The sequence below is a fragment of the Trematomus bernacchii genome, unplaced genomic scaffold (assembly GCF_902827165.1).
Source record: "Trematomus bernacchii unplaced genomic scaffold, fTreBer1.1, whole genome shotgun sequence".
NCBI classification, from domain to species: domain Eukaryota; kingdom Metazoa; phylum Chordata; class Actinopteri; order Perciformes; family Nototheniidae; genus Trematomus; species Trematomus bernacchii.
Genome location: NW_022987740.1, coordinates 323,770 through 393,297, shown reverse-complemented (window position 1 = coordinate 393,297; position 69,528 = coordinate 323,770). Strand labels below are relative to the sequence as shown.

General features: G+C 36.6%; 1 protein-coding gene and 1 gene segment (V, D, J or C); both read left to right on the top strand.

The window, feature by feature from the left end:
• The first annotated feature begins 9,060 nt into the window (after nucleotides 1-9,060).
• Nucleotides 9,061-10,006, top strand: LOC117496316. The segment is given in 2 exon segments: nucleotides 9,061-9,403; nucleotides 9,494-10,006. Coding segments are annotated over 2 exon segments (396 nt in total).
• A 4,696-nt stretch (nucleotides 10,007-14,702) lies between these two features.
• LOC117496321 (M1-specific T cell receptor alpha chain-like) lies at nucleotides 14,703-54,259 on the top strand. The gene is made up of 7 exons (XM_034148007.1): nucleotides 14,703-14,829; nucleotides 14,947-15,241; nucleotides 26,267-26,322; nucleotides 50,998-51,204; nucleotides 51,668-51,706; nucleotides 52,602-52,709; nucleotides 53,991-54,259. Coding segments are annotated over exons 1-7 (750 nt in total). The 5' UTR covers nucleotides 14,703-14,786; the 3' UTR covers nucleotides 53,993-54,259.
• Nucleotides 54,260-69,528: the final 15,269 nt, after the last annotated feature.

Below are 69,528 nucleotides of genomic sequence, written 5' to 3'. Positions count from 1 at the left end.
AGTAAAAGGAGTAAAACTGAAAGGGTTTTCCAGACCACATTGTTCAGAGTCACAGACTGTGGTGTTCACAGAAGCAGAGTTTGTCACAGAATCAAACAGAGAGCCACAGGACACAAAATGCTCATTAAAACAATTTAACATGGTGGCCCTGTCCGATATAGAGCCAGATGCTGTGGTAATGCACGGAGGTAGCTCATTACGGATATCACCGGTGGATATCGATTTTATGGCTTTCCAAAATTTTCCAGGATTATTCAGGTTCTTTGTGGTAACTGACAGATAGTACTCTGACTTAGCACTTTTTATTAGTGATGTGAAGCTATTTCTTAGCTGCCTAAAGCGTAGCCATTCTACCTCTGAGCCAGATTTCCTAGCCTTTGCCCAGGCCTTGTTTCTCTCATGTAGGAGACTAGATAAGTCAGCAGAAAACCAAGGATTGTCTCGTCCCTTCACTCTAAAAGTACGTAGGGGTGCATGTCTATCTATAATTTCCATAAAACCAAGATAAAAATAAGACCATGCAGTTTCTACATCAGCACACAGATCGATTTTACCCCAATCAAAATCAAACAGATCATGAACAAAACCCTGCTCCACAAAATGTTTTTTGTCTCTCTTACTGATAATGCGAGGTTTAACCTTTTGGACTTTTGTGTCCCTAATTGTGGCTACAACACAGTGATCACTCAGATCATTTGCAAATACTCCCACAGATAAGTATTTATGGGGAGCATTAGTTAAAATGAGATCAATTAAGGAGGATTTATTTGGGGACTTAATGTTAGGGCGAGTAGGACTGTCTATAATCTGAGTAACATTCAGCGAGATACAAAGGTTTTTAAAATCCTCTGACACAGAAGTTAACCAGTCCCAATTAAAATCACCAAGCAGCACTATTTCCTTGTAGTCAAGTTGAGATAAAAGTTTTGCCAATGAAGATAAAGAGTCCTTGACAGCTGAGGGGGTCTGTAGCAGCCCACCACCATGAGCTGTTGACCCTTTGCTACTTCAATATTTAAGGCTAAAAATTCTAGTTGTTTACTAATAGATTTGGAAACCATCTTGGTTACACAAAACTTATTTTTCACATAAATGGCAACGCCACCACCTTTTTTAGGACGGTCGGTACGATATACACTATAACCATTTAAGTAGATGTCAGAGGCCAAAATAGATTTATTTAGCCACGTTTCTGATAAGACAATGATATCAGCATCAGTCGAGCTCGCCCAAATGCGGACAAAATCTAATTTAGGTAACAGACTGCGCACATTTAAGTGAATTAATCCCAATCCAGATCTAGAAATAAAATCAGCAGGAGTAGCTATCTGACTACTACTGCTACTGGGCGGTCCAGGGTTTAGTTGTACATTCCCTGATAGTAATAATAGCAAAAAAACCAAGCACCTTTTCCTTTTAACCGACACACATACATTGTCATCTGCTTTAAAGTCACCAGCAAACTCCGCGAAAGTGAGATTAGAGCTCAAGAAGCAGTCCTGAAGAACCATCATAGCAGGCAAGTGAGAAAGACAAACATTTGTCGAACTGAATGTCTGTGACAAGGCAACCAGTAATTGTTTGTATAAGACATCCGAACCTTTACAGGGGATGTCCACTGCGGGCGGTAGAACAGACCTGAACCCAGTCGACTTCTCCGGATGACGAGAGAACTTCTCATTGTCCAAAATAGCTAACAGGCATAGCAGAATCACAATAGGGGCCATTTTCCCGGACCAGCACAGCATCCGGATAGGCGCGCAAGCAGGCCCGAAACGTGGAGGCGCTCCGGTCTCTCCGCGATGACCCCGGTGCAAAACCTCCTCAGTACAGCAGGATAGGCACAGCAGGATAGGCGAAGCAGGCCCAGCTCGAGGCGTAGAGGCGCTCCGGTCTCTCCGCGATGTCCCCGGTGAAGATCCTCCTCAGTACAGCAGTACAGGATAGGCGAAGCAGGTCCAGCCCGAAACGTAGAGGCGCTCCGGTCTCTCCGCGATATCCCCGTGGTAAAACCTCCTCGGCACCGTAGAGCATGACAGGTGGAGCAGGTGGATACAGGCCTCCGCTACAGCAGGTGTAAAGCAGGCCGCAGCCCGAGCGCGAAGCCGCTCCGGTCTCTCCGTTACGTCAAAAGAAACGTGTGTGTGTTTGTGTATATAATAACATTTATATAAATAAATGTGGATAAGTGGAGCTGCAGAACTCTGGATGTGATTCTCTCTGAAAGTGTGATATACGATGTTCATGAACTCATGTGAAACTCCGCCTCGGACATGTTGCGGTCTCATGAACCCCCGTCTGAGTCAGAGAGTGGGTTTCCTCTGTACCTGCCAGTTCTGTCCACTGAATGGGTGATGAAGGTAGACTAAAAGCTTTAGGAATCCAAAGTACAACATATAATAAGTACCCTGTATCAAGATTGATGCAAAGCAAGTGACATTTGACATTTTTAGAGAGATTTAGCAAAAAGAAACCACTTCTGGGGTCATTTGGGTGGATTTTCCATATCTCTGGACCCCCTTGCTCAATTTTGATGGTTGACACCTCTTTCTGACCGTTAGAGCCAATAGAATCGAAGGGGGAGTCCCCCACTCACACTCATTGTGAAGAGAAAAAGTGGGGGCTTCGCGCATGTCATTTTCAATCAGAGTGAACCTATCTCTAGCTTTGACATCTGGAAACGGAAAAGCAGTTTTAATGCTTATGGATTATCAGAAATCATTTCAAAGGGACACAGACACATTAGATGCACCTATGGATTAACTTCAGCAGCGTTTTTATCGTTTTAATGCCATTGAAGACCACTTTGGAGAGACTACAGAGCCAAGGTAAAAATGTTAGCATTTTTAGCTACCTAGCGTCACCTGTTTTGATGTCCGTTTTTGCTTATAACGTCGCAAATACGTATAATTCAGTGGTAATGTCGGTGTCAATAGATTCTGTGTCACCTCACGATGTGAATCGATGTGTTGGATGTGGTGAAAAGATAAATAATAAGGTTTTGTGAGTGATTTTCGGTGCAGTAAGGTGTTAGCATTTTTTGGCTCGTTGCTAATTCAGATGCTCAGTGTTAGCATTGTGGGTTTTCTTTTGAAAAAAAAATAAAAATGATCAGTTAGATGAGTTTCTTCCCGTTACATGGATATAAAACATTCATAGTTTTATTAAATGAACATGCCCTCAGACACTGTTTCCTGCAAGATGTTGCGGCAGTGCCCCAGTACCGGGGTCTCTCGGGCTTAACAGGTTAAGTTGGGTACTCCTGATTCATCCGGATCTTAACCCGGATCCTAGTATGACCTGGGAGTGACGACTAGTGATTGAGCGACGAGTGAGTCAGCAGAACTCACAGACACAGATTCGGTGAGCGGGCCGAATGAGCGGATTGCTCTACACAGCGCGAAACAGCAAACTCGTCGTTGGTCTCGTATGGATTTCAGACTCAGTGAGCGTCAGCGTCGTGATAACGCATTCTGTACACAGACCATTGACGATTCTCAGTCAAGTCTAAGAAGCCAAATACAGCAATTAAGACACAAACATTGTCAGATCATGTTGTGTAGCGGAGGTTAATGTAACGTTGGTTTAATATGCTTGTGAAATGCAAATATCAGTGGCAAATTACAATACACAAACGGTGGACTGCCGCCCTCACTAGCTGCTCTATATGTATGTTCGAAGTCGGAGACTATGAGCTCCTGTCTCACCGGTAGGATCCCATGCTCTCGGCGATGCTGACTCCTATGACTCAAAGGACTCGTATGATCCGGATCTCTCCAATGACTAACTCAGAAGACCTTGAGTCAGTAAAAGGATCCGGATTTGCCATCTTCACGTCCAGCAGCCTTCATACCCGGCGTAGGTCAAGCTCTCAGCTTCTCCGTATCGAGCTCTATGCCGACTACTTCTCTGCCTCACTTTGACGCTTGTATTATTGCTTGTTCGCTTTGTCTCTATTTTCGTCTCATCTCAATCATGTCTCAGCAGATCCACGCCGTGCTGGACTATGGTGATCTGCTTTATACGAATGCACTGCCCATTACCTGAAGAAGTTGGATGCCACATCACAGTGCACCGAGATTGTTACTAATCATTAAGCACTTACTCATACGCCGCACTTACTCATACGCCTCCTCCCCATCCACCTCCTTTCATCATATCCAGTGCCAGGAGAGCTAATCCAAAGACCTCATCACACCTCCTCTTCATCCCATCTCCTCATCAAATCCAGATCTTCAGCATCATCACCAGCGTCTAGACCCCGGGGGGGTTCCCTATATGCTCACGGCTGCATTTCCCCCTTTAGATATATACGATTTCAGGATCGGGGTCTAATCGCCAAAGACTTAACATTTATCATATGACATGTGTCAATAAATGTTCTTTAAACAAAATGAAGTCTCTCCTGATTGAAATGCCTGAATTAATGTGGGTTCGAACAACACACTCTCACTCCCTAAGCGTCCAGGAGCGACGCTTGGTCAGGGTCCCGTGGCGTCCAATTGTGACGCGCCGAGGGTCCTTCAGCTTCATAAACGGACGCAAAGAGCTTTCAACTGATTGCAATGTATTCCCATCGGCGTCGGTATTTGACGCTTAGGGAAGCACGGCATTCGTTTGTGTCGGAGGCTGTTAAAGGCAATGTGAGCGTCCATTCCCATTGGATAACGGAGAATTGTACACCCGGAAGTAAGTATTCCCCTTACTGTCGATTGATTTGACAGTGATATCTCCACTACTCATCAACTCAAAAACACCAGATTACTGTATCCTTGTTAATTAAACGACATTGATAGGTTTTAGTGTGTGTACAATGCTTTTGTCACGTTTTCCCCTTCAATTCTGAGAAACAAGTCGTTTTCTATAAGTTTTGGATGGCCGAAGACATGACATTACCCACAATCCTCTGTAGCAACCATAGACTGTATAAAACAATTAAATAATACATTATTCCGAGTGTGCTTGCTTTTCTCTTTGAAAGTCATCACATAACGGCATTGTAATACACGTTTCGGCTGCATTAAATATGACATATCTGCCGTAGTTAACTCTATGTATAGAGCCCTGATGACAAGACTTCTAGACAAACAGGAACTGCCGCCAAAACTGAAGACTTGACGTGGATCTTAAATATATAAGCAATTAAACAACATCTTACATTTCTTCTCACACAATACGTCTCCTTGCAGTATCAACACTAATTCGGCTGACTTTTATATTTGATCCAATTGGTAGATAGGCTGTATTTACACCATAACGGTGCACAGCTGATAGAAAGGGACACCTACTGGTTAAAGCACATTATTGCATTTTATAATTGTATTATTAGATATTAATAGGAGGATGTGCAAAACAGACAAACTTAGCATTGTGGGTTTTCTTTTGAAAAAATAATAAAAATGATCAGTTAGATGAGTTTCTTCCCGTTACATGGATATAAAACATTCATAGTTTATTAAATGAACATGCCCTCAGACACTGTTTCCTGCAAGATGTTGCGGCAGTGCCCCGGTACCGGGGTCTCTCGGTCTTAACAGGTTAAATATTGAGTGATGAAGCAAAATTCTTATTAGATTAAGATTAAGATCATTTTAACCTGTTTTTCAGGTCTCAGGCTCCACAATGACATTCCCAGAACAAATGACCATATCTTCCCTTCTAAAAGGGTTAAATTAATAATCTTTTTTCTCAAAGTAATGATAAACCTGTGAGTTGGATGTAGAAAAGTCAGAATCAATATAGATGTTTTTTATTTTAAAGAAAATTCAGATTTTACATTGACATTTGACCTTTTTAGAGAGGTTTAGCAAAAAAAACTCCACCTCTGAGGTGATTTGGGTGGAAATTGCCTTTTTTACCGTTTCTCTGGAACCCATTGGTCGATTTTGGTGATTGACATCTCTTTCTGACCGTTAGAGCCAATAGAATCGAAGGGGAGTTTTCACATCGACACCAACGTTAACACAAAAAAGTGGGGGCTTTGCGCATATCATTTTGCATGAGAGTGAAGCTATCTCTCGCTCTGACATCTGGAAACGGAAAAGCAGGGTTTATTGCTTATGGATTATCATAAATCATTTCAAAGGGACACAGACACATTGGATTAACCTTCAGCAGCGTTTTTATTGTTTTAATGCCATTGAAGACCAGTTTTGACCAGACAACGACCAAGGTAGGCCATGTTGCCGGTTTTAGCTACCTAGCGCCACATGTTTTGATGTCTGTTTTTGTTATTATCTCCGCGAGTTCTTATCATAGAGTGATAATGTATGTACCAAACGATTCTGTGTCTTCTCACGATGCGAATCGATGGGTTGGATGTGCAGAAAAGATAAATAATAAGGGTTTATGAGTGAGTTTCTGTGCAGTAATCTGTTAGCATTTCTTCGCTCAGGGCTCATTTAGGCTCATTTGGGCTTTTTGTGAGACATGTGTTTTATTTCGGAAATAAATGGTTTATATGGCCGGATAGCTGAGTTTCTTCCGGTTATTTGAGTATGCAACATTAATAGTTTCATACATTTTAAAAATTCGCTAGATAACTGTTTTGATGTGTTCCAGTCACACAGCACTGAGACTGCTCTAATTCACGTTTTAATGACATCCACTTAAACACAGACAGTGGCAGAATCTCCCTGTCAGTATTATTAGATCTCAGCGCTACATTTTAAACTGTTGACCACAACATATTACTAGACCAACTGGAAAACTGGGTGGGACTCTCCTGCACTGTTTGTATTGGTCTGAATGCTACTTAACCTGTTAAGCACCGAGCCTGTTTTTCATGTTTCAGGCTCGAAAATGACATGCCCAAAACAAATGACTACAACTTAACTTCTAAAAGGGTTATATGAATAATTTCTTTTATCAAAGCAAGGTTACATCTGTGAGTTGGATGTACAAGTGTCAGAATCAATATAAATGTTTTTTATTTTAAAGAAAATTCAGATTTTACATAGTAAAAAACTGTAAATTATAGTGTCCGTCCAAAAATTATTTTTTACAGATAGTGAAAACTACCCTTGGATGATGGGTTAGTAGACTAAAAGCTTTAGGAATCCAAAGTACAACATATAATAAGTACCCTGTATCAAGATTGATGCAAAACAAGTGAAATTTGACCTTTTTAGAGAGATTTAGCCAAAAACCCCCACTTCTGGGGTCATTTGGGTGGATTTGACCTATCTCTGGCCCCCCTTACTCGATTGGGATCGTTGACACACCTTTCTGACCGTTAGAGCCAATAGAATCGAAGGGGGAGGCCCACACACACACTCGTTGTAAAGAGAAAAGGTGAGGGCTTCGCGTTTGAAAATCTAGGTTAGAGTGGAGCTACATTCTAGCTCTGGCATTTGGAAACTAAAACGCAGTTTTATTGCTTATGGATTATCAGAAATAATTTCAAAGAAGGCACAGATACATAGGATGAACCTATGGATTAACTGCAGCATCGTTTTATCGTTTTAATGCCATTGAAGACCAGTTTTGACCAAGGTAAGCCATGTTAGCGTTTCTAGCTACTTAGCTCCACATGTTATGATGTACGCTTTCGTTTATAGCGTCGCGAATGTTTATCACTGAGTGTTGAGGAGGGCACCGTTAGATTCAGTGTCTCCAGGACACCAAAAACGAGTGGTTGGTTGTGCATTTAGGATAAGTAATAAGGGAGTTTATTGTGAGTTTAGGTGCCGCTTTACATTACATGTTTTCGCTCGTGGGTAATTCAGAGGCTGAGTGCTAGCATTGTGGGGTTTTTTTGAAAAAAAAAATTAAAAAGATCAGTTAGCTGAGTTTCTTCCCGTTACATGGATATAACACTTTCATAGTTTTATTCAATATTAAGATTCCTTAGACGTTGTTTCCTGCAAATGACGCGTTTATCCGCCCGGTACCGGGCGGAAGGTGCGTAACAGGTTAACCTGTTAAGCCCGAGAGACCCCGGTACCGGGGCACTGCCGCAACATCTTGCAGGAAACAGTGTCTGAGGGCATCTTCATTTAATAAACTATGAATGTTTTATATCCATGTAACGGGAAGAAACTCATCTAACTGATCATTTTTTTTTTTTTTTCAAAAGAAAACCCACAATGCTAACACTGAGCCTCTGAATTAGCAACGAGTGAAAAATGCTAACACCTTACTGCACCGAAAATCACTCACAAAACCTTATTATTTATCTTTTCACTACATCCAACACATCGTTTCACATCGTGAGGTGACACAGAATCTTTGGACACCCACATTACCACTGAATTATACGAAATGGCGACGTTATAAGCAAAAACGGACATCAAAACAGGTGACGCTAGGTAGCTAAAAATGCTAACATTTTTACCTTGGCTCTGTAGTCTCTCCAAAGTGGTCTTCAATGGCATTAAAACGATAAAAACGCTGCTGAAGTTAATCCATAGGTTAATCCAATGTGTCTGTGTCCCTTTGAAATGATTTCTGATAATCCATAAGCATTAAAACTGCTTTTCCGTTTCCACATGTCAAAGCTAGAGATAGGTCCACTCTGATGCTAAATTACATGCGCGAAGCCTTCACCTTTTTTTTTCACAATGAGTGTGTGTGGGGGACTCCCCCTTTGATTCTATTGGCTCTAACGGTCAGAAAGAGGTGTCAACCATCAAAATCGAGCAAGTGTCACTTGTTTTGCATCAATCTTGATACAGGGTACTTATTATATGTTGTACTTTGGATTCCTAAAGCTTTTAGTCTACTAACCCATCATCCAAGGGTAGTTTTCACTATAAGTAAAAAATAATTTTTGGACGGACACTATAATTTACAGTTTTTTACTCTGTAAAATCTGAATTTTCTTTAAAATAAAAAACATCTATATTTATTCTGACTTTTCTACATCCAACTCACAGGTTTATCATTACTTTGAGAAACAAGATTATTAATTTAACCCTTTTAGAAGGGAAGATATGGTCATTTGTTCTGGGAATGTCATTTTCGAGCCTGAGACCTGAAAAACAGGCTCAGGGCTTAACAGGTTAAAGGACAGGAAACACTTTGGTTCTATAGGTAACTAAACAACTGAGTTGACGAATATGACCTGTGGGGTTCCTCAAGGCTCCATCCTGGGCACCCTTCCCTTTTACATCTATATGCTTCCACTAGCTTAGTTAATGGATAACAATGAAATAAGTTACCATAGCTATGCAGACGACACACACGTGATAACACGACGAAAAAAAAACTGAGAGAAGTGAAATACAGATCTAAGAGGAGACAGAGAGATTCAGGGAGGAGCTAAGATGTTCCTGAACTATAGAAGAGAGAGGAACTTCCATATTCACCAGAGTTCAACACAGACCATCATCATCACCTTCATTCAACATGCTGTCATTAGACTATTATTTACATTCCCTACTGTTAGTTTCCATTCTAAGAGGTACGTAACATTCTGCTTGAAAACGTTAATTCCTAATGTTGATAAAATGTGATCAATTAACTGAGTCTTTTGAATTACTCCTCTCTTCAGGGGTCAGCTGTGAAGATCTCACTGCATTACAGAAAGAAGAGTTCAGTCCAGAAGGCAGCTCTGTTACTCTGTCCTACAGATACTCCAAACAAGCAACTGGTGGTGATGAGTTTTACTGGTATCGACAATATCCAGGAAAACCACCAGAGTTCATCATCTCTCATTTAGGAACTGGACACATTATGAATAATCCAATCCCTGGACTGAATATTACAGTGGAGTCAAACCAAATCAATATGAGCATCTCCTCTGCTGCAGTGACAGACTCTGCTGTGTTCTACTGTGCTGTGAGGCCCACAGTGACAGGAAACACCAACACTCTGTACACAAACACCAGCTGACACACTGACAAGCTGCTGGAAGCCTTTTCTCCACACTGTTGTACTGAGCTGTTCACCTCCACTAGAGGGCCACATTATCAAGTAGGCGGTGCACGTCTTCTGCACTGTGTTCAACCATCCAGTCAATAAGAAGTGCTGCTGTGAAGAGAACCATCCTCACACTGAATGCTGAACATCAGCTACTTCCTGCTGCTGATTTAAACCTTGTTGTAGAGATGGAACATTGGCTGTGGATTATTCTTGCTGCTCTCTCCTTTGGTAAGATAGAAACTACAACATGTTTCTAGGTAACTGTTTAAAGCTACTGATTGTTCTCCTTTAATCCATCATCTTTATTGATTCATCTCTTCCTCTGCATGGTCTCTTCTTCCCCAGAGTGTAAAGGACAAGACACAGTGACCCAGCCAGCAGTAGATGTCAGCGCTACTGAAGGAGACACAGTTACACTTGGCTGCACATTTCATATCAGTGTTAGCTCGAGTGCATATTTGTTCTGGTATAAACAAGAAGCAAATGATCTGCTTTTGTTTATTTTGCGACGTGATACTTATGGAACAGAAGATAATGCTGCAGAGTTCAAGAAAGACAGATTTGATGCTACACTCAATGACAAATCAGTTCCTCTGCAGATCTCCTCTGCTGCAGTGACAGACTCTGCTGTGTACTACTGTGCTCTGAAGCCCACAGTGACAGGAAACACCACAACTCTGTACAAAAACCTCTGGAGCAAAGACAACACAATACTGCACAGCATCCACCAGGGGGAGCCTCTCTCTGTTAAACATACAGTGTTGCTGGCTGCTATACTACCATACAAACACATGTACTGCCTTTGATTCACATCCAAAGGTTCCAACGTGTAACTCAATCAGTGAATCTGGCCTGTTATCACAGGTACAAATACAAGTAAGTAGTCTCCACAAGAACAACAAATATAAGTTTTTCAGTTTTTCTGTCAGTCTGTGATTTCTTGTGGTGTACCACAGGGTTCAATCATATGTCCTCTCACTTTCTCATTGGATTCGGTTTATCACTAAGCACAATGTGATCATAGGTTTTATTGTAACAGCAGCTTGTGTTGTGGTGTTCAAGACCTTTTAAATGTTGGGTATGAAGAAAAAATCTTATTAGATTAAGATCATTTTAAACAGATTTCTCTCTCGATGAAACACCTCTCACTAATCTGACTTCATGTTAACGCCCGTCATTGTTACGTTTTTTTTACTGACTGATCAAACACTTTAAATCACCTCTCTCAATAAACTGGTACACATCAGAGACTCAAGTTTTGATTGCTTTTGTGTAGACAATAACATTCTCTGTTGGTCTGTGATTAATTGTGGCGTCCCACAGGGTTCAATCATAGGTCCTCTGACTTTTTATTTACAGACTGCCTTTGGATCTGTTACCCAGGAGGAAGTGTAACTGAGAGAAGTGAAATACAGATCTAACCCCTCGATTCCACCGGGTCCGTCTGCGTCGCGTCATGGCTGCGCCGCGGTTTTGGTCCGGTGTCATACCCTACCGGGCGCGTTTCAGAAGCATTTCAGAAGCATTTCAGAAGCGGAGCGTCTTGTCTGCCGGCTCGCAGTTTTTGTTGATTTGGGCATATTTCCTGGACAGGCTACTTTGTACAGACAAAGTTAATAATAATTGTAATATTCCAGTTATAAACGACATGAATCAAAGATGTGTTGCTGTATTTTAGTGGTAAAAAAATGCATTCATCATCATAATTATTCTATATATATAATTTACACAGTGCCTGTAAACCGGAGAAGAACGCTGGCATTTCCTCCTACTTGAAAGACTACGGAGGGATAGGATCTGCAAATTTAGTTTATTTTGGGGATGGGCCGGATGCTCTGACCGGTCCACTTCCTGCCCGGCGCCTCTGCAACGCCTCGCGTCGAAAAATAGACTTGAATCCTATTTTGAGTGGAATAGTGCAATAACAGTCTATATGCAAGTGATTGAATATGATATATTAGATGCATAGTTTATAAGTAGCAGCCAGATGAATGTTATGGATGTTGCTTCAACAGTTCAGGCGTTTAACAGATGTTGTTTCAACAGTTCAGGTGTTTAGCAGTCTTATTGCCTGTGGGATGAAACTGTCCCTGAGTCTGGTGGTTTTTGTCCTGATGCTGCGGTACCGCCTGCCAGACGGCAGCAGACAGATCAGTTTGTGGCTGGGGTGATGGGGGTCTTTTGTAATCCTGAGGGCCTTCTTCCTGAGCCGCTGGGAGTAAAGATCCTCCATGGATGGCAGCTCCGTCCTGGTGATGTTCTGTGCAGTTTCCAACACCCTCTGTAAAGCCTTACGATTGAGGGCGGTGCAGCTGCCGTACCAGGCCGTGATGTAGCCAGTCAGGATACTCTCTATGGTACACCTGAGGACATGCAAATATGTTTGTTGTCTACTACAAAGACAACCAATGATCTTAAAACTAAATATATATCTATATATATATATATTTAGTTTTACATTGTGATGCAAAGCACCCTGTTTGTGTATGAATTCATTGCTTTAAACCTTTTTTTTCCTTTCATTTAAAATCGGCACCCGATTCAGAGAATCACCCAGCTAATGTTTGCTAGCTAAATAGCTAACTCAACAGCACACTGACAGGGTCATCATAAAACGGCCTCGAGGTTAACTTGTTTTCTACAGGTTAACACTGTGGACATTCATTTTCTTCAGCAGACAGTAGCTAGCCGTTTTCGACAGATACAGCCCACTCAAAAAATATATTGTTTCATATCAAACGAATTGAAATATATATATTAGCTATACACTTTACGAATATAATATCAATCAATCAATCAATGTTTATTTATATAGCCCAATATCACAAATGTTACATTTGTCTCAGTGGACTTCACAGTTTGTACAGAATATCAGTATGACAATACGACACCCTCTGTCCTTAGACCCTCTGTCCTTAGACCCTCACATCGTACAAGGAAACACTTCCAGAGAAAACCCACAGTTTATAGGGGGAAAATGGGAGAAACCTCAGGGAGAGCAACAGAGGAGGGATCCCTCTCCCAGGACGGACAGACGTGCAATAGATGCCGTGTGTAAATCGAAGAGAATACATTTACAGCATAGGTAGACCGAATGTTTGGAAATGCATGTGTCTATAATAATAAGATGAATCCACGAGGATGTCAACAATCCTGTGGGAGCCATCAGGGAAGTAGTATGACGAGACCTAGGCAGGACCACAGAGACAGGTTCAGCCACGACTCGAAGTCCAGGACTCAAATCCAGAACTCAGGATAGAGGATCCAGGACACAGGACCACAGCAACAGGATCAGCCTCGACTCAGGATCCCGGCGTAGATATAGACACAAAAAAGAAATGTTGGGGGAAGCTGGGTTAATCGGAACATGAGAGTACACAGGTACAGACAGACAGAAGGAAGAAATAAGGTGTCCCCCGACAGTCCAAGCCTATAGCAGCTAAACTAACGTGTCTACGTACATGGACTCCCTTAGGATAGGTTGAGGGATAAGGGGTAGCAAGTAAGAAGTAAGGAACAGAGGTGGAGAGGCACACACAGGGAGCAAGGTCCCCACTGGAACCTTAATTGGAATTTGTGAGAGGTAAGGAGGTACGCTGTGAATACGGTCTAAACACTCCCCGGCCGGAATAGGCCTCTCTGTAACCTGTTACCCTCGAATAGAACCTCGAGAGGTCAGAGAGGGGAAAGGTTTTGGATAAAAAGAAAATAGAATAAATATATTACAGGAGTAGAGAGTATGAGAAGTAGAGAGAGAATAGATTTAGAAGAATGAGAAGTAGTAATAACCTTAGTTTTAAATATAAGATCTACATTTTTAGGATTTAAGTGAAAGAGTAAGAGCTCAAATGTAGGTGAAGAGGCACAACGTGTCTACGTCAATGCACTCTTGTGTCTTGTAATAGTTTTTTATGGACAACTTTATCATTAAATCTCGTCCAACTTATCTTGCTGCTGTAACTGCTCTTGGAAGTTCAGGCAATGATCAAACCTGGCAACTCCGGGCTTCCTGGCAGCTGTCAATCAAAGTCCCGTGGCTCCGCCCCAAAGTGTCAGAAACTTTTCACGCGCCCGCAGACAGACGCCGCGAGCGAGGGAGGCTGACACCCCCGCGAGCGAGCAAGAGGGCTGTCTCTTAGCCGCTCGCAGGGTTTAATCTGCGCGCCAGGGTCATTTTATGCGCGTGTAAAAGCACTTTTGAAACCCCTCTTTAAGGGTCACACATGCAGAGCACACAGCACACACAGTGACATTTGGCCTCTGCATTTAACCCATCCTAGTACCAGGAGTCTAGTACCAGGAGCAGTGGGCAGCTATTGTACAGCGCCCGGGGAATGGGAGTGGGGGAGGAAGGGGGTTGTCCGGTGCCTTGCTCAAGGGCACCACGGCAGGGCAGGAGGTGAATTGTGACCTCTCCAAGTAGCAGCCCACACTCCATATTTAGGTCTGTTTGGGGACTTGAACCGGCAACCCTACGGCTCACAATCCAAGCCCCTACTGAATGTGCCACTGCCGGACATCATCTCTCATTTAGGAAATGGAGGAAAAATTTAAAATCCAATCCCTGGACTGAATATTACAGTGGAGTCAAACCAAATCAATCTGAGCATCTCCTCTGCTGCAGTGACAGACTCTGCTGTGTTCTACTGTGCTGTGAGGCCCACAGTGACAGGAAACACCAACACTCTGTACACAAACACCAGCTGACACACTGACAAGCTGCTGGAAGCCTTTTCTCCACACTGTTGTACTGAGCTGTTCACCTCCACTAGAGGGCCACATTATCAAGTAGGCGGTGCACGTCTTCTGCACTGTGTTCAACCATCCAGTCAATAATAAGTGCTGCTGTGAAGAGAACCATCCTCACACTGAATGCTGAACATCAGCTACTTCCTGCTGCTGATTTAAACCTTGTTGTAGAGATGGAACATTGGCTGTGGATTATTCTTGCTGCTCTCTCCTTTGGTAAGATAGAAACTACAACATGTTTCTAGGTAACTGTTTAAAGCTACTGATTGTTCTCCTTTAATCCATCATCTTTATTGATTCATCTCTTCCTCTGCATGGTCTCTTCTTCCCCAGAGTGTAAAGGACAAGACACAGTGACCCAGCCAGCAGGAGATGTCAGCGCTACTGAAGGAGACACAGTTACACTTGGCTGCACATTTCAGACCTCTTATACAGCCTATCTGTTCTGGTACAAACAAGAAGTCAATGGTTACCCAAAGTACATGCTGATGCGTTGGACAGGAACTGGAGAGAATGCTGAAGAGTTCAAGAAAGACAGATTTGATGCTACATTCAACAATAAATCAGTTCCTCTGCAGATCTCCTCTGCTGCAGTGACAGACTCTGCTGTGTACTACTGTGCTCTGAGGCCCACAGTGACAGGAAACACCACAACTCTGTACAAAAACCTTTGGAGCAAAGACAACACAGTACTGCACAGCATCCACCAGAGGGAGTCTCTCTCTGTCAGACTTCAGCAGAGTTTATCAGTCCTCTTTATACTCGCTGTAGCTCAGAGTTTCTCAACCTGCAGATATGATGCATCTGATTATCTCAGTGTTGCTGGCTGCTATGAGTCTTGGTATGAACTCTTTGATATCAGTCTAACATTGAGATGATTCTCTAACATGGCCCTGATACTGTTTGTTGCTGTTTTACAGAATGCAGAGCCCAAAGAGACAACGTGCTGCAACCTGAAGCAGGGGGGTGCTAGTGGACTAAACGGCGGATAAACTGCGGCGCATAAGCGCATAATAGTGTGCCGCATTTGTGCTTCAGATGAGGAGGTGAGGCCCCCTAATAACTGCATGAACCCGTATGGCACAATACAACTCAAACTGGCTTACCTGTACGTCAATCAAGTGGCAAATGCCATAGTAAGGATGGATGATTTTTTTCTTCTTTTCTTTTTCAATGCCATGCGATCTACCCACACTACGTTTGCAATCGACCGGTCGATCGCGATCGACGTATTGGGCACCCCTGCTTTAGGAGATAAGACAACTAACGTTCAAACAACTCAACCACCAGCAGATGCTTCCTTTCTCTTCACTGCTGGTTCATTCTCTATCTCTGCAATACATATTTATATGTTTATCTGAATCTCTTATCCATAGGGTTTTCTATATTAAAATATAAGTATTCTTTTATAATAAATCACATTTATCTCACAGGATCTGCATGTGTGTTGCGGACTTGCAGAAGGTTTATGATCATATTCTCTGAGTGTTGTGGGAAGAACTGAAGGAGTTTAGAGTACCAGGGTCATTAATATATTCGGTCTATCTAGAACCAGAGGAAGAACTTCCACCCTGTACTCAGCACAAACTCAAACACATCCTCCAGAGAGTGCTGCTCTCTGCCATGTTGTCCCATGTTGTTAGCGAGTGTGTACCACAGGGTTCAATCCTAGGTCCTCTGCCTTTTTATTTACAGACTGCCTTTGGATCTGTTATCCAGGAGGAAGTGTAACTGAGAGAAGTGAAATACAGATCTAAGAGGAGACAGAGAGATTCAGGGAGGAGCTAAGATGTTCCTGAACTATAGAAGAGAGAGGAACTTCCATATTCACCAGAGTTCAACACAGACCATCATCATCATCACCTTCATTCAACATGCCGTCATCACTGATGTTTCTTATCATTTTAACAGGTATGTTCAATTTTTATTGAATTTATTTAGTCACATGTTTGATGTGATTTATTTCTTCAGGCTTGCGTAACATAAAATAAAACGTTTTTTTTATTTTAGGCGTCAGCTGTGAAGATCTCATTGCATTACAGAAAGAAGAGTTCAGTTCAGAAGGCAGCACTGTTACTCTGTCCTACAAAGCTGATAAAGGCGTTAGCTTTGGGGATTATTTCTTCTGGTATCGACAATATCCTGGAAAACCACCAGAGTTCCTCATCTCATCTGTTTCAGACAGTGTAGGAAAACCTGGAATGGAGATTAAAGTGGAGTCAAACCAAATCAATCTGAGCATCTCCTCTGCTGCAGTGACAGACTCTGCTGTGTACTACTGTGCTGTGAGGCCCACAGTGACAGGAAACACCACAACGCTGTACAAAAACCTCTGCAGCTTCTCCCTGAACATTCACACACTTCAGATGCTCTTTTTTTTTTTAACAACATCGCTATCGAGTGGACACCTCGAACAGTACAGCTTCTCCTCTCAAAGTGACACACATTCAACCTCTGAGACTTCTGAGATGAAGAGCAGTTTTTTTCAAATCCAAACAGCTGACCACATAAACATGTCACAGTAGAGACACTAAATACTAATATGAACCTGAACATGAGCAGACAACATGTTGACTTGAGAGAGTTCACGAGACGGACACAAGATGGTGCCGTCTACACGCTGACAAGCCACAACTAAAAAGGTTCTCAAATTTGTATTTTGGGCCAAGTCCAAACCGACCCCTTCCCACCATCAAACCCTCCAACAGGAAGATATCAAACCCTCCAACAGGAAGTTATCAAACCCTCCAACACGGAGTTATAACAGCCTCCTACAGGAAGTAATCTGCTGAGAAACTACAGACAGACTTCAGTCTTCAGGAGGAGGTTTGTAGTTGTGTTTAGGAGTTAATGAACGCCTCTTTAGGACGGTCCTGGGCTTGAGGAGTATCCTGAACCGTGGACGGGATGTGGGTGAGTGTTCATCTCAAATAAAACATGAGAACAAACCGTGTGTAAAAACAAACAAACACAAAAACAATCGAAATGTTGACTTTAATTAAATGTATTACGCCAAAAGATTACACATCATTGGATTAGGTTCGTTGAAACCACTCATTAAATTGAAATAAAACATATGAAGTTCAACTAACCTAATACTATTATCTGTTTACAGAATACTTTTAATTAAAGTCAACCTTTTCTCAGTGTATCGGACATAAAATATTGGACTTTTTATATTTTAATATTCTCTAAACGACTAAAGCTACTTTCTTTGCAGAGGTATAATGAATCTTGAAGAATAAAAACTAAAATACCTGTTTGTAAAAAACACAGAAAAAGGGGATGAATGTATAATTTGAAACAAAACGAGCGTCTGATTAAGTAAATATTTATATTATATTTATAGAACGATGATGCAGCAGTTTTTGTCACAGTGTGAATGATCAGAGGCTTTATTTCGAAAATCATCAGAAAAATATGAATCTGTTTAAAAACATTTTCCAAAAAAAGAAAAAACCTTGATATTTAATTTGATGGCGTCAATTATTTTACATTTTATTCTAAAAATATTCTGAATTTAATTCTGCGACAAAACTTTTGACAAATCTGACAAGCAAATTAATATTAAAGTAGAATTAAGACTTTTTGAAGCGGCTGGTTTTTGTACAGCCGTCAGTCACGGTGCGAGAGGAACTACGGAGAAAATGATTTTCGGGAGAGGAGCTCGGCTCGTAGTGGACTCAGGTAACCTGGAGACATATAATGATATTATTTAAAGATTGGACTAAAATAATTCAACTATTAAAAAAAAAAAAAAAAAAAAAATCCTTATTTGATCAGTTTTGTGTTTCATTAAAAAAAATAGTCCAAAAAGAATGAATTCAACTTGAAACATTTATTTTTTTTACTCTGAATGAAAACAAAATACAGCAATAAACCTAAAATATAGAAAAACATGTTTCTAACCTTTAACATGACTATACAAAAGTAAAATCTAAAGTGAGAACAGGATCAACGTGCTCTTAAATAAATAACGGTGAACATTTTTGCACAAATTCTTTATAATAATCTGCAGTCACAAACAAATGAGTGTTTGAAAAAATTGAAAATGTAATCAAAAAAACAATTTACAAAACAAAACAAATAGCCAAAGGAATACAACATTTAAACATATATGGAAGCTCAAACAAAAAAACTTTAAATAATAATAACAATGAATTAATGAATACAAATATGTACCTGTATGTTTTTAAAAAGCATGATAATAGTTTTTAGATTTGTGTTAAAAAAATCACAGAAAATGTAGATTAAATTATTTTACCAGCTTCTTTGAGTTTATATACTAATAAAATATCAAATAGACAAGGTTTATTTTGGGGAGACGGTGCGGGGGGTTTTCAGTCAGACCTCCGACACAGTGTGACGAGTGGAACGGACAAAGTGATATTCGGGGGGCGAACTCAGCTGGTGGTCCACGCAGGTAATCTGGAAACATTTTAAATATACTAAAAATAATTATCCCACCTTAACTTTCATATTTGTATTTTGGTGATTTTTTACTTTTATCTCTCAATATAAATCACTTTATTGTCTTTCTGATCCTCAACTTTAAAACCACTTAATTGTTAATTGTAACTTTAAGTTTAGAATTTGTTCCTGATTTCATTTAGTCGGGATTTTTATATTTTTGATTAATAATATCGGCCGATTTATGAAAGGTTTAGTTCAGGGGGTTTGTGTCATGGAGCTTCATGCTGTGTGAATGCTGGAGGTGTAAATAAGATGTTCTTTGGAAGAGGAACCAGACTAACCGTTGAAACCAGTGAGTACTTATATACATCTTGAATACATTAAAAGGAACTTGTAGTTTTCTGTACTGCAACTTGAAAAATGTCAGGAGCTAATAAAACCCCAAAAAATGAAAAATATGTAAAAACAAACGAAGATTTGAAAACGTTTTAAAGAGCACAAAGTTTCTCTAGATCGTTAACATGTAATAAATCCATTACTTAACATTTCATATATAATACATATTAATAATCAGAAGTCTCTAAAGGTAAATCCATGTTTTTCTGAATGGACTTTGGTTCAGAGAGGTGTACAGTAAATATAAGAATATAGATATTATTCATGATATACCTTCATTTTGATATAGTATCTTTATAACATAACAAACTGCATTTATGACGAAGCCATAAATATCTCAGATTTAACAACATGACAATAACAATTAACAACCATCATTTTGTTTTACTATATAGCATTTTATATAGTTATCATTAATTTGTTTTACGGGATTGTTAAGACTTTTTTAACTTGACAGAAGACTCTGTTTTAAAATCCATGTTTCTCTGAGTGGAGTTGGTTCAGTTTGTGTCATGGAGCTTCATGCTGTGTGACTAAAGGTGTGAATAAGATCATCTTTGGAGGAGGAAGCAGACTAACCGTTGAAACCAGTAAGTAACGATATATATTATGCATAAATTAAAAATAACTTGTAGTTTTGCTGTAATGCAATTTGTTAACGAGTATCTATGAAATGTCAGGAACTAATAAAACCCTAAACAATCTAAAATAATTCAAGAAACCCAAAGATTTGAAAACGTTTTAATGAGCAGAAAGACCGTCTATAGCATTATAAATAAACACATCAATACGGTAACATGTATTTATAATATATATTAATAATCAGAAGTCTCTCATGTTGAATCCAGTTTGGTTCAGTTAGTGTCATGGAGCTTCATGCTGTGTGAATGATGGAGGTGGAAGAAAGATAGTCTTTGGAAGAGGAACCAGACTAACCGTTGAAACCAGTGAGTACTGATATAAATTATAAGTATTATTTATTTGGAGCATATTAAATACAACTGTTTACTGGAACGCATACAAAACCAAAAGTGTAGTGAACTAAAAAAAGGATAACATTCACATAAAATCAGAAAAAAGTAGAAAATAATTCACATCTTTAATCTTAATAACATTTATTTTTTCCGTGGACAAAGTAGTCTATTTATGTTTACTGAGATAATTACTGCAGAACACAGAAATGTTAAATGGAGTTTGTGTCATGGAGCTTCATGCTGTGTGAATACTGGAGGACGTAAGATAACCTTTGGAAGAGGAACCAGAGTAACCGTTGAAACCAGTGAGTAACGATATGCATTACAAATATGAATCATACAAAATACAAACACAAACTTTAATGTTCTACAAATGTATGAAACTAGTATTTAAAAATATTTAAAAACGCGTTGTCGTCTGAACCCAAATCTATAAAACAAGTTTTTATCAGACTTTATACATATCAGTACCTTAACATTTAATATAATAACATATATTAATAATGAATGGGTTTAAGGGAATATAATGAATGTTTAATGGAGTTTAGTTCAGAGAGTTTGTGTCATGGAGCTTCGTGCTGTGTGAGTGATGGTGGAGATAAGATCATCTTTGGAAGAGGAACCAGAGTAACCGTTGAAACCAGTGAGTACTGAGATAAATTGTAAATAAATGAGCAATCATTTGTAGTTTTCTGAACTGCGATTTGCGAACCAGTATCTATGAAATGTCAGGAGCTAAAGATGTAGAAAGATTTTAAAAAAACATGAAGATTTGAAAACGTTTTTATGAGCAGAAGGACTCTAATTAAATAAATCAATACCATAACATTTGATATATAATATATATTAATAATCAGAAGTCTCTGATGTTTAATCCAGTTTGGTTCAGTTTGTGTCATGGAGCTTCATGCTGTGTGAATACTGGAGGATATAAGATTATCTTCGGAAGAGGAACCAGAGTAACCGTTGAAACCAGTGAGTACTTATATATATTATACATAAATTAAATGTGTAGTTTTCTACTGTAACTGAAAAAACAGTTTCTATAAAATGTCAGGAACAAAGAAAAGCCTAAAAATCCCGAACCATTACAAAATGTAAACACGTTTTAATCAGAAGAAAGACGTCTGGATCGTTAAACAATAAATACGGTAACATTTAATATATAATATATATTAATAATGAGAAGTCTCTAAAGTTAAGTCGATGTTTGTCTGAGTGGAGTTTGGGTCAGTTTGTGTCATGGAGATTCATGCTGTGTGAATACTGGAGGTTCAGATAAGATTATCTTTGGAAGAGGAACCAGACTAACCGTTGAAACCAGTGAGTTCTGATAGAGATTATAAATATTATTCATAACAATAATTCAAACTTAAATGTGTTACAAACGTATGAAACCAGTATTTAAAAATATTTAACAACGTGTAGTTATCTAGACTGGAATCTATAAAAAAACTGAAAATAATAAAAGATTCAAAATAATTAAATAAAAATACATTTTTATCTTATTTGATCAAATAACAGTACCTTAGCATTTTATATATATTAATAATTAGAAGTCTTTAATGTCAAAATGATGTTTTTCTGAGTGCAGTTTGGGTCAGTTTGTGTCATGGAGCTTCGTGCTGTGTGACTACTGGAGGTTCAGATAAGATTATCTTTGGAAGAGGATCCAGACTAACCGTTGAAACCAGTGAGTTCTGATAGAGATTATATATATTTTATAAAAAGCTTCTTTAAACACAAACCAGAATCAAAATGTTTAAATAACGTTCCTCTGAACTGCAGTTTGGAAATCACAAAGATTTAAATGAGTTTTTAGAAGCAGAAATGATTAAAAGACAGACTTGATCCTAAACTGTAAACATGTAAATTAACCGTAACATTTTAGTTATAATATATATTAATAATCAGTTTTAAATGGATGCAGAGACTTTCTTTAACTTGAGGAGAAAAACTTCAGTTTTTAAATCGAACAAAAATAAAATCAGGATTAAAATAAACTTGTTATCTGCACTTTGAAAAGCAGAACTAATTCAACATCAGGAACTAATAACACGTTCATTAAGTCTTTAATGTCACTTATAATAAGTCGATGTTTGTCTGAGTGGAGTTTGGGTCAGTTTGTGTCATGGAGCTTCGTGCTGTGTGAATACTGGAGGTTCAGAGAAAATTATCTTTGGAGGAGGAACCAGAGTAACCGTTGAAACCAGTGAGTACTGAGATAAATCACAAATACATTAAAAATAACTTGTAGTTTTCTGCTGCAACTTAAAAACCAGTATCTATAAAATGTCAGGAACAAAGAAAAGCCTAAAAATCCCAAACCATTACAAAATGTAAAAACGTTTTAATCAGCAGAAAGACGTCTGGATCGTTAAACAATAAATACGGTAACATTTCATATATATTATAAATTAATAATCAGAAGTCTCTGAAGTTAAATCCAGTTTGGGTCAGTTTGTGTCATGGAGCTTCGTGCTGTGTGAATGATGGAAGTTCAAACAAAATAATGTTTGGAAGAGGAACCAGAGTAACCGTTGAAACCAGTGAGTCTTTTTAAATTATACATGAATTAGAAATAACTCGTAGTCTTCTCTGTAGCTTCAAAACCAGATTCTATAAAATGCCGTGAACAAAGAAAAGCCTAAAAATGAACAACCATAGGAAACATTTTAAATGTGTTTTATGAGCAGAAAGACCGTCTAGATCATTATAAATAAATACGGTAACATTTAATATATAATATATATTAATAATCAGAAGTCTCTAAAGTTAAATAGATGTTTGTCTGAGTGCAGTTTGGGTCAGTTTGTGTCATGGAGCTTCATGCTGTGTGAATACTGGAGGGAATAAGATCCTCTTTGGAAGAGGAACCAGAGTAACCGTTGAAACCAGTGAGTGCTGATATATATTATTTATACAAAGCATCTTTAAACACAAACCAGAATCAAAATGTTTAAATAACGTTCCTCTGGACTGCAGTTTGGAAATCACAAAGATGTAAATGAGTTTTTAGAAGCAGAAATTGTTAAAAGACAGATGTAATGCTAATATGTACATTTACACTAACATTTAAATTATAATATTAATAATCTGTTTTAAATGGATGCAGAGACTTTCTTTAACTTGAGGAGAAAAACTTCAGTGTTCAACTCGAACAAATATGAAACCAGGATTAAAATAAACTTGTTATCTGCACTTTGAAAAGCAGAACTAATTCAACATCAGGAACTAATAACACGTTCATTAAGTCTTTAATGTCACTTATAATAAGTCGATGTTTGTCTGAGTGGAGTTTGGGTCAGTTTGTGTCATGGAGCTTCGTGCTGTGTGAATACTGGAGGTTCAGAGAAAATCATCTTTGGAAGAGGAACCAGACTAACCGTTGAAACCAGTGAGTACTGATAGAGATTATAAATATTATTCATAACAATAATTCAAACTTAAATGTTTTACAAACGTATGAAACCAGTATTTACAAATGTTTAGCAACGTGTAGTTATCTAGACTGGAATCTATAAAAAAACTGAAAATAATAAAACACAAAAAATAAAGAAATGTAAAGACGTTTTTATCATATTTGATCAAATAACAGTACCTTAGCATTTTATATATATTAATAATTAGAAGTCTTTATTGTTAAAATTAGGTTTTTCTGAGTGCAGTTTGGTTCAGTTTGTGTCATGGAGCTTCGTGCTGTGTGAATACTGGAAACCAAAGACTCATCTTTGGAGGAGGAACCAGAGTAACCGTTGAAACCAGTGAGTCTTTATAAATTATACATCAATTAAAAATAACTTGTAGTTTTCTCTGTAGCTTAAAAACCAGTTTCTATAAAATGTCAGGAACCAAGAAAAGCCTAAAAATCCCAAACCATTACAAAATGTAAAAACGTTTTAATCAGCAGAAAGACGTCTGGATCGTTAAACAATAAATACCTTAACATTTCATATATAATATATATATTAATAATCAGAAGTCTTTAAGTTATATCCATGTTTGTCTGAGTGGAGTTTGGTTCAGTTTGTGTCATGGAGCTTCGTACTGTGTGAATACTGGAAGTGGAGGAAAGATCATTTTTGGAAGAGGAACCAGAGTAACCGTTGAAACCAGTGAGTACTGATATCAATTGTAATTCAATTAGCAATCATTTGTAGTTTTCTACTGCAACTTAAAACCACCTTAAAAATCCCGAACCATTACAAAATGTAAAAACGTTTTAAACAGCAGAAAGACGTCTGGATCGTTAAACAATAAATACGGTAACATTTCATATATAATATATATTAATAATCAGAAGTCTCTCAACTTTAATCCAGTTTGGTTCAGTTTTTGTCATAGAGCTTCATGCTGTGTGACTAGTGGAAGTGTAGATAAGATCATCTTTGGAAGAGGAACCAGAGTAACCGTTGAAAACAGTGAGTACTGATAGAGATTATATATATTTGGAAATCACAAAGATTTAAATGAGTTTTTAGAAGCAGAAATGATTAAAAGACAGACTTGATCCTAAACTGTAAACATGTAAATTAACCGTAACATTTTATCTACAATATATATTAATAATCTGTTTTAAATGGATGCAGAGACTTTCTTTAACTTGAGGAGAAAAACTTCAGTGTTTTAATCGAACACATGTAAAACCAGGATTAAAATAAACTTGTTATCTGCACTTTGAAAAGCAGAACTAATTCAACATCAGGAACTAATAACACGTTCATTAAGTCTTTAATGTCACTTATAATAAGTCGATGTTTGTCTGAGTGGAGTTTGGGTCAGTTTGTGTCATGGAGCTTCGTGCTGTGTGAATACTGGAGGTTCATATAAGATCATCTTTGGAAGAGGAACCAGACTAACCGTTGAAACCAGTGAGTCTTTATAAATTATACATCAATTAAAAATAACTTGTAGTTTTCTGCTGTAACTGAAAAACCAGTTTCTATAAAATGTCAGGAACAAAGAAAAGCCTAAAAATCCCAAACCATTAAAAAATGTAAAAACGTTTTAATCAGCAGAAAGACGTCTGGATCGTTAAACAATAAATACGGTAACATTTAATATATAATATATATTAATAATCAGAAGTCTTTAAGTTGTATCCATGTTTTTCTGAGTGGAGTTTGGTTGAGTTTGTGTCATGGAGCTTCATGCTGTGTGAATACTGGAAGTGGAAGTAAATTAATCTTTGGAGGAGGAACCAGAGTAACCGTTGAAACCAGTGAGTACTGATATATATTATACATAAATTAAATTTGTAGTTTTCTACTGTAACTTAAAAACCAGTATCTATAAAATGTCAGGAACAAAGAAAAGCCTAAAAATCCCAAACCATTATAAAATGGTTTTAATCAGCAGAAAGACCGTCTGGATCGTTAAACAATAAATACGGTAACATTTAATATATAATATATATTAATAATGAGAAGTCTCTAAAGTTAAATTGATGTTTGTCTGAGTGGAGTTTGGGTCATGGAGCTTCGTGCTGTGTGACTGATGGAGGTGGAAGAAAGATGGTTTTTGGAGGAGGATCCAGACTAACCGTTGAAACCAGTGAGTACTGATAAAGATTATAAATATTATTCATAACAATAATCCAAATTTAAATGTTTTTGAAAAGTATGAAACCAGTGTTTAAAAATATGTAATAACACGTTATCTGGACCAAAATCTATAAGATATCCAAAAATAATACAACTCACAATGAAAAACCATAAATAAATACAAAATCTAAAATGTTTTTTATCATATTTTATATAAATCAATATTGTAACATTTTATAGATAATATATATTAATAATCAGAAGGCTCTAAAGTTAAATGAATGTTTGGCTCAGTTTGTGTCATGGAGCTTCGTGCTGTGTGACTAGCGGAGGATCAACTAAACTCATCTTTGGAAGAGGAACCAGACTAACCGTTGAAACCAGTGAGTAACGATATAAACTAAATAAAACTTTTTTCTAAACTCAGCTGCTTTAAGAGGACCATTTCAAACACTTCACAAGGATACCCAATACATAATAATTGAGTGTCACGGCTCTGAAGTCAATATCAACATATAATATGAAAAGAGACAAAGCTGGCACGTTTGATTTCATTTGGAGTTAATGATGAAATGTAGCTTGAGTTTGTGTCATGGAGCTTCGTGCTGTGTGGATGCTGGAGGAGCGGGAAAGATTATCTTTGGAAGAGGAACCAGACTAACCATTGGAACCAGTGAGTAAAACAAAATATAGATATCAATTATTTAAAAAGAATACAAACAGTGTTAGACATATAAGGGATTACATATGTTTTAAACTACGGAAGAGCACTAGGGCCACATGGGAATTCAGTTTGATCTGACCAACAGTAAGTTCATTATTTACAGAGGAGGATTCATAACATGTTCCCTCAAATTTAGATTTCTTTCCTCGAAATTAAGATTTTTTTTTCCTAAAATTCAGATAAAGATTTTTCAGAACATTCTGACTTTTTATCTGAAAATTCTGACTGTTTTTCCTCAAAATTATAGATTTTTTTTTCCAATAAATTATGGCTTTTTTTCTCCAGAATCCTGACTTTTCACAGAACTAAAAAAACAACGTTTGTCAGATCTCAAAAAACGTTGCCACGTGGCCCTAATCCTCTTCCGTACTAAACAACAGTAGATTAACGGCTCATAAAATCTGCACTAAGTAGAAAACAAAACCTTTATAAGAAATTAAAATCTAACAATTAGAATACTGCGAAAACAAAAATGTAAAAGTGTTGAAATATTATCTTGAGAATAAAATAAGATTCAGTTAAAAACGTTTTATTCAGAATAATCCTGGAGAGAATGAAAATACTTCACAAACCGTTAAATCTGAATATAATTTAGTGTGTTTTTCTGAATGCAGTTTGGTTCAGTTAGTGTCATGGAGCTTCATGCTGTGTGAATACTGGAGGTGGAAATAGAAAGATAATCTTTGGAAAAGGAACCAGACTAACCGTTGAAACCAGTGAGTACTGATATATATTATAAATATAAATTATACAACATTTTATCACAAACTTAAATGTTCTATACAATTATAAAACCAGTATTTAAAAATATTTAAAAACGCGTTGTCGTCTGGACCAGAATCTGATAAACAACAAGGCTTTTATCATGTTTTATATATATCAGTACCTTAACATTTTAATATAATTACATATATTAATAATGTATTGTTTTAAGGGAATATAATGACTGTTTAATCTGGAGAGAAGTGGAGTTTAGTTCAGAGAGTTTGTGTCATGGAGCTTCATGCTGTGTGAATGCTGGAAATAAGATCATCTTTGGAAGAGGAACCAGAGTAACCGTTGAAACCAGTGAGTAACGATATATATATGATAATAATTATTAATAAGGACCGTCTTTAAAAAACAACAAATGTATTTTACAAAACATTGAATCAGGACCAAGTGGAGAACATACAATACTTTCCTTTATCAATACACTATAAAAAGTGAATTTAATGAATACAATATTTAAAATGTGTATTTACTCTTTAATGCAATGTGAGGCTTTTATTAATTAACTGGACTGTCATTATTTAAAAGAAGTGGTAAATGTCGTATAAATCAATGTTTTTCTGAATGGAGTTTGTACATTAAATATCAGATTAAACATAATATATGATAGAAGTTTATAATGATGTAGTATTTTAATTAAAACAACCTTTATTACTGGAGACTTTCAAACAGTCAGTTTGTGTCATGGAGCTTCATGCTGTGTGAATACTGGAGGTGTAACTAAGATAACCTTTGGAAGAGGAACCAGAGTAACCGTTGAAACCAGTGAGTAACGATATGCATTACAAATATGAATTATACAAACACAAACTTAAATGTTCTACAAATGTATGAAACCAGTATTTAAAAATATTTAAAAACGCGTTGTCGTCTGGACCCAAATCTGATAAACAACTAGGCTTTTACCATATTTTAAAAATATCAGTACCTTAACATTTTAATATAATAACACATATTAATAATGTATTGTTTTAAGGGAATATTATGACTGTTTAATCTGGAGAGAAGTGGAGTTTAGTTCAGAGAGTTTGTGTCATGGAGCTTCATGCTGTGTGAATACTGGATATAAGATACTCTTTGGAAGAGGAACCAGACTAACCGTTGAAACCAGTGAGTACTGAGATACAGTTGATTCATTGTACAAAGCGTCTTGAAACACAAGCTTTGGCGTTTTTACTTTGGTAAATATAAAACTAGAATTAAAACCAATAACATGCAAATATAACGTTTCAGGAAACACAATAAATACAGAATAAAAAACTACTTTTAAAGAAGAAGCAGTGATTGTTTAAAGATTCTCTAAATCATATATAGAAATGAACCCTATTGAGTTCTACCTGAAGGCACGATGAAAGTCAATTACATTTGTATTAAAAAAGATAATTTAGTGAGTACAATTCAATCATTTAGGCTGAAGCTCCCGATGTAAGATCAATGAGTTTGGTTCAGTTTGTGTCATGGAGCTTCATGCTGTGTGAATACTGGAGCAAATCAATTCAAACTGATCTTTGGAAGAGGAACCAGACTAAGCGTTGAAACCAGTGAGTACTGATATCAATTATACATTCATTATATATAATCTGTAGTTTTCTACTGCAACTTCAAAACCAGTTTCTATAAAATGTCATGAACAAAGAAAAGCCTAAAAATGTACAACCATGAAAACATTTTAAATATGTTTTAATGAGCAGAAAGACCGTCTAGATCGTTATAAACAAATACCGTAACATTTGATATATAATATATATTAATAATCAGAAGTCTCTAAAGTGAAATAGATGTTTTTCTGAGTGGAGTTTGGTTGAGTTTGTGTCATGGAGCTTCATGCTGTGTGAATACTGGAGCTGTGAATAAGATGTTCTTTGGAAGAGGAACCAGACTAACCGTTGAAACCAGTGAGTACTGATATCAATTATAAGTATTATTTATTTGGAGCATATTAAATAAAACTGTTTACTGGAACGCATACAAAACCAAAGGAGTAGTGAATTAAAAAAGAGGATAAAATTCAAATAAAATCAGAAAACAATAGAAAAGAATTCACATCTTTAATCTTAATGACATTTCATTTTTTCGTGGACAAAAGAGTTTATTTAAGTTTAATGAGATAATTACTACAGAAGACAGAAATGTTAAATGGAGTTTGTGTCATGGAGCTTCATGCTGTGTGAATACTGGGTTTGGAAATAAGATGATCTTTGGAAGAGGAACCAGAGTAACCGTTGAAACCAGTGAGTACTGAGATCAATTATACAACATTTTAACACAAACTTAAATGTTCTACAAATGTATGAAACTAGTATTTAAAAATATTTAAAAACGCGTTGTCGTCTGAATCCGATAAACAACTAGGCTTTTACCATATTTTATAAATATCAGTACCTTAACATTTTAATATAATTACACATATTAATAATGAATTGTTTTAAGGGAATATTATGACTGTTTAATCTGGAGAGAAGTGGAGTTTAGTTCAGAGAGTTAGTGTCATGGAGCTTCATGCTGTGTGAATACTGGAAATAAGATCATCTTTGGAAGAGGAACCAGAGTAACCGTTGAAACCAGTGAGTACTGATATACAGTTTATTCATTATTCAAAGCGTCTTGAAACACAAGCTTTGGCGTTTTCACTTTGGTAAATATAAAACTAGAATTAAAACCAATAACATGCAAATATAACGTTTCAGGAAACACAATAAATACAGAATAAAAACTACTTTTAAAGAAGAAGCAGTGATTGTTTAAAGATTCTCTAAATCATATCAAATGTATTAAAAATGAACCCTATTGAGTTCTACCTGAAGGCACGATGACAGTCAATTTAATTTGTATTAAAAAAGATAATTTAGTGAGTACAATTCAATCATTTAGGCTAAAGATCCCGATCTAAAGTCCATGAGTTTGGTTCAGTTTGTGTCATGGAGCTTCATGATGTGTGAATACTGGAAGTGGATTGAATAAGATGATCTTTGGAAGAGGAACCAGACTAACCGTTGAAACCAGTGAGTACTGATATATATTATTTATACAAAGCGTCTTGAAACACGAGCTTTGCTGTTTTACTTTGGCAAATATAAAACCAGAATGAAAACCAGACACAGAGAGAATAACATGCAAATATAACATTTCAGGAACTAAGAAAACACTAAAAGTACCGGATAAAAAACTAATTTTAAAGAAGATTTTCTTGTTTAAAAATGAACCCTATTGAGTTCTACCTGAAGGCACGATGAAAGTCAATTTCATTTGTATTAAAAAAGATAATTTAGTGAGTACAATTCAATCATTTAGGCTAAAGTTCCCGATCTAAGATCAATGAGTTTGGGTCAGTTTGTGTCATGGAGCTTCATGATGTGTGAATACTGGAGCAAATCAATTCAAACTGATCTTTGGAAGAGGAACCAGACTAAGTGTTGAAACCAGTGAGTACTGAGATACATATATTAAATATTATGAATACAGAGTGTTTACTTTAACACATGGAGTAGATGGAAAATAAACCAATTAATGTCAGACCGTAAAATATATCTCAGATTCTTTTTGAATGTGTTTTCTGACGTAGTTTGGTTTAGTGAGTTTGTGTTGTGGAGCGTCTTTTAAATAATAAATACCCGTTTAACGTGAATTCAAACAAACGAAAGAGTCCAGTTAAAAACTACAAATGCTGACACTGAAGCAGAAAATATGGTGTTTTATTAACAGTTATTTAAAAAGTGGATTTGTTTTCAGTCAAAATGGTTCATTATGTTAATAAGATATTGCTGTTTTTCTAAATGGCATTTGATCAGTGGGTTAGTGTGATGGAGCGTCGTGTTGTGTGAATGCAAATCAGAATAAGATCATCTTTGGAGGAGGAACCAGAGTAACCGTTGAAACCAGTGAGTACTCGTAAATACATTTAAAATATTTAAATATTATCGTCTTTAAATACAAAACCAAAGCTAAAAATAATTTCGGTAAAAGGCTCATCAAATCAGCACAAAGTAGAAAGTAATCACAATCCATCCAAATAATCAAAAACATATGAATTACAAAATGTATAAACTTAAATAATGTTATTTATAAAACTGACAGGAAATAATTAGAAGTATTTAAAGTTAAATTGCTGTGAGTTTGCTTTAGGGAGTTTGTACAGTTAATAAAAACATGTGTATTTATGATAAACCTTTATAATAATGTAGTATCTTTAATTAAAATAACAAACCATGTTTATTACTGAAGACATTCATATTTAAATATGTTTTTCAGACTGTAGTTTGGTTCAGTTTGTGTCATGGAGCTTCATGCTGTGTGAATGGAGCCGGAAATAAACTTATATTTGGAGGAGGAACCAGAGTAACCGTTGAAACCAGTGAGTACTGAGATATATTAAACATTTAAACTAAATCAGAACATGATGTAAAGAAAGAGTTAATAGTTAGACTCAGAAAAAACTACAAAACAAAATCTGACTTTTGTCCAAATGTCAAAAATCTCAAATAAATAATAAATAATTACAGCAAAAATCAAGAATTCTATAGAAATATTTAAATGTGTTAAAAAAACACTACATTTACATTTTATTTGCAGTTTATATCGATAATGGGTTCACAGAGTTTGTGTTATGGAGCGTCGTGTTGTGTGAATACAAATCAGAATAAGATGATATTTGGAGGAGGAACCAGAGTAACCGTTGAAACCAGTGAGTACTGATATCAATTAAACATTAATTATAAAATAACTTGTCTTCTTCTACTGCAACCTGAAAACGAGTATCTATAAAATGTCATGAACAAAGAAAAGCCTAGAAATTAAAAACATAACAAAAGGGTAAAACGTTTTAATGAGCAGAAAGAATCTCTAGGCTGTTATAATTAAATAAATAAGCATCTTAACATTTCATGTATAATATATATTAATAATCAGAAGTCTCTCATGTTAAATTGTTGTGGTTCAGTTAGTGTCATGGAGCTTCATGCTGTGTGAATACTGGAACTAAGATACTCTTTGGAAGAGGAACCAGACTAACCGTTGAAACCAGTGAGTACTGATATACAGTTTATTCATTATTCAAAGCGTCTTGAAACACGAGCTTTGGCGTTTTCACTTTGGCAAATATAAAACCAGAATTAAAACCAATAACATGCAAATATAACGTTTCAGGAAACACAATAAATACAGAATAAAAAACTACTTTTAAAGAAGAAGCAGTGATTGTTTAAAGATTCTCTAAATCATATCAAATGTATTAAAAATGAACCCTATTGAGTTCTACCTGAAGGCACGATGAAAGTCAATTACATTTGTATTAAAAAAGATAATTTAGTGAGTACAATTCAATCATTTAGGCTGAAGCTCCCGATGTAAGATCAATGAGTTTGGTTCAGTTTGTGTCATGGAGCTTCATGCTGTGTGAATACTGGAGCAAATCAATTCAAACTGATCTTTGGAAGAGGAACCAGACTAAGCGTTGAAACCAGTGAGTACTGATATCAATTATACATTCATTATATATAATCTGTAGTTTTCTACTGCAACTTCAAAACCAGTTTCTATAAAATGTCATGAACAAAGAAAAGCCTAAAAATGTACAACCATGAAAACATTTTAAATATGTTTTAATGAGCAGAAAGACCGTCTAGATCGTTATAAACAAATACCGTAACATTTGATATATAATATATATTAATAATCAGAAGTCTCTAAAGTGAAATAGATGTTTTTCTGAGTGGAGTTTGGTTGAGTTTGTGTCATGGAGCTTCGTGCTGTGTGAATACTGGAACTGTGAATAAGATGTTCTTTGGAAGAGGAACCAGACTAACCGTTGAAACCAGTGAGTACTGATATCAATTATAAGTATTATTTATTTGGAGCATATTAAATAAAACTGTTTACTGGAACGCATACAAAACCAAAGGAGTAGTGAATTAAAAAAGAGGATAAAATTCAAATAAAATCAGAAAACAATAGAAAAGAATTCACATCTTTAATCTTAATGACATTTCATTTTTTCGTGGACAAAAGAGTTTATTTAAGTTTAATGAGCTAATTACTGCAGAAGACAGAAATGTTAAATGGAGTTTGTGTCATGGAGCTTCATGCTGTGTGAATACTGGGTTAGGAACTAAGATGATCTTTGGAAGAGGAACCAGAGTAACCGTTGAAACCAGTGAGTACTGAGATCAATTATACAACATTTTAACACAAACTTAAATGTTCTACAAATGTATGAAACTAGTATTTAAAAATATTTAAAAACGCGTTGTCGTCCGAATCCGATAAACAACTAGGCTTTTACCATATTTTATAAATATCAGTACCTTAACATTTTAATATAATAACACATATTAATAATGAATTGTTTTAAGGGAATATTATGACTGTTTAATCTGGAGAGAAGTGGAGTTTAGTTCAGAGAGTTAGTGTCATGGAGCTTCATGCTGTGTGAATACTGGAAATAAGATCATCTTTGGAAGAGGAACCAGAGTAACCGTTGAAACCAGTGAGTACTGATATACAGTTTATTCATTATTCAAAGCGTCTTGAAACACAAGCTTTGGCGTTTTCACTTTGGTAAATATAAAACTAGAATTAAAACCAATAACATGCAAATATAACGTTTCAGGAAACACAATAAATACAGAATAAAAAACTACTTTTAAAGAAGAAGCAGTGATTGTTTAAAGATTCTCTAAATCATATCAAATGTATTAAAAATGAACCCTATTGAGTTCTACCTGAAGGCACGATGACAGTCAATTTAATTTGTATTAAAAAAGATAATTTAGTGAGTACAATTCAATCATTTAGGCTAAAGATCCCGATCTAAAGTCCATGAGTTTGGTTCAGTTTGTGTCATGGAGCTTCATGCTGTGTGAATACTGGAAGTGGATTGAATAAGATGATCTTTGGAAGAGGAACCAGACTAACCGTTGAAACCAGTGAGTACTGATATATATTATTTATACAAAGTGTCTTTAAAAACAAGCTTTGCTGTTTTACTTTGGCAAATATAAAACCAGAATTAAAACCAGACACAGAGAGAATAACATGCAAATATAACATTTCAGGAACTAAGAAAACACTAAAAGTACCGGATAAAAAACTAATTTTAAAGAAGATTTTCTTGTTTAAAAATGAACCCTATTGAGTTCTACCTGAAGGCACGATGAAAGTCAATTTCATTTGTATTAAAAAAGATAATTTAGTGAGTACAATTCAATCATTTAGGCTAAAGTTCCCGATCTAAGATCAATGAGTTTGGGTCAGTTTGTGTCATGGAGCTTCATGATGTGTGAATACTGGAACAAATCAATTCAAACTGATCTTTGGAAGAGGAACCAGACTAAGTGTTGAAACCAGTGAGTACTGATATCAATTAAACATTAATTATAAAATAACTTGTCTTCTTCTACTGCAACCTGAAAACGAGTATCTATAAAATGTCATGAACAAAGAAAAGCCTAGAAATTAAAAACATAACAAAAGGGTAAAACGTTTTAATGAGCAGAAAGAATCTCTAGGCTGTTATAATTAAATAAATAAGCATCTTAACATTTAATGTATAATATATATTAATAATCAGAAGTCTGTCATGTTAAATTGTTGTGGTTCAGTTAGTGTCATGGAGCTTCATGCTGTGTGAATACTGGAACTAAGATACTCTTTGGAAGAGGAACCAGAGTAACCGTTGAAACCAGTGAGTAATGAGATATATAATAAATATAATTGATGTTGTTTTTCCAAAATATAATAAAATAAATAATATAAACATTAATAAAAATATGAATGCCAAATTAAATGAATAATTAATATTGTTTATAAAAGTTGCACTTCAAAAAGCTGCGCTAAGTATTTTAAATATTATTAATATTTTTCTCTTTTACTAAATTAAATCTATAACCACATTTAAATGTTATCTATTAATTCACTTTTTATATATTATTTTCTGACTAACTTCAGTCCTGATCATATTTATTTTAAGAATGTAACCCTTTAACTGCTGGTTGTTTTAATGGTTATTACTGTCGTTATTTTCTGTTTACTTAATGTTACACAGATTTTACGTGCGATAAGTTGATGATTTTCAATATATACCGTTAATGAAAGACCGTCGAATTTTGTAAAAAGATTAGAATAATTTCAGTTTGTGTCATGGAGCTTCATGCTGTGTGAATACTGATGGATATAATAAGATTGTATTTGGAAGAGGAACCAGACTAACCGTTGAAACCAGTGAGTACTGATATCAATTATAAATATACACAATTAAAACACAAACTTAAAGGTTTAACAAATTCATGAAACCAGTATTTAAAAAGATCGTAAGGACACGTTATCTGGACCAGAATCTGAAAACCAACAAGGTTTTGATCATATTTGAACAAATATCAGTATCTTAACATTTAATATAATAACATATAATACTAATGTATTGTTTTAAGGGAATAAAATGACTGTTTTATCTGGACAGAAGTGGAGATTAGTTCATAGAGTTTGTGTCATGGAGCTTCATGCTGTGTGAATGCTGGAAATAAGATCATCTTTGGAAGAGGAGCCAGACTAACCGTTGAAACCAGTGAGTACTGATGTAAATTAAACATAAATTAGAAAATAACTTGTAGTTTTCGACTGTAACCTGAAAACAAGTATCTATAAAATGTCAGGAACAAAGAAAAGCCTAAAAATCCCAAAACATTATAAAATGTAAAACGTTTTAATGAGCAGAAAGACCGTCTAGATCGTTATAAATCAATCAATCAATACTTTTATCAATATTTAAGAGGAATCAGAGTACTGATGAATACATATACATTATATACAGTGTCTTTACATTGTTAACTTGAATACACACAACCAGAATAGTATATAAATGAAATACAATAATATGAATAAAAAATACGACAAGAATAAATAATTCAATTTTATTTCATTTTTAGATTCAATTTGATTTATAATTAATATTTGTTTTTTAAAGTTTCTCTTCAAAAAACTGATAAATACACAAAGAATATACAATATATTTATACTGTTGTTTTGCTTTCACTGAGTTCAATATTTAAACCAAATGATCATAACTATTAAATGAGTTTAAACCCGTTTTACATGTTGTTCTTTAACCCGATGCCACTCTGGTTTTTTATGAAGAAAACATATTTATTTTCTGTTTAATAAAAGCTTGAGGATATTAGTTTCTCACAGAAGCATCTTTAAAAGCATGATTCACTTCACACAAAATCTGAATTAAAGATAATGGATCATGATCATTTAATAAGTCCTCTGAGGAATAAACGTTAAAACACTTTGCTCAGAATCACTCAATTAAATCCATGTTTTCTGAGTGCAGTTTGGTTGAGTTTGTGTCATGGAGCTTCATGCTGTGTGACTAGTGGAGCTAATCAAAACAAGATCATCTTTGGAAGAGGAACCAGACTAACTATTGATCCCAGTGAGTACTGAGAAAAACACCACATATTATTCATACACAGTGTTTACTTTAAGACAGAAGAGTAGAAGACTAATGAAGTCATTAATGTCAGACCCTAAAACAGCTGCTGCAGAAATGCAATTAACAAAACAGATATTTATCTTTAATTGAAATAATGTCCTGTTTTATGGCATAAAAACAAGGATTTTCCAAAGATTTGAAAACGTTTTAATGAGCATAAAGATTCTCTAGATCGCTATAATTAAATAAATCAGTACGGTAACATGGTATATATAATATTTATTAATAATCAGAAGTCTCTAAAGTTTAATTGATGTTTTTCTGAGTGGAGTTTGGTTGAGTTTGTGTCATGGAGCTTCGTGCTGTGTGAATGCTGGAGGTGGATTTAAGATTATCTTTGGAAGAGGAACCAGACTAACCGTTGAAACCAGTGAGTACTGATATATATATTATTTATATAAAGCATCTTTATGGAACTAGCAACCTATATTATGAGTCAAGACAAAAAAAACGTAGATGTGGTTTTATTTTTAAACTGAAGGATGCTAACGGACAGAAATGCCTCTTTCTGAAAATATTATTTATCATTATAATTTTTTTTTACCTATATTTTCTGATTAACTTGAGTCCTGATCAGAACTACCAAAACAGCGCTTTTATTTTCAGAATGTAACCCTAACCCTAAGCCTGACCCTAACCCTAAGCCTGACCCTAACCCTAACCGTAACCCTAACCCTAAACCTGACCCTAACCCTAAGCCTGACCCTAACCCTAAGCCTGACCCTAACCCTAAGCCTGACCCTAACCCTAAGCCTGACCCTAACCCTAACCCTAACCCTAACCCTAAGCCTGACCCTAACCCTAACCCTAAGCCTGACCCTAACCCTAAACCTAAACCTGACCCTAACCCTAAGCCTGACCCTAACCCTAAGCCTGACCCTAACCCTAAGCCTGACCCTAACCCTAACCCTAAGCCTGACCCTAACCCTAAGCCTGACCCTAACCCTAACCCTAACCCTAAGCCTGACCCTAACCCTAACCCTAACCCTAAGCCTGACCCTAACCCTAACCCTGACCCTAAGCCTGACCCTAAGCCTGACCCTAACCCTAACCCTAACCCTAGAAAATAAGTCAGATTTTCACAAACTAATACGATTTATTTTGGATAATGGCGCAGTTTTAAAGTTATCCAATTAAAGATTTAAAGATGCTTTTATTATTTGTAATCAAGACTGAGAGAAAAATGAGTCAAACTGTTTCTCTGCTTTAGAAACAACATTTAAATATAAATGTTATTTAATATGATAATCCTTTATGAAGTTAATGGAAATTGAAAACCGATATTTACGACTGGAGACAGAAATATCTCTGAGTGGAGTTTGGTTGAGTTTGTGTCATGGAGCTCCATGCGGTGTGAATGCTGGAGCTAAGGTGTTATTTGGAAGAGGAACCAGCGTAACCGTTGAAACCAGTGAGTACTGAAATATACATATTATTAAAATGAAGGTAAACTTTACTCGTACAAAACCAGAACAGAAGAAAAGACAATAAAAGGTTTTAATAATCTGACATTGATGGAAATAAATCTCATAAAATCAGTAGAAATGAAAGTAATTTTAAAACTAAATGTCCTAAATGCTGCAGTGTTGGAGTTATCCAAAGATTTAAAGATGCTTTCATCACTAATCGTAATCAATACCAAACAAATCCATTCCTGTATTCGCCCGCAGCGAATAGGAACGCTGCCGATGAAAGGCAACAGTAGAAAGAAAAGACCCACTTATTAAATCAAGAGGCGAGCGAACGTTAATATAAAAACAAATAATGCAAAATAACGGTAAAGAATGCCATCACTAAAACCCCATCTCTGCAGTTAGTAAAGACACGATGGTCATGACTGGATCCATACATATGGCAGTCATTGGAGATGCTCTTAATCATATTAAATGTGTTAGCCCTATTGTGTTCTACCTGAAGGCGCGATCAGAGTTGATTGACTTTGTATTAAAAAGGATCATTTAGTGAGTACAGTTGAATCATTTAGGCCAAAGATCCCCATCTTGTGGCTCAGTTTGTGTCGTGGAGCTTCGTGCTGTGTGAATGCTGGAGGGAATACTAAGCTGATCTTTGGAGAAGGAACCAGACTAACCATTGAAACCAGTGAGTACTGATATATATACTAAATATTATTCATATAAAACATCTTTCACTTTATGACTGCAGCCAAGAAATCTGTAAAATGATGAGTTCTTACAAAATCAGTAAAAGAGCAGGAGAGAATGAACCACATTTTGATCTCTGAAAAATTCACATTTAACATGTATTGTTATTAAATTGAATTGAATTGAATTGATTTATTTAAAACAAGGGACAGTGTACATTAATCAACATATTGAAAACATGTAAACGTACTGGAATTAGCCAAAAGGCTAGTTTCCACCGATAGTCCCTTTGCCAGATGCTGATAGGCATCCTACAAGCAAGAATTAAAATACCACAACATTGTTATACCAACAAATGTATAAATAAACAACATCACTGAATACAGATAAGAGCAAGTCATGATAATAAATAAAACATTCACATTATGATAAATGTTTATGATGTTAATGGGAATTACAACAGATATTTAAGACTGGAACCAAAAATATCTGTTTTTCTGAATGAAGTTTGGTTGAGTTTGTGTCATGGAGCTTCATGCTGTGTGAATGGAGGATTTAAGATCATCTTTGGAAGAGGAACCAGACTAACCGTTGAAACCAGTGAGTAACGATATATAAAGATTACAAGTATTATTTATACAAAGCATCTTTAAACACAAACCAGAATTAAAATGTTAAATAACGTGCCTCTGGACTGCAGTTTGGAAATCACAAAGATTTGCATCAGTGTTTGGAAGCAGAAATTATTCAAAGAAAGACTTAATGCTAATATTTAAAGATGTCAATTAACCTTCAGATGTTATGTATATTAATGATCTGTTGTTTTAAATGGATGTAGAGACTTTCTTTAACTTGAGGAGAAAAATAAAACCAGGATTAAAATAAACTTGTTATCTGCAGTTTGAAAACCAGAACTAATTAAACATCAGGAACTAATAACACGTTCATTAAGTCTTTAAGTTAAATACATGTTTTTCTGAGTGGAGTTTGGTTGAGTTTGTGTCATGGAGCTTCGTGCTGTGTGAATACTGGGAGTTCATTTAAGATCATCTTTGGAAGAGGAACCAGAGTAACTGTTGAAACCAGTGAGTACTGATATATATTATATATATTTTATACAACGCATCTTTAAACACAAACCAGAATTAAAATGTTTAGATAACGTTCCTCTGAACTGCAGTTTGGAAATCACAAAGATATCAGCGACAGATACAAAATGGAGATTCATAAAAATCACAAAAGATTGAAATGAGTTTTTAGAAGCAGAAATGATTAAAAGACAGACTTAATGCTTACTATTTAAACATGTCAATTTACCTTTCAATGTTATGTATATTAATAACCTGTTGTTTTTAATAGATGCAGAGACTTTCTTTAACTTGAGGACAAAAACGTCAGTCAGTGTTCAATCGAACACAAATAAAACCAGGATTAAAATAAACTTGTTATCTGCAGTTTGAAAACCAGAACTAATTAAACATCAGGAACTAATAACACGTTCATTAAGTCTTTAAGTTAAATACATGTTTTTCTGAGTGGAGTTTGGTTGAGTTAGTGTCATGGAGCTTCGTGCTGTGTGAATACTGGATATGATAAGATCATCTTTGGAAGAGGAACCAGAGTAACCGTTGAAACCAGTGAGTCTTTATAAATTATACATGAATTATAAATAACTCGTAGTTTTCTCTGTAGCTTTTCTATAAAATGTCGTAAACAAAGAAAAGCCTACACATTAACAACCATAGGAAACATTTTAAATATGTTTTATGAGCAGAAAGACCGTCTAGATCATTATAAATAAATACAGTAACATTTAATATATAATATATATTAATAATCAGAAGTCTCTAAAGTTAAATCCATGTTTTTCTGAGTGGAGTTTGGTTGAGTTTGTGTCATGGAGCTTCATGCTGTGTGAATACTGGAGGTGGATATAAATTAATCTTTGGAGGAGGAACCAGAGTAACCGTTGAAACCAGTGAGTACTGATATATATTATACATAAATTAAATTTGTAGTTTTCTACTGTAACTTAAAAACCAGTATCTATAAAATGTCAGGAACAAAGAAAAGCCTAAAAATCCCAAACTATTATAAAATGGTTTTAATCAGCAGAAAGACCGTCTGGATCGTTAAACAATAAATACGGTAACATTTAATATATAATATGGAGGATATAAATTGATCTTTGGGAGAGGAACCAGAGTAACCGTTGAAACCAGTGAGTACTGATATATATTAGTCATTAATAACGTTATTAGTTTATGAAGCATGAGGGTAACGGTTTGAAATTGTTGATGAAACACTCCGGAGAAAATGTTAACTTTTCAAAAACTCACATTTTGATCTGTGATTTTTTGCATTTTTCAAAAATATTTAAGACGGTTTTAATGAAACATAAATAAGATGAGATAACTCAACATCTGAAATCCATGTTTTCTGGAGAGCAGTTTGTGTCATGGAGCTTCATGCTGTGTGAATAGAAAGCAGTGAGTATCACATCTCTTATAACTCTTATGCAGAACATGTCAAAGTTTGACTGTTTGCAGACGATGTGACGCTGATCATCTTTACGTTTCTATAAAATGTCGTGAACAAAGAAAAGCCTACATATTAACAACCATAGGAAACATTTTAAATATGTTTTAGGAGCAGAAAGACCGTCTAGATCATTATAAACAAATACCTTAACATGTAATATATAATATATATTAATAATCAGAAGTCTCTGAAGTGAAATAGATGTTTGTCTGAGTGCAGTTTGGTTGAGTTTGTGTCATGGAGCTTCGTGCTGTGTGAATACTGGGAGTTCATTTAAGATCATCTTTGGAAGAGGAACCAGAGTAACCGTTGAAACCAGTGAGTACTGATATATATTATATATATTTTATACAACGCATCTTTAAACACAAACCAGAATTAAAATGTTTAGATAACGTTCCTCTGAACTGCAGTTTGGAAATCACAAAGATATCAGCGACAGATACAAAATGAAGATTCATAAAAATCACAAAAGATTGAAATGAGTTTTTAGAAGCAGAAATGATTAAAAGACAGACTTAATGCTTACTATTTAAACATGTCAATTTACCTTTCAATGTTATGTATATTAATAACCTGTTGTTTTTAATAGATGCAGAGACTTTCTTTAACTTGAGGACAAAAACGTCAGTCAGTGTTCAATCCAACACAAATAAAACCAGGATTCAAATAAACTTGTTATCTGCAGTTTGAAAAGCAGAACTAATTAAACATCAGGGACTAATAACACGTTCATTAAGTCTTTAAGTTAAATACATGTTTTTCTGAGTGGAGTTTGGTTGAGTTAGTGTCATGGAGCTTCGTGCTGTGTGAATACTGGAAGTGGATATAAGATAATCTTTGGAAGAGGAACCAGAGTAACCATGGAAACCAGTGAGTACTGATAGATGAACCATTACTGATCTCATACTATTATTCAAAACAGAAATACCTCGAATGAAACTGTTGATGAAACGCTCTGAAATGTAAAACTGTCTGGATGACGCTGTAGTTTAAGAGTTGATATGCTTTAGAAATAAGATCATTAATATATCAATTAAAATTATTATTATTAAAAATACAATACTTGCTTTCCTACATGAGGTTTGGATCAGTTAGTGTCATGGAGCTTCGTGCTGTGTGAATGATGGAAGTGGATTTAAGATGTTCTTTGGAGAAGGAACCAGACTAACTGTTGAAACCAGTGAGTAGGAATATATATTATGAATATTACATATATATATATCTATATAGGAGAATCTTAGAAAAACCACTGTAGCTGGGTTTTGCACAGAAAGCAGAATAATGAAGTCAAACATATTTAAAATGATCAAAGATAGCTCTGACATGATGAAGATGGATGTTCATCATCATTTAAAATAGTCCCCATGCATGCAGAAGTCTCTAATATTAAATACAAGATTTCCTGATAGAGTTTGTGTCATGGAGCTTCATGCTGTGTGAATGCTGGATATGATAAGATCATCTTTGGAAGAGGAACCAGAGTAACCGTTGAAACCAGTGAGTCTTTATAAATTATACATGAATTATAAATAACTCGTAGTTTTCTCTGTAGCTTTTCTATAAAATGTCGTAAACAAAGAAAAGCCTACACATTAACAACCATAGGAAACATTTTAAATATGTTTTATGAGCAGAAAGACCGTCTAGATCATTATAAATAAATACGGTAACATTTAATATATAATATATATTAATAATCAGAAGTCTCTAAAGTTAAATCCATGTTTTTCTGAGTGGAGTTTGGTTGAGTTTGTGTCATGGAGCTTCGTGCTGTGTGAATACTGGAAGTGGAAGTAAATTAATCTTTGGAGGAGGAACCAGACTAACCGTTGAAACCAGTGAGTACTGATATATATTATACATAAATTAAATTTGTAGTTTTCTACTGTAACTTAAAAACGAGTATCTATAAAATGTCAGGAACAAAGAAAAGCCTAAAAATCCCAAACTATTATAAAATGGTTTTAATCAGCAGAAAGACGTCTGGATCGTTAAACAATAAATACGGTAACATTTAATATATAATATGGAGGATATAAATTGATCTTTGGGAGAGGAACCAGAGTAACCGTTGAAACCAGTGAGTACTGATATATATTAGTCATTAATAACGTTATTAGTTTATGAAGCATGAGGGTAACGGTTTGAAATTGTTGATGAAACACTCCGGAGAAAATGTTAACTTTTCAAAAACTCACATTTTGATCTGTGATTTTTTGCATTTTTCAAAAATATTTAAGACGGTTTTAATGAAACATAAATAAGATGAGATAACTCAACATCTGAAATCCATGTTTTCTGGAGAGCAGTTTGTGTCATGGAGCTTCATGCTGTGTGAATACTTTTGGTGCACAGAAAATAATATTTGGAGAAGGAACCAAAGTAACTGTAGAAAGCAGTGAGTATCACATCTCTTATAACTCTTATGCAGAACATGTCAAAGTTTGACTGTTTGCAGACGATGTGACGCTGATCATCTTTACGTTTCTATAAAATGTCGTGAACAAAGAAAAGCCTACATATTAACAACCATAGGAAACATTTTAAATATGTTTTAGGAGCAGAAAGACCGTCTAGATCGTTATAAACAAATACCTTAACATGTAATATATAATATATATTAATAATCAGAAGTCTCTGAAGTGAAATAGATGTTTGTCTGAGTGCAGTTTGGTTGAGTTTGTGTCATGGAGCTTCGTGCTGTGTGAATACTGGGAGTTCATTTAAGATCATCTTTGGAAGAGGAACCAGAGTAACCGTTGAAACCAGTGAGTACTGATATATATTATATATATTTTATACAACGCATCTTTAAACACAAACCAGAATTAAAATGTTTAGATAACGTTCCTCTGAACTGCAGTTTGGAAATCACAAAGATATCAGCGACAGATACAAAATGAAGATTCATAAAAATCACAAAAGATTGAAATGAGTTTTTAGAAGCAGAAATGATTAAAAGACAGACTTAATGCTTACTATTTAAACATGTCAATTTACCTTACAATGTTATGTATATTAATAACCTGTTGTTTGAAATGGATGCAGAGACTTTCTTTAACTTGAGGAGAAAAACGTCAGTCAGTGTTCAATCCAACACAAATAAAACCAGGATTCAAATAAACTTGTTATCTGCAGTTTGAAAACCAGAACTAATTAAACATCAGGAACTAATAACACGTTCATTAAGTCTTTAAGTTAAATACATGTTTTTCTGAGTGGAGTTTGGTTGAGTTAGTGTCATGGAGCTTCGTGCTGTGTGAATACTGGAAACCAAAGACTCTACTTTGGAAGAGGAACCAGAGTAACCATGGAAACCAGTGAGTACTGAGATGTATTAGTCATTACTTTATTAGTTGATGCCAATCAAAGAAAGCCCATTTCTTAACATGTTTACTTCAGTAACAGTGATGCCTTCATAATGCCTTCATGATAAAACAGTGCAGTTATTGTAGAGATCAGAAACACTGTGTGACTGGAGCAGGAAACTTCAAACTGTTTTTTGGAGAAGGAACCAAACTAACTGTAGAGACCAGTGAGTATAACATATATATATATATATATATAGATAAAATATAAATGTACCGTTCAGCGTACTGATTACTTTAATACTTCAAGCAGACTACACTTAACTGAGAATACTTATTTTGTATTAATCTAATCTTCTACTTAAGGGACATTTTAAAACCAGGACTTAATGGAGTATTTGTAATGTGTAGTATTTGTAGTTTTACTGCAGTACTGAGTACTTCCTCGCTGTTGGTACTGCAGTTTTTAGTAGTGATACGAAACACTGTGTGACTGGAACAGGGAGCTGGAAAATAATATTTGGAGAAGGAACCAAACTAACTGTAGAGACCAGTGAGTATAACATATATATATATATAGATAAAAAATATAAATGTAACAGTTTGTTGAACACTTATGCAGAAAATGTAAAAGTGCGACTGTTAGCAGACGATGTGACGCTGATTATCTTTACGTTTTTTGTGAGTATTTCCATTTAATACATCTTTATACTTCCATTGTAGTACCAACTTTGTACTGCATTATATTTACTTACCTCTCACAGCTACTAGTTACTTTCAGATATAAAAACACATGATATATTCATGCAGTACTGATTAACATCTACCGTTCAGCGTACTGATTACTTTAATACTTCAAGCAGACTACACTTAACTGAGAATACTTAATGCTTCTACTTAATGGAGTATTTTTAATGTGTAGTACTTCTAGTTGTACTGCAGTACTGAGTACTTCCTCGCTGTTGGTACTGCAGTTTTTTGTAGTGATACGAAACACTGTGTGACTGGAACAGGGAATATAATATTTGGAGAAGGAACCAAACTAACTGTAGAGACCAGTGAGTATAACATATATATATATATATAGATAAAATATAAATGTACCGTTCAGCGTACTGATTACTTTAATACTTCAAGCAGACTACACTTAACTGAGAATACTTATTTTGTATTAATCTAATCTTCTACTTAAGGGACATTTTAAAACCAGGACTTAATGGAGTATTTTGTAATGTGTAGTATTTGTAGTTTTACTGCAGTACTGAGTACTTCTAGCTGTTTGTACTGCAGTGTTTTGTAGTGATACGAAACACTGTGTGACTGGAACAGGGAGCAGGAAAATAATATTTGGAGAAGGAACCAAAGTGATCGTGGACGGCCGTGAGTTCAGTTATTCTGGTTCTTTATTCCCACAAACAGATGTTGTTCTGCTCAATAATACACATATTTAAATACTGTGCAAAGTGATCTTTTTAATGATTTGAACTAAAGTCAAACGGCATTCGAAGAGTAAAATGTGTGAAAAACCACGGTTTGGTTATCTGGGCTGATCAATTTTAAAAATATCTAATATCTTAACCTGGTTCTGAAGCACATTTCTGTACAAAGACACCAGATTTTGTAACATTTAATTTACAAAACGTGTTATTTTCTCGATAATAGGAAGGTATTTTTAACTTAACGTAGATGAATGAGGGGATATTGAACGGTCTCAGAGTTTATGTCGCTGTGTGTGTCGCTGTGTGACGAGCGTTTCAAATAACAAACTCATCTTCAGCTCTGGCACCAAACTGAGCGTTGAACACAGTAAGTTTATTTATTATTCATTAGATTTAATATCTGTGCAATATAATCTGATAAAACCTTTTAAAGTAAGTGGTAAACACAATATAAAAAGAATCCCATTATAGGAAAATATTGCATCAATAGAGAAACACATATCCCAAAAGCATAATAGTACTTTAATATTAATATTTTGTATTATTTATTTGTTGATGTATACAATGGCATCATCCGCATACATCTTTTATTCTGACAAATACACCCGGTAATTGTTCGTGTTATTTATTTTTTGGAGTTTAATTTCTTTTACTTGCTATTGTGAATTATTCCATAAAAGTGTTGTTAATCAGTGAAGGAAGTATGGCTGTTAATGTTAGTTGTAAGTGTTTAATAGTGTGACTTAAGAAACTGGATTCATACGTCTTGGTAAAAATGAACCAAATCTATCCCACGTTTTATTTTAAGAGTCGCTTAAATTAAAATAAATTCCACCCAATCAGTAGAGAAACTTTTAATAAGGGAAATCACAATTTAAGTATTAATTCTGGTCTGAAAACTGATCCTAGTTCAGATTGAACTCGCCCTAAAGTCACTGAAGTGTTTTTGTTCTGGACGGCGACACTGTGTGAATTACGGAAACAACAAAATGATTTTTGGATCCGGAACAAAAGTGATCATCAACACGAGTGAGTCTGTGAGTCCACGCTGACACTGAGCTTCATATTCAACTCAGATGAGAAAAGATAAGAATAAGATCAAATGTACTTTATTAATCCCAATTTGGAAAAAAATGTGTTGCAGCAGCATAAACCAAAACAAGGCATTGCACATAATAACAACTTAAAAAAGTAGAAATAAACAATTCTAAAATATAAACAACTAATTGGTCAAAGTTAGCGCCGTATTTAAAAAAAACAAATCAGAGTTTGAATATATAATACATTGATGTGAGAAAGTCAAACGTCTGCTTCTAGATTTCAGAAACGCAGTATTTATTCACATTTCATTTATAGGTAATATCAACATTGAATTGAATTACATTAGATATGCAAAACTATGTTTAGGTTTAACAATAACAGCATAATTCTACCTATTCTGATTTAAAACTTGACTTATTATCACAGCGTTGAGTCGACGTTAACATTATTGTATTTACTATATATTCTTTGGAGTTATCAACACTTGCATTTCTGTTAAAAACTTCAATTTGATCACTTTCATTAGATGGGCAGAGTGTATGTTCAAGTTTATTAATAACACCATCATTTGATCCGTTCTGATTGATAACTGTACTTCTTATTAGTTAATGACTAGATAACAAGTGTTAACTAGACGTTAACGATGTTACTGATGTTTTCATTTATTGTATTTATACAGTTATTGCATGTCTCTGGAGATCTCAACACTTGCATTTCTGTTCAAAACTGTCCATTTTATGACTCCAGATTTAATAAACGCAGTGTTAATTCACATTTAATTTATAGGTAATATCAAAGCCGAACATTTTACATAATTTAGGTTTGAAGTGTGTGTACGTTTAAAATGACACCATCATTTCACCTTTTCTGATTTAACACTTAACCGATTATTAGATAACAATGAAAAAATACGACTAACGTAGACTTTAAGGCTGTTAGTTATGTTAGTATTTCTGGTCTTTATGTGGTTATCAGGCGTTATATTTTCTAGAGTTTAGAGTCTCGGAGGTTTTTGAAACAGCGTAACGCTCGGTGTAAATGACGGCACGCGCAAACTCATCTTCGGGAGAGGAAGCAGACTCTTCGTACAAACCAGTAGGAATTAAATATACTTTATCATTTGTTTTATTCATGCAAAGGACAGTAGCTTTGTCTCTATAATTGTTTTCTTCAAAGTTTGGGCTTCACGGTGCTTCATAACAACATCAACAGCAGTAATTTAGATGTGGTTTTTAAAAGTAATGGAAGAGAGAGGATTATTACAGAGACAGCTGAAATATTTTATAATCTCTAAACGTCCCAGTTAGGTGAAATCAGGATTGAAGCTTTCCACACTGAGCATTTTAAAATGTTAACAGATTCAGATCTATTAAGAATTCATCTTGTAGTTTTTAAAACCAATGCTAAAATCTTTGTTAAAATATTCTGGATGCAAATTGGAAAAATGATCTTAATCTTTTGGGCACTCAACACGAACCAGACTCTTCGTACAAACTAGTAGGAATTAAATATACTTTATTATTTGTTTATCCATGGGATTAACAGTAACTCTATAGTTATTTTCTTAAGCGTTTGGGCTTCACGGTGCTTCATAACAACATCAAACTGAAGACAAGTGGCAAAAAGACAGCAGAAACTTAGATATGGTTTTGAAAAGTAATGGAAGAGAGAGGATTATTCAAAGACAAATATCTTGTGAAATTAAAATCTCTAAACGTCCCAATTAAGTGAAATTAGGATTGAAGCTTTACTCACAGAGCATTTTTAAATGTTAACTGATTACAATCTATTAAGACGTAGCTCATGAATTCATCTTGTAGTTTTTAAAACCAATGCTAAAATCTTTGTGTTCACGTTAAAATATCCTGGAAGCAAATTGGAAAAATGAAAAATGAACTTTATCTTTTGAAAGCTAAAAACGGTCTCATCTGAATCTGAGTTTCTGTCCATTCAACACTTAGTGTTTCCAGATAAATATGTAGTTTCTAGCATTAATATTTGGTAAGATGTTTTTGTAGCGTAGCGTCTCAGTGTGTGAACGACGGGACGGGGAGAGTAACGTTCGGACGAGGATCCGATCTGCAAATACACATCAGTAAGATTTAACAATATCTGAATCAATAATTCAATTAACCAATTAACAGGTGAACAAAACAACATGGCAGGTACTTTAATGAACAGCTAGATGGTACTTCATTCAATGATCACTGACGTGTCGTTCTCTTGATTAAGAACAAATGAAATGTTTTTTATTATTATTGATAAATGATCAATTAGGAAGTAAAGCGGCTTGTAATGTATCAAATATTACATTTAAACCAAACAGAGAACGGTGTATTTCTAGTTCTTGTTAAAGCTCTGTCGGTTAAAGTCTTAAATACAGAAGGTACAGTTTGATAAAGCTTCTCCAGGATTAGATCAGTATGTTTTATATCTGAAATGATTTTAACATTGAGCTCTAATTTTAATATTGTTTTACGACCATTTTTGTAATTACCCTCGTCCTGAAGGTAAGCATATTTGATATCACAAAAAATACATACCCTAACGCTACTCTAACGCTAACGCTACTCTAACGCTAACGCTAACGCTAATATAGATGTGCAAAGAATTCCCAAAGATAAACAGTAAAAACGTATTTTTTCAACAGAAAGAATGTCCAATGAAAATCATGTCTACTGAGTTATTTTGAAATAAAACTGATGAATAAATGTAATACAAAAGCGAGCAATGGGTAAAACTATCCAGTCATAATAATTATAATAATTTCCACATGCATTTTTATTTTTTATTTAGCATAATTTCTGCAGTTTAGCCTGTTAGCAGCGTCAGGTTATTGCTGAGCGATAACGCAGAGTGGGATCAATAACAACGTGAAAATGATTTTTGGTTCAGGGATTGAACTGCAAATTAACACACGTGAGTGAAAAGATCCATTAAATATTATTTAGAAATTATTTTTTATTTGTCAGATTCATTAATTAGCATAACAAATATATCGTTTTTTCTCCAACTGTTAAAATACTCTTAAATTAAGTATTTATTCAATATCCACGTCTCAACTAAACGCTGTTTAAAAGTTATTTATTTCATCAGTTACCATCTTCTCCTCTGTTCACAACTAAATGCATCCAACAGTCACAATAAAATGTACTATTCTATTTTAATAATATCTATATTGTGGGCACTTTTATTTTGAATATGTCATACATTATAAAAAGAAATGTCAGACCCAATAAACACAAACATCAAACACTCAATAAACTAAATAATTATATATTTCATGTTAAAAATGCAGTAGGACACTTCCTTACATACAATATAAAGATGTTTTACTATATTAGGAAATATAAACACACACACCATCAGCATAAGGAAATATCTATCGTTTTTAAGTAGATATATAAATAAATAAATATGTAGATTAGTGTATTTGAATCACAGTGTGTGTGTGTGTGTGTGTGTGTGTGTGTGTGTGTGTGTGTGTGTGTGTGTGTGTGTGTGTGTGTGTGTGTGTGTGTTTGAATCAGTGTGTGTTGATTCTTCATCACATTCAAACCCTCGGAGATCGCCCCCCGATCCAAACCCTGGTAGAGATGTTTGATCCTGTATCCTCATCATCTTCCTCTCTGTGTTTTTCAGAGGAAGAGTACAAGCCGTCCTTCTACAAATTCAAGGATAACTCCACCTCGCTGTGTCTGGCCACCGGCTTCAGCAGACTCCGAGCTGCGGATAAGGAAAAAAATAACACCTTCAGCAACATTACGGGCGCCGTGAGGATCGATGGTGACTCACTGTTCAACCAGGTGGCCTACCTGTCCTCTGAGGAGAGCGGACAGTGTGAGACAGGTGAGCCACTTTACACAATATCATCAGTGTTAAAACAAAGTAGAAGTAATTCACGGTTTCCTTTCTTCATTCTGCTTTTTTATTGTTGCATTTTTGCTCTGAATATTGGAGGCCAACAGGTGCAACTACATCTTCAGCAACTTGACAACACTTGCAGCATTTAGAAAACATTCACCAAGGGTTATAAAGCAGATCAACTGTCTCTGTCACTAACCCTTAGTCGTCTCATAACTGTCAGTGTTTGCCAGTATATCTGAAATGACTAGGTTAGCTACGTTAGCTAGCTAGCTTACAGCAGATCAGCAGTAACTCAAATGTGTTAGCCAAGAGGCTATCTTACTATAATGTTAGCGCCTCGACCACATGAGATGACGGTCTGTGCCGCAGCTGTTTTACTATGTATTAATAATGAAGACCAAAGATTGTGTCCTAATTATAATATGTTGTGTCTGTTGTGTTTCAGAGGGTGGACCGGTTGACTGTGATGACTCTTTGCAGCCAGGTGTGTGTCTGAACAGCTGATCAATAAACTCTGCAATGCTTTTTCTGGAACACTTTTTAATAGTTCAATATTGGTGTTGATTTCTAAACTCTCCCTCAGTGGAAACATTAGTACTGTGGAGTTTCTACCAATTCAGTTATTGCTATTGAGTGAATGTAGACCCTGTCACTGTAGACTGTAGACCCTGTCACTGTAGACCCTGTCACTGTAGACTGTAGACCCTGTCACTGTAGACTGTAGACCCTGTCACTGTAGACTGTAGACCCTGTCACTGTAGACTGTAGACCCTGTCAATGTAGACTGTAGACCCTGTCAATGTAGACCCTGTCACTGTAGACTGTAGACCCTGTCACTGTAGACTGTAGACCCTGTCAATGTAGACCCTGTCAATGTAGACCCTGTCACTGTAGACCCTGTCAATGTAGACCCTGTCACTGTAGACTGTAGACCCTGTCACTGTAGACCCTGTCAATGTAGACCCTGTCACTGTAGACCCTGTCACTGTAGACCCTGTCACTGTAGACTGTAGACCCTGTCAATGTAGACCCTGTCACTGTAGACCCTGTCACTGATTCACCAGCTCTAACTGTGGTAGGGTCTCGCTTGAAGGGAAAATATCTGTTCAGAGTTTGAATCTTTATGGTTTTTGCACTTATTGTAAGTCGCTTTGGATAAAAGCTAAATGATATGTAGTGCAACGTAATGTAGTATTTAGGGTTTTATGTCAAATACTATGAGCATTAAATGTTTACTCTTGATGGTAGAAGTGTTAAGAGTTTAATGTGGACAAAAGAGCAGAGTCTCTCCATGTGTTCCCGAGCTGTTTATAGTTACAGTGTATATTTGATAGTATAATTATAGTATGTTCTAAATGTGTGTGTGTGTGTGTTTGCAGACCCTCAGGTGAACCTGGTGTCTCTCACGGTGCTCGGGCTGCGGCTCCTCTTCATGAAGACCGTGGTGTTCAACGTCCTGCTGACGCTGCGCCTCTGGATCACTTCCTGTGAGCAAACACTTATTATTATAATTATAATAATAATAATAATAATGCATTTTATTTATAGAACACTTTTGTGGATTTGATTTGATATATTTAGTGTAAAACAATCATACAAACAAATTATAATAATAATGAAACGAAACAAGAGAATTATGATACTGTACAAACTGAAGCTTTGTCAGATTGATAAGAAAAATATGACTGACTTACTAATTACACATCTGAAAAGGGGCGGGAAGAAGTTTACACTGATTTAATCCCACCCCTTCTCCCAAAAACTACATTTTTAACATATATATTATTATTTTTTGCTTAAAAAATAAATGTGTTATTGAAAAACAAACAAAACATAAAAACAACAAATAAACAAACAAATACATGAAAGAGGTAAACAAGAAAAGATCAGAGAAACTTTACAGAGTAAGAATTCATAAAAACATAATTATAACACACTTAAAATATATAATGTATATATTATCCTTATATATATATTATTAGGTTTTAAAACAGAAAACATCTTACTTTTGCATTTTCTATAATGAAGTACAGGCAGGAGACAAAAAGTGCAACAAATCTCGGTACCACTTCACAATAAGACGACCCGTATAAAGGGTTTAGGAATAGTTTGTAATTCATTTATTAATTAGATTGTGAACACTTTATAAATCATGAATAAGCTTTTATAAGACATGAGATAAACAGGCCGACTGTGACCGGTTGCTTGCCAAATAGTGAGCCCACATGTATCTGTACTGCTAAGCCTTATATTGGCTACCTAGCTTACTTCGTCTCCTTCATCAGCCAGCATCCTTGGTATCTGTTGCTCACTGACTTGATTCTCGCTAAGTAGCCAACATAAGGCTTAGTCATCTTGCCAAATAGTGAGCCTGTGTTGATGTATGAGAACTATGTTAGAACTGGTTTATAAATGGTTCTTAATGATTAATAAAGTGTTTACAATCTAATTCATAACCTAATTAGAAACCCTTTATGAATCCTTTATAAGGGTAGTCTTATTGTAAAGTGGTGCCGAATCTTTATATTACTAAAAAATGACAGTAACAGTATCCGTCGTAAAAAAGGAGTTTATATTTTTCTCCTGAAATCTTAACAAAACAGACATTCATTTCATTGCCAACTTCTTTATTCTCAGCTTGCATCTTATTTTCAAACAGATATTCATGTTTTAATTATTAAACTACATAAATCAAAGCTGAGGGTCTTTGTCAGGACGCGTTATGAATCACTTTAATGAATATTGTTCTTTCTATCTTTATTTTGTAGGAGATCCTGGAGGACGACGGACGGGTGTCTGTTTCCTGTTCTGTAAAAATATAAACTCATCTGTGGATATCTTCAGACACGGGGAAACATCCTGTAACACGTCTCATCTTCATCATCTTCATCATGCTTACACTTTCTTAATGATGTTGTGGATATTAATGAATGCATTTTGACTGTAAATATCTAACATTTAACAGTAAAAGAACATGTCAAATCTCTGTGTGATATTTCCTGTGACGTTAAAATAAAAAATGAGAAAACAAACTGGATTATTGTGTTTTTATTTTTAAATATAATTTCTGCTTTAACTTTTGTTTTGAAGAGGACGAAAAGTAATACATGCAAAATAAACCAATAATCTTCACTTTCCTGACCTTAGTACACACAGCTGGAAGTGTTTCATGAGCTCTTCACATTTAACACACAATAACCATCAATGCGTATCATTTGAACACGTATGGAAATATTTTCACCTTTACTTAATGATTGTATTATAATCCACAGCTTTGTGTTTAACCCTTTAGCGGTGTTCATATCTGTGTTACTCAGCCAGTGTTCGTGGGTCAGGTGGACCCGCTGCCTTTTTTGGGTTTCAATTCAACACAATCAAACTATTTGATGTTAAAATACTCAACAGATGTTTACTTCATCTCAATTACAGGCAATCTAAACAGCACATATGGTTCATATTTGCCCTTTCACATTTGTTAGATCACATTAATGAATGAAAGTGCTTCTTGTTTCTTTGCCCGCTGACCGGCTGGTCCTGTGGCTCGCCTTGTTTCTGTAACTAGCTCATGCTCAATCTCATCCTCTTCTTCAAAGTCACTATCAGTCCTCACATTCTGAAACCTCTTCCTCTTCCTCTACATCAGTGGTTCTCAACTGGTGGGTCGCGTCCCAAAAGTGGGTCGCGGACCCGTTTCGAGTGGGTCGCAGATGTGTAAGTGAAGAAAAAAAAAAGTCAAACTTTTATTTATAAGGCCCGATTTTCTAACGCTGTGCATGCAGTAGGCGTTGGACTGAAAGTACCGGAGACCATACACGGTTTTGAAAGCTTCTGTCACGTAGTGATCATCTTCTCAATAAAACATCTTTGCTGATGTTTTTTCGAGTCTTCTGGCCAATCAGAATCAAGATTGTTGCCGGAAGTCCCCACGGAGAAAAACTTTGCGGTAGAACTATTCTTTATACATTTTATTTTATTTAACCTTTATTTAACCAGATAAAAACATTGAGATAAAATCTCATTTTCAATGCTGACCTGGCCAAGAAGGCAGCAACGTTACACATAACACAAACATATAAAATACAGAGAACATAACAAAGAAACCAAAAGAGGAAAAAGCAGTCACTACATTGAGCACATCAGGACAATAAGAAAAGTACACTACTTGTTACTGCAAGAGCAGCTGGTGGTGAGGACTTCAGACAACTTCAATTTAAAACATGATATAGAGACCTTAGTTTAAGGCGTGATTGAAGGTCATTCCAAGACCAAGGACCATAATAAGAAAGACTCCTTTCTCCAGCCTCAGTCCGTACAGTAGGAACCTGGACCCGTATCCAGGCACTGGGTCTGAGGTTGTAAGAGTCACAAACTGGAGCAAATCTGACACATATGTGGAGTGGAAGCTTTCCTAAAATGGCTTTATACATTAATAAAAACCAGTGCTGCATCCTACGCATAGTAAGTGAGGACCATCCAGTTAGGCTATACAGTGTGCAATGATGAGTCCTATAGGGTGCATTTGATACATCACAGTGCAGCATGGAATCATACATCCATGGAACAACTTCAGATACAAATGAACACATAATGAAATATGACCGACGGTTTGATGATTGACAGGTCACAGAACAATGGGGGCTATCTACCCTTACCAACAATTTAAAGTAATTCACACAGACAAGTTCAGCTGTCAGAACAAAGTGAAAAACAAACAATGGCATAAAATATTATGAATATGTCGGGTAGTAATAGATTTATTTATTTTCTTCTCAGAGTGTACCAGAATCCCCCCAGACCCCCCTTCTGGGGTTGGGTTTTCAGCATGTGTGCCTCTTTATGTTATAAGGTTCAACTTTGATTCCATCATCTCATTAAACCTTTTCTTAAAGCATACTTTAGTTCTGTGAAGGGATATAAGGGATATATGCACTGTACTTCACTTTCATTAATATGTTATGCTGAAAAGCGTATATATATTACCGCACGATTTTTTGTTGAATAGATTTGAGTGGTTCAAATTTCGGGTCGCGATTTATTGACAAAGGAAAAAGTGGGTCCCGAGGCCTGACCAGTTGAGAACCACTGATCTACATCATCATCAAATGGTTCTCTCTCTTCCAGAATCATTTGCAAGGCCCTCTGAGCAGAGAACATTTTGGCCATCTTGATCAGTTGTGATAAGGACCCAAACTGGCAAAGCTTTATTTATTGTGTCTTGCCCCAAATTTGCAGCTTAGATAGAGTGTGAAAAAAATTAAGATTGGTTCCCGCATAGCATAATGCGGGAATGTGAGAGCAGACAGGTGTCTGTGCTTGAATTTATCAACAATGTTGCAACCTTGTGCGGGAATGGCAGGGGCAGAAACATATGAGGGGCCGTACAGGCCGTAATTCATACTGGTCCTCTCACACACATACATTCTCCTTTTACAAATTCATTCAATGTTTACATTTAATATTATAAATAATATATGCATGTCTGAAGACAATATATGTATGCAAGAGAAGAATGTATGTATGTGGGAGATAAGGTATAGTGGAAACGGAAGGCAGGTCATTATCGCGCTGTGATTGGCTCAGAAGGTCGAGCGGGGTGGGCTCATGTTCAGAATTTCTGATTCAAATCAACATGATGGAGGGAGATGAATCCGTGTATCTACGGACCATTTGTTTTTCTTTATTAAACAAGTAAAGTTTGCTTTTAGTTTTTTACCTTACTAAATGGTCTAATGGTCATTGGAGCAAGGGGCGGGGCGAAACTCACGGATGTGATTTCAAAACAAAAGCACTCGTTTGCTTGGAACGGTGATAATATTATAATCAAGGGGAAACAAGGTGAATTTAGCGATCACAACGAAAACGGCCAAGACACACATTGAGCCCAGAAAATGGATGTTATTAAGGGCTGTAAATATAATAAGCCTATGTCTAAAATGGACAACATTGTTAGGAGAGCCGTCTCTCGCGTTTGTTTTTTCAAATCAGCAGCTTGTAGTGCCGAGAGATGGGAGTCGGAAGCGGTGCATTGAAGGTACAAAGTGGTGCTTTAATGAGCAGCAGAAAACCACATGTTGTCGGGTCGCAGCCTGGGAAGGAGAGAAAAAAGCAAGGAGGGCACACAATAAATACAGTCAACAACATAAGTGTCCGTGCGGAAACAATACCCCCAACCTGTAGTTCCATGAGTGAATTATGTAACCTAGTTAATTAGTGATCACTACACAAGCCCCCCTAGAATTCAACCATGGACACAATCCTCGCGTCCGGGAGGAAGCACCACAGGGGCCGAGGAGGGTGGGGTCGCAGGCGAGGGCCGGGCCATGGAACGGGCCGTTGGAAGGAGGCCGCAGGAGCGGGCAGGGGGGCCCCAACGAGGGCGAGGGCATCCCCACCGGGGGGGTTGGGAACGGGCCATGGAACGGGCCGTTGAAGGCATGGGCGATGTCCGAAACCGCCGAGGCGAGGGAAGAGGCCAGACAGGGTCCCGAAGCGCGCCACCCACGGGCCGATGAAGGCATGGGCGACGCCCGAAACCTTAGAGTCGATGCGAGACGGGGTCCAGAAGCGCGCCACCCACGGGCCGAAGAAGGCATGGGCGACGTCCGAAGCCACCGTCGAGGTGGTGAAAAAAACGAGAGGGTCCACACGAGGCCGACCAGACATGCTCGAACCTCCTCTCAGGCACCAGAAAAAGCTCAAAAGGGTCGTCCTGTCCACGATCAAAAACAGGTGGGCGAAATTGTGAGAGGATCCACACGAGGCCGACCAGACTTGATCGAACCTCCTCTCCGGCACCACAAAAAAAAAAGGGGCTAACAGTCGGATGTCGATAGCCAATGGATGTCGTTAGCCGCTAGCTGCTAGCTGTCGTGGCTAGCCGTTCTCGACGGCCGTTAGCCGCTGTCGGCGGCGGCGGCGGCGGCCCCGGAGCCTCTGCTAGGCGGCGTGCCCCCACCAGGGAAGGTGCCGCAGTGTGTAGTGGCCAGCACCTCAGGGGTAAATCGCCGGGCGGCCAGGAAGAACCGGCTGGCTTCTTCGGCCAAAGCGCGGGGCCCAACACTAGCCGTGTTAGCTAGCGCAGCCTGGACATGCAGCCGCATGTCCCGAAGAAACAGCTCCATGAGGTAGAAGTCGGGTTCCTCCATACCTAGCAGGTCGTGCATCGTCTCCTTGTAGTCGGAAGCCGAGACGATGCGGGAATGGCGAGCGACGTCCTCAGCTATTCCGTGGGGCGCACCGAGCCTCAGTCTGTGTGCACGTGGCAGCCACGGACGTCTCCAAAAATCTCCGGCATTTCGAGAAAAACAGTGTTTGTTTTTTGCCGTGTTCGGTTCAGTCTCGGATCCTTCGCGAGACTTATGTCGGGGTCACCAATGTAGTGCCGAGAGATGGGAGTCGGAAGCGGTGCATTGAAGGTACAAAGTGGTGCTTTAATGAGCAGCAGAAAACCACATGTTGTCGGGTCGCAGCCTGGGAAGGAGAGAAAAAAGCAAGGAGGGCACACAATAAATACAGTCAACAACATATGGGTCCGTGCGGAAACAATACCCCCAACCTGTAGTTCCATGAGTGAATTATGTAACCTAGTTAATTAGTGATCACTACAAGCTCTTCATTTTTTTTCCTGCTATATTTGACGAGTGATACAAATATCTTTTACCACAAGTTATTAATAAAACTGACACTGTTGGACTCAGTAGTTGACTGCTACCAGAAATAATATGAAGTACTTTTACTGTGCACTTTTTGAGTAATCCTCTGTCAAAATCCCCTCCATAGTAGGCCTATGTATAATCATGGTTGGGTTGTAACGGAATACATGTGACGGCGTTACGTAATCAGAATACTCTCTCTCTCTCTCTCTCTCTCTCTCTCTCTCTCTCTGCAGCGTGTCTGTGAGACCCCGCCCCCGCACGCAGATGAGAGAGAGAGACTTATCTTTTAAAATGTATTGAAAGTTAGAAACGGAGATGGTTCGATAAAATGTGCAAGATAACGTTTATGTAGCATTTCTTTATTGTTGAAATGATGTAATTTCATAACGGGATAAAATCAAAGTGAATGGCCTGCTGCTGCTGAATGCAAGGGGCAAGGGACTGGAAAAAGTTTTTAAAGTTATTACACCGTTTCAGATAATAATAATAATAATAATAATGATAATTCATTCCATTTAGAGGCGCCTTTCAAAGCACCCAAGGACACCTGACAATTCATAAAATATTGTAAAGAAAGGTTTAAGACAGTACAAAGACATGTACTGTAGCACTACAGTGAGTAGGCTGATCTGAACAGCTGGGTTTTGAGGAGGGACGTGGTGATTGTGTCAGACTGTCGGATGTGAAGGGTGAGAGAGTTCCATAGTTTGGGAGCAGCTAAAAGCCCATCCCCCATCGTGACTAGGCGTGGGGGGGGACAGTTAGCAGGCCAGCAGAGGAGGAGCCAGAGCTGGCCCGACCCATTAAGCGACATAAGCGGCCGCTTAGGGCCCCGCAGCCACTAAGGGAACCCCTGGCAAAAAATAAATCATTTCATTTCATTTCACACCTTTATTTATCCAGGTTGTATCCCATTGAGATCATTGATCTCTTTTTCAAGGGAGACCTGCTCAAGTAGGTTCCACATGAAACATTAAAAACATAAACAGAACAACAAAAGGACATCATACAGTAGCATTACAGGGATTACAAAAAATTATTTTTTTATCTCAGTACACCGTCGCCGTGATAAGTGTGGGGGAAACTTCTGTGTAGCAATGCATGGAGTCACCGACTCAGGAAGGAGACACGGTGAGAGTTGGAGCTTTGATGTCAAACACTGATGGGTTTATTCAGAGTATTCGGCCGGAGGATTCACATCACAAGTCAAAGAGTCAGAGGTTCTGACTTCACGGTAGAGTTGCCACGTCAATTCTGAAGAGCCTCTCTCTATGCTAGACCTTTTAACTGGTTCACAGAGAGAAATCAACATCTCTGAAGGAGTAGACTAAACAGCTGGGAACACTGAACCACCTGCGTCCGACACTCATGGCCTCAAAGATTTCACATCTTAGAGTCCACAAACACCGATAAAGAAGTGCCTCAGCGTTCTCACAACAAGTACCCTTCGTGCCAGACAAGTTGACCGGTCACAAACTGGTGACAACAACACATATGGCACCAAGGCCTTTCCTTAAAGGAGATAACAGACATCAGAGTAGATCATAAAACGTCACAGAGCAAAAGGTTAGATATCTAGAAGAATTATTCCCTAACAATAAGTTTGTTTAATTAATTTTGTTAATATGCCTAGATTGCCTACTCTCAAAGTCATGTATTATATTATTAAGTCAATCATATAATACATTCACCGTGCTTTACCTGAACCTCAACATGAGAGGACGGCTCACACAACAACCCCAGAGCCACCACTCGAGCCAGGTAAACAAGGTATGTACATGTCAGTAAACTTCCAAGTTATGCAAACATGTAAGCAAAGCATAAATTACAGCTACATTGACGTTACTTTGAATCGCGGGGGTAAGCTAAACCGTTAGCAAGTAGCTATGGCTAGCCAGAAATATTAAATAAACACTTTGTCATACAATCTAAATGTTATGTTTTTTAGCGTTACCTGGTGATTTCAAAGAAAGCTCTCTGGAAAATGTTGACTTACTGTTCGACGTGAAGCTAGAAGCTACCTTACAGTACACAGTTGATCCTGAGTCCTGTCAGATAAAGTGTTTCATAGTTAGCTTAGCTAAGCATCAACCTAGCACTGAAATATATGGATGTTATGTGACAGTATTTCTGAGGAAAAGTCAGCTGAAATGGTGGCATAGTTGCCACTGCTTTACGTGTCGACAGCATGTTTGAACGTATTTGCAGCAGTACATGTGGCTGTTTGGCCACTGGCGTTGCCATAACAACACCTGAATGTAAATGTGCAACCTCTTTTTGTGACAGATTTTTGCATGAAATTATAATTCTTCTGAATGATATTCCTATTGACAGCTAGTTTCTATGTGAACATTATGAGATGGACAGCCAGGGAGAATAAAGGAAAAACAGTTATGAAATACTATATGACAGTAAAATAAGAATACAGTTTAAAAGGGGAGTGATTTGTAAAATATCCATAAAGAAACATCTGTTTACAGTTCTGTTTCATATGGGTGTTGAGAGATGTATCCATAGATCTCTTCATTTTGCTCTCAAAGTGCACCAGATTGATGCTTTTAACTTCAATATTTTAAAAAAAATCGTCCCGGGAGAGCATGCCCCCGGACCCCCCTAGAGGAGGTGAGGACCCCCCTAGAGGATGTTAGGGCCACGGTGTTTACATGCTTATTTATACAATATGTGTGCTTATACTAACATCATAAGACAAAAGTTGGTTCCGTGTTGTGTGTAGTGAGAACGAGCTAGAGTGAGGGGGGCCCCCAAGCCAAAGCTCGCTTAGGGCCCCCAAAAGTCTAGGGCCGGCCCTGGGAGGAGCGGAGGGAGCGAGAGGGGTTGTAGGAGGTCAGCCAGATAGGTGGGGGCCAGGTTGTGGAGGGTTTTGAATTGTGAATTGTCCGACCGGCCCACTTCGGTACCGGCTCATCGGGATTCGTCCCGAACGTCCCGATGGCCAGTCCGCCACTGCTGGTTGGCCTCTTATGATGTCTTTTAATATATGATTATTTCTCAGCCGCTAGTTTGTTCCTTTCTGGTAGCAGTCAACTAGTACCGAGTCCAACAGTGTCAGTTTTATTAACAACTTGTGGTAAAAAAATATTTGTATCACTCGTCAAATATAGCAGGGAAAAAAATGAAGAGCTGCTGATTTGAAAAAACAAATGATAACATCTGGCTCCTCTTTGTAAGGAAAGTTTATTTATTTATAACACCTTTCAACACAAGGCAGTTCAAAGTGCTCTACAAAAATAAAAGACATTTAGAGCGTTAAGAAATAGTGCAATGGAAACGCATTCTAAAAGAGAATAAAATAAACATAAAACAAGCTGATATAGAATAACACATGTATAAAATACATGAATAACGTTATAGAGCAGTGTGAGATATGAATAGTTCAATTAAAAGCAAAAAGAAAAGTCTTCAGCCTGGATTTAAAAGGACCTGCAGGTTTCTGGGAGTTTGTTCCAGATGTTTGGAGCATAATAACTGAACTTCTCCATGTTCAGTTCTGACTGTGTATTTTGGGCCTAAACCATTCAGTGCTTTATAAACCAGCAGCAGTATTTTGAAATCAATTATTTGACACACAGGAAACCAGTGTAAAGACTTCAGAACTGGACTGATCCACTTTCTTAGTGTTAGTGAGGAACCAGTGTAAAGACTTCAGAACTGGACTGATCCACTTTCTTAGTGTCAGTGAGGAACCAGTGTAAAGACTTCAGAACAGGAGTGATGTGATCCACTTTCTTAGTGTTAGTGAGGAACCAGTGTAAAGACTTCAGAACTGGAGTGATGTGATCCACTCTCTTAGTGTTAGTGAGGACTCGAGCAGCAGCGTTCTGAATTAGCTGCAGCTTTCTAATAGATGTGTTAGTGAGACCTGTAAAGACACCATTACAGTAGTCGAGTCTACTGAAGATAAAAGCATGGACAAGTTTTTCCAAATCCTGCTGTGACATTAGTCTTTTAATCCTAGATATATTCTTTAGGTGATAGTAGGCTGATTTAGTAACTGTTTTAATGTGACTGTTGAAACTCAGGTCAGAGTCCATGACAGAGGTCGCGTTAACCGAATATTTTCCGTCTATGACGGATTTTTTTTAACAATGACGGAAAAATCTGAAAGCAGTCCGTCATTTTGACAGATTAGAACAAACTCAGAACAGCGCCAAAGCTTCCCTGCAGCGAGGCTCAGGTGTTATGCCGTGTTATGCATGCCCGCCAACAAGGAAATGATACCGTTTCCAAACCTAACTTTGCCGTACAAATCATTGAAATGTCTGTGAGTTTTGGCTTTACGCTGTACGCGCTCCCGCGAGGTACAGTGGGCATGCATAATACGGCGCTAACAGTTCACGAGCGTGTGCCCACCCCCCGTTGACAGTTCACGAGCGTGCTCTCCCCCCCCCCCGGTTGACAGTTCACGAGCGTGCTCTCTCTCTCCCCCCCCCCCCCCCCCCCCCCCCCCCCCCTCGTCAGAGTTGTGTAAAGGCCGACGGGTAATACTGGATTTTGACGGAAATGTTACGATCCTGTAAAAAAGGACGGGCAGCAAAAAAGTCTAGTGCAACCTCTGGTCCATGACTACACCTAGATTTCTGGCTTTATCTGTTGTTTTGAACATTGCTGACTGAAGCTCAGCGCTAACTTTTATACGTTCTGCCTTGGCTGCCTTTGTTTAATTGGAGAAAGTTCTGACACATCCAGTCATTGATTTGTTCAATGCACTTACTCTTATATATTTTAATTGGAGCATAGTCTCCTGGTGAAATGGTTATGCATAGCTATGCTAACTTATTGTGTTGTTTTCCATTATCTGAGCCTGTGGTAGCATGTAGATGTGAAAAAGATGAGGCCCCATGATGGAGCCTTGAGGAACCCCACAGGTCATATTAGTCAACACTGATGGTGATCAATGGTATAGTTGGTGATTCCTTGATCTGGCCTTTTCTTTTTCTACATTCCTGAATGAAGCTGACTTTTAGTCTTCCTATTTGGATCCAAAGAGTATTACCTGAGGTTTATCTTTGGCTAATGGAATAAAGTTCTTACACATGCAGTCATTGATTTGTTCAATGCACTTTCTAAATACTTAAATTGGACATTAGTCTCCTGGTGAGGTGGTTATGTAAATGTGTATGTCGTCTACATAGCTATGGCAACTTATTTTGTTGTTTGTCATTATCTGAGCCAGTGGTAGCATGTAGATGTTAAAGAGAAGAGGCCCCAAGATGGAGCCTTGAGGAACCCCACAGGTCATACTTGTCCACTCAGATGTGTAGTTACCTATAGAAACAACGTTTTTCCTGTCCTTTGAGTAGGATTCAAACCAGTTTAGAACTGTTGTCGAAAGTCCCACCCAGTTTTCCAGTCAGTCTAGTAATATGTTGTGGTCAACAGTGTCAAATGCAGAGCTGAGATCTAATACTATTATTCTACAGGCCTGATATACTCAGAAAATATTTAATATATTTTATTTGAAATGTTCATGTTTTGTCACAGAGTAAAACAAAAATATTACAAATAAAATCTGAGTTATTTAACACTCGTTTACAGCCCTGACTTCATTTGTTTTTCTTTTTTTTAAACTATATTATCAGTCATCGTGTGGAGGTGTGTGTATCTGCTCTCTGATTGGCTGCTGCTGTTTCCACAGGATGCGGTGGCTCGCTGCACCGAGGCGAGGCAGGAAGTGTGTGTAGGTGTTTGTGGTCTGTTTCTGCGCTCCTATTGCTGCTTATACTTCCTGTTTCTGCAAGTATTCATCTGTAATGCTGCTGTGTTCCCAGCCGTGCAGATGTACATGCATGCATGTTGTGTTGATATGCAGATTATAGCACATCAATGCAGGTTATTGCACGTTATTGCAGATTATAGCACATCAATGCAGGTTATTGTATGTTATTGCAGATTATAGCACATTAATGCAGGTTATAGCACATGTTATAGCACATTAATGCAGGTTATTGCACATGTTATAGCACATTAATGCAGGTTATTGCACATGAATGCAGATTATAGCACAGGTTATAGCACATTAATGCAGGTTATTGCACATTAATGCAGGTTATAGCACAGGTTATAGCACATTAATGCAGGTTATTGCACATGAATGCAGATTATAGCACATTAATGCAGGTTATTGCACATTAATGCAGGTTATAGCACAGGTTATAGCACATTAATGCAGGTTATTGCACATGAATGCAGGTTATAGCACAGGTTATAGCACATTAATGCAGGTTATAGCACATTAATGCAGGTTATAGCACATCAATGCAGGTTATTGCATGTTATTGCAGATTATAGCACATTAATGCAGGTTATAGCACATGTTATAGCACATTAATGCAGATTATAGCACATGTTATAGCACATTAATGCAGATTATTGCACATTAATGCAGGTTATAGCATGTTATTGCAGATTATAGCACATTAATGCAGGTTATAGCTCATTAATGCAGATTATTGCACATGAATGCAGATTATAGCATATTAATGCAGGTTATAGCACATCAATGCAGGTTATTGCACATGAATGCAGATTATAGCACATTAATGCAGGTTATTGCACATTAATGCAGGTTATTGCACATTAATGCAGGTTATTGCACATTAATGCAGGTTATTACACATTAATGCAGGTTATTGCACATTAATGCAGGTTATTGCACATTAATGCAGGTTATAGCACATTAATGCAGGTTATAGCACATGTTATAGCACATCAATGCAGGTTATTGCATGTTATTGCAGATTATAGCACATTAATGCAGATTATTGCACATTAATGCAGGTTATAGCATGTTATTGCAGATTATAGCACATTAATGCAGGTTATTGCACATTAATGCAGGTTATAGCACAGATTATAGCACATTAATGCAGGTTATTGCACATTAATGCAGGTTATAGCACAGGTTATAGCACATTAATGCAGATTATTGCACATGAATGCAGATTATAGTACAGGTTATTGCACATTAATGCAGATTATTGTACAGGTTATTACACATTAATGCAGGTTATTACACATTAATGCAGATTATTACACATTAATGCAGGTTATTACACATTAATGCAGGTTATTACACATTAATGCAGATTATTACACATTAATGCAGATTATTACACATTAATGTAGGTTATTACACATTAATGCAGATTATTACACATTAATGTAGGTTATTACACATTAATGCAGGTTATTACACATTAATGCAGGTTATTACACATTAATGCAGATTATTACACATTAATGCAGGTTATTACACATTAATGCAGTTTATTACACATGAATGCAGGTTATTGCACATTAATGCAGGTTATTACACATTAATGCAGGTTATTACACATGAATGCAGGTTATTACACATTAATGCAGGTTATTACACATTAATGCAGGTTATTACACATTAAGGCAGGTTATTACACATGAATGCAGGTTATTACACATGAATGCAGGTTATTGCACATTAATGCAGGTTATTGCACATTAATGCAGGTTATTGCACATTAATGCAGGTTATTACACATTAATGCAGGTTATTGCACATTAATGCAGGTTATTACACATTAATGCAGGTTATTGCACATTAATGCAGGTTATTGCACATTAATGCAGGTTATTACACATTAATGCAGGTTATTACACATTAATGCAGGTTATTACACATTAATGCAGGTTATTACACATTAATGCAGGTTATTGCACATTAATGCAGGTTATTACACATGAATGCAGGTTATTACACATGAATGCAGGTTATTGCACATTAATGCAGGTTATTACACATTAATGCAGGTTATTGCACATTAATGCAGGTTATTACACATTAATGCAGGTTATTACACATTAATGCAGGTTATTGCACATGAATGCAGGTTATTACACATTAATGAGAGTTGCAGCAGCAGAGGATGAAGTCTTTTATGACCTGAATTTTCCTCTTCCTGTTGATCTGGTGTGTCGGCTGCAGTTTAAAGAGGTCACACACTCACTCACACACACACACACACACACACACACACACACACACACACACACACACACACACACACACACACACACTGTATAAAGGAGTTTTCCGTTGCTACTGTAATGAAAAAATGAATTTTAACATTTACTGAGGATAATTCATTTATTTTATGACAATATTTAATATAATCAAACGTGTTTTTACCGTAGTGTTCTTATCTACTATTATTCTTTACTTATTTGTTTTTAAATTATTTATAACGTGTTCCTACTTTATCATTTCTTTAAATCTCCTTACCTTCTCTGCACTATCTTTCTGTGGTTGTAATAATGTACATTTCTCCGTTGAGGGAAAAACACAGAAACTCAGATATTATTTTTAATTAATTTGATTAATAATTCGACTTTTTCTTATTCTCTCTCGTAAGAAACACTCCCCTTCAGCTCCTCCACACTCACAATAACATATTGATTTGTGATCACAGTGAACAGCTTCTAATCTGCACCACGTTTGCATTTACAGATAGTGCCTCTGATATAAAAAGCTCCTGGTTTAATCAATAAATACAGAGTTCAATCCCAGATCAAATATACTTTAAAACATGTATTTAAAATATTAAATTCACAAATAAACACAGTGATATATCTCCCTGTCATCTTCATCCCCCTCCGTCCAATCACCTGTCAGATATCACTTTACTAACATCAAATTAAATAAATAACATGATGACATCGGATAGATACATTAAAGCATCACAAAGACTTGAGTTTGGGAATATTCATTTGATATTAAATGTGTTGGGAAGAGTTTGGTGATAAAGAGGTGCTCATTAATTAATAATTTAGTTATATAATGTTATTTCCACAGTCAATAATAGTGTGTTATTAACAATGTGTGTATGCATCTCATATTCAGGATGTTAACAGGGAGATTGAAGTTACACAATAATACATTAAGAAACCAAACAAACTACAGCTGACCCTTTTTACATTTCATATTCTGCACTGTTCTCTTTAGAGACCCTTGATCTGGGGGGGTCCAAACTGTTTTCACAAACTGATCTGGGCCCCTCACTAGAGCTGAGGTATATTGCCTCATGAGTTAAGTTATAAGTTAGCAAAATCAATCAAATGTAGGTGAATTATTCTTTATAATTGAATATGATTTAAGAGACTTCCCAGCTCTCCAGAGGGTTTACTTCATTGTGTTACAAACAGTGTTGGCAGCTGATATGACAGGTGCCTCACATTGATTATAATAACAGGAAATAAGAAGGGTCTATTTAAAGCTGCTTATGGAAATAAGTTATTGGGATATTTGTATCAATTAAGATATTTGTTAGAAAAAGATTTCAACTTAAATTGACTGAATGTATGGAAAAGTGGGCTCATTAACACACGAATACTACTGTGTAATCCATTTGTACATATAAACAACAAAAAGACAAGCCCAAGTTTCAGGTGTGGGACATATACCATTTTATTTTTAGAATCTGCTGAGGGCCGTCGTTTGGAAACCCCTGCACTAAAGTAAATGTTATATATGATATCATATTATAATATATAAATGTGATTTATCATCAGTAATTCAGAGCATCAGAACATGTGGATCACACCTTCATGGAGACACTGATCTCCTCAAGATGTGTTTATTTGATTTATTGGGCAGGGAGAGTAAATGGAACAAAATACATAAAGTAAATTGAATTAAATTTAAAAAATGATAACGTCAGTAGTTTTGCTGATCTCATCAGATATTTTCACTTTCAGTCATCCTGTGGAGGTGTGTGTTTCTGCGCTCTGATTGGCTGCTGCTGTTTCCACAGGAAGTGGCCGCTCGCTGCACCAAGGCGAGGCGGGAAGGCAGGAAGTGTGTGTGTGTGTGTGTGTGTGTGTGTGTGTGTGTGTGTGTGTGTGTGTGTGTGTGTGTGTGTGTGTGTGTGTGTGTGTGTGTGTGTGTGTGTGTGTGTGTGTGTGTGTGTGTGTGTGTGTGTGTGTGTGTGTGTGTGCGCATGCGCGGGTGTGGGTGTGGTGTGGTGTGGTGTGTGTGTGTGTGTGTGTGTGTGTGTGTGTGTGTGTGTGTGTGTGTGTGTGTGTGTGTGTGTGTGTGTGTGTGGGTGTGGTGTGTGTGGTGTGTTCAGGTGTGAGGAAAAGATCAGAATCCTAAAAATACACCATAAAAACCTGCAGCTGGTAAATATGTCAAAGAGTATTCATCTTATACTTCCGGCTCTAAATCAGAGGAATACTCTGGTACAGTAAAAGTCCTGCATTCAAAATGTTACTCAAGTAAAAGTAGAAGTACTCAGATCTTGTACTTGAGTAAAAGTAGAAGTACTCAGGTCTTGTACTTGAGTAAAAGTAGAAGTACTCAGGTCTTGTACTTGTTGAGTAAAAGTAGAAGTACTCAGGTCTTGTGCTTGAGTAAAAGTAGAAGTACTCAGGTCTTGTACTTGAGTAAAAGTAGAAGTACTCAGGTCTTGTACTTGAGTAAAAGTAGAAGTACTCAGGTCTTGTACTTGTTGAGTAAAAGTAGAAGTACTCAGGTCTTGTGCTTGAGTAAAAGTAGAAGTACTCAGGTCTTGTACTTGAGTAAAAGTAGAAGTACTCAGGTCTTGTACTTGAGTAAAAGTAGAAGTACTCAGATCTTGTACTTGAGTAAAAGTAGAAG

Bases quoted from the DNA above. Each gene is read 5' to 3' on its own strand.
- LOC117496321 (XM_034148007.1), top strand. From the start codon at position 14,787: ATGGAACATTGGCTGTGGATTATTCTTGCTGCTCTCTCCTTTG. The intron at 15,242-26,266 runs GCCCACAGTGAC...CTGTGTGACTAG, and splicing joins GTGTACTACTGTGCTCTGAG to CGGAGGATCAACTAAACTCA. The intron at 26,323-50,997 runs GTGAGTAACGAT...TGTGTTTTTCAG, and splicing joins CAGACTAACCGTTGAAACCA to AGGAAGAGTACAAGCCGTCC.